Source organism: Sminthopsis crassicaudata, chromosome 1 (assembly GCF_048593235.1).
Source record: "Sminthopsis crassicaudata isolate SCR6 chromosome 1, ASM4859323v1, whole genome shotgun sequence".
In the NCBI taxonomy this organism is placed as follows: Eukaryota; Metazoa; Chordata; class Mammalia; order Dasyuromorphia; family Dasyuridae; genus Sminthopsis; species Sminthopsis crassicaudata.
In genome coordinates, this window is record NC_133617.1 from 299,639,754 (window position 1) to 299,711,842 (window position 72,089).

At 35.0% G+C, this 72,089-nt stretch overlaps 1 protein-coding gene across 5 annotated transcripts; it reads right to left on the reverse strand.

Annotated features, from left to right (window-relative positions):
- Positions 1 to 16,554: 16,554 nt before the first annotated feature.
- Positions 16,555 to 47,481, reverse strand: SERPINB11 (serpin family B member 11). Of its 5 annotated transcripts, none has more exons than XM_074279012.1 (10): positions 47,043 to 47,194; positions 45,856 to 45,999; positions 45,487 to 45,567; positions 33,305 to 33,487; positions 32,501 to 32,560; positions 30,014 to 30,142; positions 28,429 to 28,546; positions 23,089 to 23,231; positions 19,906 to 20,061; positions 16,555 to 17,478 (listed from the first exon to the last, which is right to left on the reverse strand). In XM_074279012.1, exons 3-10 carry the CDS (start codon positions 45,496 to 45,498, stop codon positions 17,077 to 17,079), a joined length of 1,203 nt encoding a protein of 400 aa, XP_074135113.1. In that variant the 5' UTR covers positions 45,499 to 45,567; positions 45,856 to 45,999; positions 47,043 to 47,194; the 3' UTR covers positions 16,555 to 17,076. The 5 variants fall into 5 exon arrangements, with proteins under 5 accessions (XP_074135113.1, XP_074135115.1, XP_074135114.1 ...); XM_074279014.1 differs by having other exon boundaries at positions 45,487 to 45,589; XM_074279013.1 differs by having other exon boundaries at positions 47,062 to 47,189.
- Between the last annotated feature and the right edge of the window lie 24,608 nt (positions 47,482 to 72,089).

The window sequence follows — 72,089 nt, forward strand, 5'->3', positions numbered from 1 at the left end:
TAAAAGGATTCTGGAGAAGAGAAAATATGCTTCTTCTCTCTTAAAAAAGACGGTACAGAATATTAGTTACAGTGTCAGATAAGGTTTTTATACTAGATATTTATGCTTAATTTTTTTTTAAGACCTGATTTCTAGTTCTGATTCTAACCACTAAATAGTTATTCTATTTTAGGGAAATCATATCATTTTTTGGCCTTGGCTTCCTCTTTATTTGATACATTGATTGATGTGGAAAATAAAGAGATTGGACTAGAGGCAACATTATGCAATAGAAATTCTGCTCCTAAATCATATAACTTCACTGCTGCCTTGATTCTAAACACACAACATGTGTACTTTGTGCATGCACAAAAACTGGCAAAAACACTTGGGCTCAAGTTCAAGATGGAATCACATATAAATTTCTTGGGCAAAAGGGGGTCATGAGGGAAAAGAGTTTAAGAAGCTCTTATCTAAATCATCTCCCAGGTTCCATTTGACTTTAAGAATTTGGATAAGAACAACTGATTTCTGATGTTCCTTTCAGACATATAGGTAATAGTGGATAGAGTGCAAAGCCTGAAGTCACAAAGATTCATCTTCTTGAGTTCAAATCTGGCCTCAGATATTTACTGTGTAAGCCTGAGCAAGTTAACTGTATTTGCCTCAGTTTACTCATTTATAAATGAGCTGGAGAAGGAAAGGAAAAACCATTCCAGTATCTTTGCTTAAAAAAAAAAATGTTCTTTCTACTTCCAAGATTAAGTCACTCCTCATACATTCAGTCATCCTGAAGAATATCTGGGGAAAAGTTATCAGGATATGGAAGGCTTGAAAACATCCCATACAATGATTGTTTGAAGGCTATTCATGGAATTATCATCTATATGACAATTCTTCAATAACTTGAAATTAGTTATTATACCCTCTCTCCTCCAAATCTTTTCTTCTCCAGGTAAAATATTCATAGTAACTAATTTTCACGGCATGATTTTGAGATCTTTCATCATCCTGCCAGCTGCTTTCCAGAAATTCAATTATCTTTTTGTGCTTGACAATTATCCTTCCTAAAAGATATAGATGAGAACTGAACACAATAATCCAGTTGTAGCCTGAGCAGGGCAGACTCACTCCTCTTCCCAACATTTCTGTTTCTGTTGCAGGTGCTGCCATCCTTCCAGTTATCCAGATAGACAACCTGTGTTATCCTTGCCCCTTTCTTTTCCCTTGGCCTTTCTATTCAGTCAGTTGTCTTGAATTGTCTGATGAGTCCATAACTTTCTTTACCTTGGACCCTCATAGCTTCTTGCTTTGACTGTCCAATAGTATCCTAATTGACCACCCTGGATCTCCTAATTATGAATATCCTTAATATTATTCTATATCTTTGAATACATTTTGTATTTTATTTATCTATTTCAACATCTCTCCCTGATCCTCCCCAATAGAATCTAATCTTCTTAAGAGCAAAAACTAGTTAATTTCTGTCTTTGTAATTTTCAGCACAATATGTGCCACATGCTAGGGACTAAATAAGGGCTTGTTGAGATAGTTAGGTAGCATATTAAATGAAGGCCTTCTTAAACTTTTTCCACTTGCAATACCTTTTCATTTGAGAAATTTTTACATGAGGCCAGGTAAGTATATAAAGCAGGTATACAAATCAACAGTTACTAATAATTCATGATTTCATTACCTCCACATTTAGTTATGAGACCCAATATAGGATCACAAACCACAGTTTAAGAAGCTGAGAGACAAAGCACTGGGCTTGGAGCCAGGAAGGTCTAAGTTTAAATCTAGTCTCAAACTTGTCCCTGGACAAGTCACTTAATCTCTGCCTCAAGTTTTTTTCAACTGTAAAATGGGGATCATAACAGTAGCAATTTCCCTGAGTAGTTGTGAGGACCAAATGAGATATTTACATAGTGCTTAGCACAGTGCCAGACACATTATAAGCACTTAGCAAATGCTTTCTCCCTTTTCTTCTCTGAATAAGAGCTCAATGCAACAAGTTAAATCATTCATGTTCATTAGGAATCTACCTCATTAATGCATACTAATTCCTCACTCACTCACCCTTCGTTTGTTTCTTTGTTAAGAGTGTGAAATATTAGACTACTTGCCATTTAAGAGAGGAGGTGGGGGAAGGAGGGAATTGGAACACAAGGTTAATGCTGAAGAATTATCCATTCATATGTTTTGAAAAATAAAAACCTTTGATAAAATAAATAAATGACTAGCTGTGTGATCTTGGGCACGTTATTTATCTATATTTGCTTCAATTTCTTCATCTGTAAAATGAACTGAGAAATAAATGACTAAATCAGTACAATATTTTTTGCCAAGAAATGTCCAACAAAAAGTTGGACATGACTAAACAATAACTTACCATTCTGCCATCTAGTGAGAACAAAGGGAACTGCTTTCCAGAAATTAGCCTAGGAACATACAAATAGAACTGAGAATCTAAAAACATCACCTAGTCTAATCCCCTTATTTTGCAGATGAAGAAATCAAGGATCAATCAGTGTTGAGTGACTCCCTTTTGATTACATAGCGAATCAATGTGGTTATTTTAAAAATAATAATAGCCTTTTATCTTTCAAAATATATGCAAAGATATTTTTAACATTCACACCTTCAAAACCTTATGTTCCATTTTTTTCCTTCCCTCCCATATACCCCTCCCCTAGACATCAAGCAATCTAATAGGTTAAATATGTGCAGTTCTTCTAAATATATTTCCACATTTATCATGCCACACAAGAAAAAAAAAAAATATGGTGATTATTTCTAACCCAGATTGTCTGACTTTCAATCTAATACTCTTGCCACTGCCCCTTTGTAATAGGTAGAAATTACATCAAATTTCACAAAAAGAGCTCAGGCAGATCATGGAGGTGAGAATGGACTTAGGTTCCGAAGGGAACCTATAAATCACCCCAGTCTCTGGAAATAGCCTACTTCTTTCCTCAGTGTCAGGGATAAAAATGGCTATGGAGAAACAAGGGCAGAGCTTCTTAGCCCAAGAGACAGAAAGAGCAGAAGATAATGTTAGAATAACGGGAGATCCTTGGATTTAGGTAAATGTTCCCAACTACTGCCCAACTTTAAAAGGGCAGTAGAAGAACTTTTCAACTGTAGAGAACATTCCCACAAACAGGGGAATCATGTGGTGGCCAGACTTCTAGAAGAGTGGTGGATATTCCTGAATTCTGGCTTTCTGAAGAACTATCCACTGGACTCATAATCAAGTATGTGGCTTCAGAGCCACCATGGACTGTGCCACAATGCGATGGGGAAAATTTGACCTTGTCTAGCAATGGGGGTAGAAAGTTCCCCTTCAAGCAATTTTTGGTTTGTTTCCATTCTTGGAAAAAATCAAGTTTGCTTGAGGATAGTACTCTAAGGCTGAAGACATATTTAGGCTGGGGTGAAAAATAAATCTCTTCTCTAACAACTTCAGAGAGAACTCCATTCAAGATTCCAAATTCTTAGGGTAGGGCCAGCTAATTGGTGAAGTGGATAGAGCACCAGCCCTGAAGTCAAGAGGACCTGAATTCAAATATGACCTCAGACACTTACCACTTCCTAGCTGTGTGACCCGGACAAGTCACTTAAGCCCAATTGCCTCAGAAAAAAAAAACAAAAAACAAACAAACAAACAAAAAAAAAAAAAACCATGGAGTCCCAGACTAGGTTCCCAGAATATAAAATTACAAAATTGAACCCACTATTACATAAGAGTTGACTAAGAATTACATGACATATTCAGATTTCATAATCTTTTTCTATTGTTTTACATTTTTGTGATGAAATAAAAAGCTGTCCATAGTTATGTGATGAGATGCATTGAAACATTGAAACTGAGATTCTTACCAAGAACAAAGTGGAGGAAAGTTTGGTACACAATTATTATCTGCAAACAAAATGTTGTGCACAACTTTTTGTTCGCAGATAATTGTGCACTCCCTGTAGCCTTTGAAGCTGAGATTAACAGAGTATGAATTGATTCTCTATGCATCTTTTACTAATTATGGGCTAACAATTAACACCAAGAAACAGTATTTTCATACTTGGAACCACTGGTTACAGTAGATGAAGAAATGTTGAATACTATAAGTAAATTCACTTATCTAAGCAGTATACTTTTCAGGGATATTCACAAAGATAATGAGATTGATACATGTCAGTGTTTGGAAGGCTCCACAGAAAAGTGTGGGCAAGAAGGTCCTAGAGTGCCTGCCATAATGAAGGTCTACAAAGTCATTGTGTTGACCTTATTGATGTATTCCTGTAAAACCTGGACAATATACTAGTGCCATGTCAGGAAGTTGAATCACTTTCATTTTTAGGAAGATTCTGAAGATCACCTTGCAGGATAAGGTACTAGACACTGAGCAAGTCTCCAATGGACTGGCCATGGTGTTCAAATGCCACGATTGTTTGCCTAAAAGACAATTCTATGGAGAGCTCCCACAAGGCAAGCACTCACATTGAGGCCAGAAGAAATGACACAAGGACACTCATGATCTTTCTGAATAACTCTGGAATCAATTATGATGCATAGGAGACTCAGACATAGGACCACCCAGCATGGTAAGCCCACATCAAAGAACACTGTGCTCTACGAGTAAAGCAGAATTGAAGCAGCTCAGAATAGTGGGAGAGGCACAAATTTAGAGACATCTCCATTCTAAATGTTCATGCATATAATTGTTTTTATCCAACCTGCAGTAGAGACTTCTGAGCTAGTATTGGTCTAATCAGCCACAATCAAACATATTGTACCTTGATTCTGATGTAGTGATGTCATTTTAATTCCTTTTAAGTATGAAGGACAACAACCAATGATACAGTTAACATTTAACATTCTGCTCACTAGGAAAAGTAAAATGCACGTGCAACACGTTTTAAAATTTAATATGAATTAACATTTTCTTCATTTCTTTCTTAACAATAAAAAAATCATAAAACAATAGATCAGACTTTGATGTTTCATTTTTCCAAGATGAGAAATGCTCAAAATTTAGGCTTGAGATGGTTGGCTACTAAATTATCTTCTGAAGTTTCCAGAGGAAATTCCATGTGGGGACAAAATAAGCTTAAGTGATACATTTATGTTTCAAATCTAAATAAAGGAAAGGTAGTGGTACCCTGTGGAATAAAAAGGAAGTTTGGAGGAGGGGAAGACGTGGCGGGGGGGAATGAGTTTAGTTTTGGACATATTGAAATTAGGATGTCTATAGGACAACCAGTTCTTGGTGTCCAATAAGCAACTGGACTTGTGGGACAAGAAGTCAGCAGAGAGATTAGAGATCACTAAATAGATTAGAGAATCATCAACATGGAGATGATAATTTAATCAATGACAGTTGATGAAATTATCAAATGTAATCCTTTAGAAGAATAAGAAAAAAGAGCCCTGAAAATACTGTCAGTTCTTGGACATGACCCAGATGAAGATAGAGCAAAGAAGAATAAGGAGAGAAGTATGTCCCAAATAGAGTATGGAAAGAAGAGAGTGATCAACAGTGTCAAAGGCTACATACAGATAAAGAAAGATGAAGATTAAGAAAAGGAAACTAAATTTGTCAATTAAAGAATCACTGGTAACTTCATAGATAGCCTTTTTCAATTGAATGATGGGGTCAGAAGCCAGAATCTAGAGAATAAAGAGAGTGAGAGAAAAAGAAGTAGAAGTATCAATTGTAGTTGACCTCAAGGAGTTTAACTACAAAAGGGATGAAGGAAAGGATAAGATACCTAGAGGGAATGGATGGATCAAGTGAGGTATTTTATTTTGGTTTTATTTTTTTCTTGAGGTTTGGAGAAATATTGGCATATTTGTAAGAAATATGGAAGAAACCAATAAATAGGGAGAGATTGAAGAAGAGTGAGAGAATAAGGATGATAAAGAAATTGTTTGAGTAAGAGAAGCCAGAATAGGATCATTTGTGCATATAAAGGTGTTAACGTTGGTAAGGAGAAAGGCCCACTAATTATGGGAAGTGAGCAGAGGACATAGTATCAGAAGGAATGTGAATCATGTGAAATGCAGATGGGGGGAGATTCTTGGTGAATGCCATCAGTTTTTTTCAATAAAATATGAAGCAAGGTTGTCAGTGGAGAGATTGAAGTGCGAATGAGTCTGGGGAATTTGAAAAGATATAAAAAGTTTGGAAATTTAATTAATTAAAGAAGTATAAATGAATTAAGGAGAGCTAGATGGCGAAGCAGATAGAGTACTGGAGTCAGGAAGACTTATTTTCTTGAATTCAAAGCCAGCCATAGACATTTACTATGTGTGTGATACTGGACAAGTCACTTCATCCTGTTTGTCTCAGTTTCCTCATATGTAAAATTATGTGAAGAAGGAAATAACAAACCACTCCAGTATCTTTACCAAAAAACAAAAACAGAAACAAAACTAAAAACAAACAAACAACACAAAAAAACCAAATGGGATCATTAAGAGTTGGACATAATAAAAAAATGACTGAACAACATAAATAGATTGCTTTGCAGTATTGAGGGCCCAGTTCAGGTTATTTAATGTAAGTATGTAAGTTTTAACTGGACCCAGTCAGCACAGTTTTCAAGACTTTTCTCCAGCTTTTGTTCAACTGCATGTCTTTAACTTGAAATTAAGAAAACTTAGGCTCAAATTCTAACACTAGCTCTGACCAAGTCACTTAGTCTTTATGAATCTAATCTTTCTCATCTGTAAAATGAAAAGAATAGACTAAACATTATCCAAGTTTCCTTTCAGTTCTTATTATCATCCAGTGGTCCCATATTTTACATGACAACAAAAATTTAATCTCAACACAATTCACTTCTCATTGTTATCCCAAATGAAATCCTATCAATATTTATTAAATACCTAATGTGAGCAAGGCGTCATATCAGAAGCTAGGGATACAAAGATGAGATAATATTCGGTCCCTGCTTTGATATTTAGAATCCAATGTGAGAGTGGAGTGAAGGGGCAATAGGAGAAGAAAACCTACTGATAAAAGGCAGATAGTAATAAACATAAAGGAAATGTCTAAACAAAGGTGTTAAAAGAGATTTCAAAGAAGGAATCACTTTCATCTGGTATGTTAGTCAATAAAAATTTATTAATCACTTATTATGTTCCCAGGCACTATAATGGGTATTCTAAAAAATGTAAAAAGAATGGTTACTTGAAGATGTATTCTGATGGAAGTGGATATCTTCAACATAAAGAAGATCCAACTCACTTCCAGTTGATCAATGATGGACAGAAATAACTACACCCAGAGAAGGAACACTGGGAAGTAAATGTAAATTGTTAGCATTACTGTCTATCTACCCAGGTTACTTATACCTTCAGAATCTAATACTTAATGTGCAACAAGAAAATGGTATTTACACACATATATTGTATCTAGGTTATATTGTAATGTATGTAAAATGTATGGGATTGCCTGTCATCGGGGGAAGGGAGTGGAGGGAGGAGGGGGATAATTTGGAAAAATGAATACAAGGGATTATATTATTTAAAAAATTACTCATGCATATATACTGTGGAAAAAAATTTCTAAAAAAAAAAAAAAGAATGGTTACTACTGTCAAGTCATACACAAAATAAATTGGAAATAATCTAAGAAAGGCTTCCTCTAGAAGATGGGATTTTATATGGTCTTTATGGGGGCCAGGAGAATAGAAGGTGGAGATGAGAAAGGAAGAGGACTTCAGGTATGGGAGAACAGTGAGTAACAATTCTTGGAATCAGGAAATGGAATGATCTAGGGAAGATCAAAGAAGGCTTCATGAAGGAAGTGACATTTAAAGGAAGAATTTCACCTGGCAAAAAGATATTTGAGCCAGGAAGATGGAAAGAGTAGGACTTATCTCCCTAACTAAGCTGTAAGTTACTTAAGATAATTATTACTTAGAACTTGAAGGGATCTTCCTTTGCCGTTAAAATAATAAATTGTGCAGATGCCATTTTGGTCAGCCCTATAGACCTGCTGCCTGATTGACAAAAGAGAGTTTCCAACATAAATATCCAAACTTTTATGACAAAGATGATAAATATCAGGTTAAATGAAATATCTCAGCACCTATAATTAATTGCTAGGAGGAAGCTAGCTCTGTGGACTCACTCATAGGAATGTGTTTAATGGTACTAACTGGCTTAATTTTTTAAACCTCACAAATAGTTTAATTCTATTTTAACTAAGACGTATTTGAGACATACCACATAGTTCCAAAAAAGAGACTCTAAAGGTGATAATTTTAGGCATGAGACCAGGCTAATAAGAGAGAAACTGTGGACCAGGAGCAAGCTGGTAAATGATTAACAACCAACTCTTCATTTAAAACAAAATTATCTTCAAGGTACAGTTTTTATTTTATTTTTTTATTAATTTTTATAATTATAACATTTTCTTTGACAGTACATATGCATAGGTAATTTTTTTTTACAACATTATCCCTTGTACTCCCTTCTGTTCCAAATTTTTCCCTTCCTTCCCTCCACCCCCTTCTCTAGATGGCAGGCATTCCCATGCATATTAAATATCTTATAGTATATCCTAGGTACAGTATATATGTGCAGAACCGAATTTTGTTGTTGTTGTTGTTGTTGTTGCAAAGGAAGGATTGCATTCGGAAGGTAAAAATAATCTGGGAAGAAAAACAAAACAAAACAAAACAAAAAAACCAATGCTCACAGCTTACACTCATTTCCCAGTGTTATTTTTCTGGATGTAGCTGATTCTGTCCATCATTGATCAATTGGAATTGGATTAGCTCTTCTCTATGTTGAAGATATCCACTTCCATCAGAATACATCCTCATACAGTATCATTGTTGAAGTGTATAATGATCCCCTAGTTCTGCTCATTTCATTCAGCATCAGTTGATGTAAGTCTCTCCAAGCCTCTCTGTATTCCTCCTGTTGGTCATTTCTTACAGAACAATAATATTCCATAAAATTCATATACCATAATTTACCCAACCATTCTCCAATTGATGGACATCCATTCATTTTCCAGTTTCTAGCCACTATGAAAAGGGCTGCCACAAACATTTTGGCACACACAGGTCCCTTTCCATTTTTTAGTATTTCCTTGGGATATAGGTCCAGTAGTAGCACTGCTGGGTCAAAGGGTATGCACATTTTAATAACTTTTTGGGCATAATTCCAGATTGCTCTCCAGAATGGTTGGATTCTTTCACAACTCCATCAACAATGCATCAGTGTCTCAGTTTTCCCACAGCCCCTCCAACATTCATGGTTATTTGTTCCTGTCATCTTAGCCAATCTGACAGGTGTGTAATGATATCTCAGAGTTGTCTTAATTTGCATTTCTCTGATCAATAGTGATTTGGAACACTGTTTCATATGAGTGGAAATAGTTTTAATTTCACATCTGAAAATTGTCTGTTCATATCCTTTGACCATTTATCAATTGGAGAATGGCTTGATTTCTTATAAATTAAAGTCAAATCTCTGTATATTTTGGAGATGAGGCCTTTATCAGAACCTTTAACTGTAAAAATGTTTTCCCAATTTGTTACTTCCCTTCTAATCTTGTTTGCATTAGTTTTGTTTGTGCAGAAACTTTTTAATTTGGTGTAATCCAAATTTTCTATTTTGTGATCAATAATGGTCTCTAGTATCTCCCTTGGACACAAACTCCTTCCTCCTCCACAAGTTCAAGAGGTAAACCATCCCATGTTCCTCCAATTTATTTATGATTTCGTTCTTTATGCCTAAATCTTGGACCCATTTTGATCTTATCTTAGTATGTGGTGTTAAATGTGGGTCCATGCCTAGTTTCTGCCATGCTAATTTCCAGTTTTCCCAGCAGTTTTTGTCAAATAATGAATTCTTATCCCAAAAGTTGGGATCTTTGGGTTTGTCAAACACTAGATTGCTATTTTTATTCACTATCTTGCCCTGTGAACCTAACCTATTCCACTGATCAACCAGTCTATTTCTTAGCCAAAACCAAATGGTTTTGGTGACTGTTGCCTTATAATATAGTTCTACAAGGTACAGTTTAAATCTAATCTGCACCATTACCATTTTCTCCTCTTTCTTAAAGTCTTAGACAATCAGCAAAACAATAATTAACCCTGATTTAAAGAGTTTGCCTTTTCGGGGTATAAATGCTCACATTAAAAATTTGACAGTAGGTTCTCAAACAAATTTGTTCTGACTTCCACACACCCCTGTTTCAGCCCCTTAGATCCCTTTTAGGAGTTAACTACTCTACCCATACCCAGAACCAGTCTTGTATATGTTAGTGTCTTTCCACACCACAGTAGAAAATTTTGATTATTTAGCTTTTTAGTGATTGGTTATTATTTAGCCAGTAATTTCTGATGACCTAATTTTGAAAAGTATTTGCTTTTAAATCAGTTAGCTATAGAATCAAATTATTTGTATAAAAGGATTTTAGGGAACATGAAGTTTTTATTCTTTTTATGACTTTGGTCTCATGTATCTTTGACATTAGATTATGCTGTTTCCCTAAAGAGTCAATGTGGTGTAGTGGAAGAAGACTGGTGACCAAAAATTCTTTATTCAGTTTTATTAACTGATAAATTGTGCCTTTAGACAATTAAAAAACAGAATAAAACCTGGTTAAACTTCAGTTTCCTTATGGGAAAACTGGGAATGAGAATTCTGACAATGCCCAAATTAATAATGAATGTCCAAGTCCTTGAGACCACTATGAAATCATACATATAGTAATGGTGACCAAAGGGGTCATTGAACTATACATAAGGATTCCTTTTGGCCACATATTTTTAATAATTTTCCCCAGCTATATGTAAAAACAATTTTTAACATTTTTTAAAGTTTTGAGTTCTATCATTCTCTCTTTCACTTCCCCCTTCCCAAAGATAGTAAGCAATCTAATATAGGTTATGCATATGCAGTCATGAAAATGTTTCCATATATTGTGATTTTGTGGTTGAAAACTCAAACTAAAAAAAAAGTTTAAAATGCCATTGCTTTGGTCTGTATTTAGATGTCATCATTTCTTTCTCTGGAGGCAGATGGCATTTTTTATCATGAGTCCTTAGAAATTGTCTTAGATCATTGCTGATGATCTGCTGACCACATATTGACATAGAAAACTATTTATCAACATTATCTAAGTGCTATTGTATTCTTATTAATTTATTAATTATTTCCTGGTTCTCATATTTTTATCTGATTTGATTGGGCTTTGGAGTGTTGAGGTCATGTGCTTGATACCTGTGGAATACAGAAAAAGTTTTGCATTCCAGTCATATGGTAGCCTTCTATCCAGTAAAGACATTCCACATTTTAAAAAATACATCCACTTGTTCCTTCTACTAACTACCTCCCTAGACTGCTCCCAAGCTAAATTTTGGAAATAGCGAGTTTTAAAAATGAGGACAGGAACATATGTGAATTTAGAATCATGATGTGCTGAGTGTGATTTTCTTCTAAATTTAAAAAAAAAAAAATGACACTATAGAGCCCTGAAGGAAAGTGTTAATACTTAGTGGCCAATGTCTACTGAATTAGTGGCTCCACATTTTCTTAAGAAAAGTAGACTTAGAAAGTAAAAGGGACACAGGGAAAAGTACACTGAATTTTAAAAAGAATAAGACAGAATAACTCTTTTTCAGGCTTCATTGCCCTCCTGTCTCTGCTTCTGATTCTCAAAAGCCACCAAGACCCTTCACTTTTTACCTTTCTCCAGCCTTTTTTAAGCTCCCTTTTGTTGTTACATTCCTAATCTTCTTGGGTCAGAGAATTTTTATTTTTGTTTGTATTTATATCCCCAATACACAGTGTATTAGGACAGCAAGTATTAAAAAATTCTTGTTGCCTTATTTTGATTAGTATGATGCCAAAAGCCTTCATTTTTTTAATCATTCTCTCCACTAGAAACTCTCCAGCTCATCAGTGTTTTTCTGATTTGCTTTGATTTTTCTTAAAATGTGACACTAGAACTAAAGTCAGTTTTTTAGATTCAGTCTGATTAGTACTGATCACATTAAGACTATCATCTCATTTGGACACTATACCTCTTTATTATCTAGGCTAAAGTTACATTCACGGTTTTAGCTGCTTTATCATACAAGTGATTCAAACTGAGTTTGCATAAGTAAAACACCCCCATCTAATTAATACTTGTCAAGTTGATATTTTGAACTAAAATGAAATGATTCTTACGTAAATTCCATCTTATTAAACTTACTCAAGGTTTTTTTTTAATACTATGGCATTTTGGTATCTTGACTCTGTCAATTGATGTAATGAATATTCCTCCCAGCCATGTGTCATTTATAAAGGTGACAACCATGGTATCTATGCCTTTACTCAAATCATTGATTAAAACTTTTTAAAAAGAGAGAGCCAAAGATAAATAAATTCCTGGGAGTTCCATTAAAAATCTCTAAGTTGGCAGTGATCCATAAATGACTGCTTTTTTGTATCCAGTCTTTATTACCTATCATGAATACATTTCTTGACTAACCCATTTCTCTCCATCTCATCTATAAGAATTGCAAGAAAAGCTTTGCCGAAGAATTTCCAAATATCTAAATAAATGCATGGAATTCCCCAGTCTACTAGTCTAGATACACTATCCAAAGAAGAAATGAGTTTTGCCTAGTATGACTTGTTCTTGATGAAACTATATTGGCACTTGATGATCACCACTCTCTTTCAAGATGTTCATTAATCATCCCTTTATAATATATTTTAGAATTTTTCCAGGAATTGAAGCAAGCTCACTGATATAACCTGTTTGGTCTACTTTCTTCCATTTTTGAAAATAGAAATGGCATTTGTACTTCTCCAGTATGGATGGACAATTTTTATTCCCCAAAATTAATGACTCAGCAATCATATCTTCCAATTCTTCCATGCCCCTTGGGTATTATTAACCAGGAATATTTTCATCTGGGACAAACACATTTTTAGAGATCTGGGCTACATAAAAGACAGCCCAAACTTGGGAGCAGTAGGACTGGGAAAAGGGGCAGTATGGCTTTCAGTGAGACTTCAGAGATTAAGGAAGAAGGTGGGTCCTATCACAGAAGTGTCACAGAGGTCTCTAGGGTAGGAGATGGCCCTTGTCAGATATGGTTGCACTACACAGAAATTAGGGCTAATGAAAAATCAGGTTCACAGGAGGAATAAACATACTATCCGAGGGAAGCAGTACAACCACAGAGAAAAAGTACCTCCTCCCTCAATTTGGTATTCTGGATATTCATTCACACCCAGCTATTCATGGCTCTAGTTGAGGTCACTAGGACTTTCTGTTTAGAATTCATTGAACTTAGCTAAGGAATCTTTTATTGATGTCTTATTTACCTTGGGTTTAAATTCTCTATTTGCTAATTTTATTCCGTCCTTTAAAAACTATTTGGAAGATAATTCTCCTTGGCCGAGAAGACTGAAAGCAAATTAAGAGTTGGATACTTCTTTCTCTCTGTTGTCTGTTGTAATCATCTCATCCTACTTACTCTTAAACAATGGTGACATCTCTCCTTTGATCTTCCTATTTTCCCCTATTAAAGTTTTTAAAAATCACCATTTTGTAGTACATAAGTCCAGTCTCAGCTATTTTGAGCTTCAATACTTCTGATACTTGGTCTCTATAAAGCCTTTAACTAAAACACTGCCATCCTATTCCTCCCATGATAAATGATATACCCTTAAGAAACCTTTATTTGGGGAATCAAGGGGAGAACAAACCTTCATTCATTGTGACTTAGATTCTTCAGTGGACCATATCCTAAAAAAAAAAAAAAAGTGTAACCTTATTATCATAGGTAAAATGTCATTGAAATTTCCAACAAACTGGATTCAAGGAATCTCACCCTAACCAGCCATCCCTCATGTGAAGCCTCCTTCCAGAAGAACAATGAAGTTTCAAGGGATAGCTACCATGGCCTTTGGGAATCATGATTCCAAGTAATACTGTCATTCACTGTTGACTCATGGATTCCAAGCCTCCTTTCCATGAAAGGTGTGAATGTTGTCAGGAAAATTATAACTATGTTTGAGTCACAAGCCCAATATTAGTTCTATTAAAAAAGCATGAGGTAGGACTTTGGGGCAGTTGAGGGTATTTTTAAAAGTGCAATGTATGTTTCTTTTTTGTTTATTAATATGATATTTAACCTAACATTCTTGGGACAAATCTAGACGCACAAAATATAGTGTTGAATCCAGGTACTTTTCTGTATCAGTGGTTTCCCAAGTTGTAGCCACAATCCCCTGGGAAGCTAAGGCTTAAATCCAAGTGGTATATGATTATTCAATTGAGGGTGACTAGATAGGTCACATCCTACTGTCCACAAGATAGGACAAATCATCATGAACTGATTTCCAGTTCAACAATACCATTTTCTTCATTCATTATAGTTCACCAGTTCTCCAGCATATCTGCTATCACTTCTGGTTGAGGGAAATCACTCTGTCAGTATGATGGTAACCTAACTTCACCCAGGCACCAATACCATTCCAGTCCCTCAGATTCTTCATTTTCCATTATCCTTGATTCTTCATTCATGTGAAACCAACCTCTCCTCTCAGAAGCTACTGGTGATCTATTCTTGCCAAATTTGTTGACCTTTTTTCGATTCAAATACTTCTTGACCTCTCTGCAGCATTGAGTACTGTTAAACACTCTCTTCCCTGAATACTGACTCCTTTCAGACTTGCTGTGAACAATGTGTGTTTCCACTGTAGAAAAAGTTATTTTATATATTAAATATATATTATATATTTAAAACAGAGCTAATGAAGTTTTTAACCAATTTAAAGGATGGATTTTGAACCTATTTACTAAAAATGTTAAAAATGCATCACCTTCTGATTAGTTTACAAGAGTAAATTGAATGTTATCAGGGAAAATGGAAATTTATTCCTTGGGTTTTTTAAATTTGCATAATTAGTGGATAATTCAGCAAGTTCAAAAATGTACTTTTTTTTGAGTTCTGATATCATTGAATCAGGTATCAAAATAAAATTTAAAATCAAATCTTTGATTCACTGTATCACCAAGTTTGAAATCAAGATTTTCCAAAATCAGGAAGTGTATTAGGCACATTGCTCACTAAAATTACTGATAAGTTAGAGAAAAAAAGGTTTGTATCACAAAGAAATAATATTTTTAAATAATATTTCATCTTTATCTCATTCTTTAATTTTTGTGTTTTATAATGTACATTATCACATAGCTAATAATGTAATACTATCAGAGTATTACATGTATTTGATTTATAAACAAGCAAAAATGAATTTGTTGGAAGTATATGCTCAAAAATTAAAAATTTGGAGACAACTATTTAAGATAATTAAAGCTTAAAAAAAGTGCCTGGATAAATCTTAAGTCCTAGGCAAGGTTTAAAATTGATTTAAAGAAAACACAAATAAAATTTTACTTTTGAAAAAGGCAGGTATAATCCTATTGAAGACTTTGAGGATTCAGGAGGCTATATTTATCACAAAATAAATGTCTATATACTGTAAAGAATAACATCTTCTGCAATTAAAAATCTTTTAAATAATAAAAAGAAATCATTAAAATTCTTTTTTCCCCAACTTATGCATTTTGTCATCAAACATCCATCAATCTACTTTCTCTATCCTTGGTGCCATCCCCTCCCCAAAATCTCTGTAAGACAGGATACTATCTTGAGACTTTAGCTCCTCTAGCCATTCAGTTTTTGCCAAAGGACCTCCCTCAGATCCTTGAAAATAGTAGCAGCAATCCTCAATGGATACATCCTGCTTGTGACTAGAAATCCAGTAAGCCCAAAAAGGTACATCTGATTGTTATAAATGAAAGTATCTGGTAGTCTGGATTAGTTCAGCTTTCTAGTATATTTTGGCATAATCTTAAACCAATAGTATTTTTTATATATATTTTTTTTATCTAGGCGACAGACAAGAATTGAGATCAAAGAAGAAAACAAATTGTTCCTACATTCTCTCTGCTTAGACTAAAATTGAGAGGAGACAGTTTCTCTTAATTCGACTGGGTTCTGATAGCTTTTATTTTCTTCCACCCTCCCCATTTCCTTTTATTTTTAATTCTAAGCTTAAAAATAAAAGCAGTAGAACTGAAAAAGAATTAAGTGATCTTAAGTAATCCTTACTTTAATTTTTCAAGTGTATAATAAATCCTACATGTAACTTTCAAATGTACTTACTTTGTGATTTTTTGACATTTTTTTTCTATTCTTGGGATTTCTCTCTTTTTCATGTTTCCAAATTGGCAAAGCAAAAAAAAAGTAAAAACTCTCTGGCATCTTTTAGAAGCTCCTGGGGAGCTATTTCAACTCTATTATTTCTAAGGTAAAAGTTATTATTCCTTTAAGTACTGAGATGTCAAAACTTGCTTTCTTTACTTTTTCCAGGTAGAAGAAATCTAATGGAACTACTTAGCTTCCTTCCTAAGCAATGATTTTCCTCCAACCATTGCTATTTTTTTTAACTTATCACAAGAAAATGCACACATTAGCATTTTCAAAGTTCCTTTTATATTTCATTCTTCCAGGAATTAAAAGTTATCACGGAAATTAATATTTAGTTCATTCTTTTATTAATAATCAGTATGACATTTATGAACCAAAATAATATCATCTTTACACATGAATGCCAGCTTCAAAAGAAGATTTCCAGACCTCAATCTCCCTGCTAGCTTGCTTTGAAAGAAGAATGTAAGCTATTTCACCTTTGAGTCCCAATACCCATAATACAGTAGATACTTAGTGAATTTTTTTCCTGGAACAGAGTTAAGTTTTTGTGATTCTCTCTAGGATTGTGGTTTTTAGTTATTTAGATTTATGCAAAATTTCATCAAAATGCCCAGTTGAGAAAACAAAACAAAAACACATGCTTTAAATTGACCTTATTTCTTTTACAATGTCCCTACTAAAGATTGTCAAGTAAGGACTAGGAGAAGGGAAGAATGGGGGGAAAAAAAGGTGATCTACAAATGTTTTGTAATCTTGTGGTTCTCTCCCCATGTGGCAGAAGCATGAAAATTACCCTTATACCTTTGCAGATACACCTAGCCCTGACTGACACCACTACCACCTCTTTGTTTATGGAGAGGAGACTTTTCCACAGAAAATAATTGTGTCGGTTTTAGCGTGCTTTATGAAGAAAAGAAAGGGGTGATCAGCCAAGAACCTGATCCGAATGGGAAGTCTCTTTACAACAACAACATCCCCAGTTGCTGCAGATGCCTCTGTGCCCTCTTCATTAACATCGATAAAGGATTTATGTATAACTTTTGATAAATATAAGTCTCTACTTGGAGATAGTCCAGAAAGGTCAGCTTTTAAAGGGTCAAAAATATCTCTTATTCCTAGTGTTTTTAACAAAGAATTTAACTCATATTTAATTCCAAGTTTGAATCGGGGAAGGTAAACATCAACTTCTTTCTTTGTCATCAAAGAACTGGTCCATTGTTTGAATGTCTTCAAGTTGAGTCGCTTCTCAATCTAAAAGATAAAACACAAAATAAAAACTAACATAGGATCTACGTTAAAAATTAGATTTATTTTTATGGTTCTCTGAGACTGGCTACATACACTGCCTTCCCCTCCTGCCTTTTTTTTTTTTTTTTTTTTTTTTTCCTTCACATGATCATCAAGTTTCACTGGAGTTTAAAAAGTCTTCAATTGAACATGCCCCCTCCATTACTATTAAAATCATGCTTCTTGCTTGCATTTTATAATTCATCTTTTCAACTTTAGTTTATAACTTATCACCTTCAGTTCTTACCTCTCCTCCATCCCTTTCTTACTGCTTTGTACTATGTTTACATAATCACCATTATATGTGAACTATTTCATCTAAGAACACTAATGACTACTTGTATGTGATGAAATCCTGAATGGTGTATGGGACAGAGAAAAGCTAAAGAATTAATCCCTAAGGAAAGTAGAGAAAAGATATTAATAGTGATCAGTTTAGCTTCATGGTCCCACTCTCTGCAGAGGTCCTCCAGTCAGAAATTCAAATTAGTCAAACCCCTGAGACCCACCCTCTATAGAGGTCTTGGGCAGCCTTATCTTCCCATCTTTATCAAAAATCCTAGTCATGTCCCTGATGTTAAATTTTTCCTATAAAATCTACTTATGGATCAATCTACCACTGCACTCTGTATCATGATGTCTTGTTTCTTACCTTTTCCCCATGCCATGTGCTATCTCTCCTAACTCTATTATACTTCTTGACCCCACTTCTCTTCTTTATGGCTAACTCTTTTAGGGCATAAATTCCCTTTCAGGATTTAGCCTGCCAACTGCAGCACTTGGCACATGGTAGGTACTTCTTCTTATGGCTAATTCTTTTAGGGTGTTAAGTCCCTTTCAGGATTTAGCCTGCCAGCTAAAAGCATGCTTTAACCTCATGGAGTGCTCCCTTTCTACTGGGTATTGTGAGCTCCACTGAGGAACTTGTCTTTCATATGCTCTCCTATTCTATTTCATATTTACTATTTCTGGTGTCTATATTATTCCTCCATTTTGTCTAAATTTATTTGCCTAAATAAATATATCTTTTTGCCAAAGAGAATGTGAATTCTTCACATGAACAAACCTCAACTTTTGGTGCTTAACAACATTCATATAACATGGTTTCTTCTAAACTTAAGTCCTCCTCAATCTCTATCCTATTTAATGAATGCTTTGTCTTTAACAGTTCTCTATATGACTCTATCCTTTATTATATTAAAGTTCATATTTCCTTACAAAGACCAAATTATTTCTTGCAAAAATTCTTAACTTCACATTATATTGCTTATACCTTAACTTTATTCCCCTTCAATCCAGGCATATGCCAGACATAGTGACACATGGCAATAAATCTCTACTATTTTAATAAGCTGTGGCTAGCATATCTCAAGGTCAAAAGTTCTGAGCTAAAGTAGGGTTAAAATCAATCAAATGTCCATAATAAGTCTGACACCATGATTATAACCTTAGAAGTGGGGGGACATCAGGCTGACAAAGGTAGGGTAATCTGGAAGACATCAGGAAAATAAAATAAGTCAAAGTTTTGTGCTGATTAGTGGTTGAATCAGGCCCATGAATGGTTACTACAATGCCACACTAAAGATCATTTGGTCCAACTGTATTTTTTTCGACATTCCCTTCCTTTCCCTCCTCCCTACAATTGTATTTCTTTTTGTACTCTCAGAGATCAACTCGGTTTTAATTTCTTTCACAAAGCTTCTCCTGACACAATCCCCCCTTCACAAGATGACAGGAATTTTTCAAGCACTTTCCCAGGACCTCTCCATGGTACTTAACTCACTTATCTTGTGTGATGATTATCTATATCTTTTTCACATGTCTTCCCACCTCCATTGATTGTAAACTTCTTAAAAGAAAAGCCTGTATTTTGTCCAGTTATATAAATATATATATATGTACACATACATATATATATACATATTATATATATACATATATACATATATATATACATATATACATATATACATATATATATATATCCCCTAAACTTGTCTTCTAAATACTAGGAATGTAAATGTACAGAATTGAAGAAGGAAACTGAGGTCCAGAGGTTCAATGATTTGCCCAATATCACAGAACTACTTAGTAGCAGAGCTTGAATTTGATCTTTCAGTTTTTTGTTCACTATGGACCTTTATTTGCCTACATGGTACCTTTTGATTGTTCTTCAGCTATTTCGTTTAAGTATTCTTTGTACTTAAGTAGATTTCCAAAGTAGACTCTCTTCAAGGACAGATTATAACTTCTAATACCTTTGATTTCTCCACAGAACCCAGGGCTATGTATGCAAAAGTGCCCAACAAATTGTTGCTGAATGAATAATCCATGAATGTGACATACATAGAGTACATGTTTATGAATAATTTTGCAATAGCTTTTTTTTACCTTTTCTATCTGCTCTGTGTCTTTTGGAAGAAGTACAAGCATGCTTAGATTTCCACTAGCATATGGAAGTTCTAGGACTTGCATATGAGGTTCCTTTATGAGCGCCACTTTAAATATTCCACTTTGTTGCATCATCTGCACAGGTACACTCTTACCCTATTGGGAGCAGGAAAAATAAAAACATTGAACATTCTGTGGTATGCAAAACACAAATGTATATAGGATATGTATGTATGAATGATACACATACATATTTACATATGTATGTATGTCTTCATGTTTGTACAATATGTAGCTAGTTAGTCCATCTGTCCACATCCCATATCTTAGATGGACAATATTGTGGATGAACAGAGAGCTGGGTTGAAAACTGAACATGACAACAAGAGAATCAAAATGCACTTAGAAAATTATCCAATGTTTATAACAATTTCAAGCTGTTTCATGACATAAAAACATTTATATTCTTTTAGTGATGCTATATAACTATGAATGAAAATTGCAGGTGATCTAAGAAAAAATAGAAGATTGCTCAGCGAGCCCAAAGAGATTGTAGTCAAGTACTTAGTACAGTGCCTGGCACATAGTAGGTAATAAGTAAATGCTTGTTGGATTGATTAATTGGTAGTATATTTTGAGTGATGACATGCCAAAAAATGGTGTTCTTTCATAGACATCATCCAAAAAGTGTTTGATCATAAAAGAGTTAGTCTAGCCACTTATAGGAGATAATATATAATATATAACATACATATAAAACATATAATAAGGGATAACATGTTGGTGGCACAAGTGCTATATAGTACCCATTTAATGTTGAAAGATCTAAAGGAAAATATTTAGTGCTTTGGACAGATTTTCTCCAGAAGGTATTGGAGAGGAAGAAGATATAAACAAAAATCACACAGGATTAAAAGGCTGCAAATGTGTTACAATCTGAACGTCTTCTGGGAACTCCTACATCAATAAAATCATGGATTCATTGAAATATAAGTACAGTAAATAGATGTGCTGTACACATGCATATGTGCATACACACACACACACACACACACACACACACACACACACACACACCATGTCCTAAAAGTCTTAGTGTAGTTTTAAGCTATTTGAGCTATCAAAGCTTAAAGTTGCTTTGGGTTTTTGAGATACTATTATAAATATATATATATATATATATATATATATATATATATATATATATAAAATACATAATATGCACGTGAATATAAGTATATATATGAATTTCTTTTTATATGTCAATAGATTAAAAGCTATTAAAGTTTAAATTTTCACTATGACTATGAGACTCTGAATGTGTGTTTGTGTGTGTTTACACAAAGAGAGAGGGAAACAGAGAGGAGAGGAAGAAAATAGAAAAGGGAAGACAAAAAGATGATCGAAATGGCTCATAAAGTGGGTCACCCTTTATCTGTATTTAAAATTTAAAATAGAACAAGTATTCTTATTTCTCTCTACTTTTATGGAGATAATAAAAATGAGAAGGAGGAGTCAAGACTAAAAAGTCTAAATACGGAAGTTTGAAAAATGTGAGGTTTTAAATAATGAATTCAGTTTGAGACATATAGAATTTAAGATGTCTATGGGCCATTCAATTTAAGATATCCAATAGACTTTTGGAGATGCAAGACTAGAGGTTAGCAGAGAAGTTAGATAATTAGATAATTAGAGAATACTCATCATAAAAATGATTATTGAATACATAACTAATGAGATTACTAACTGAAATAGTACAGTGGAAGAAGAAAAGAGAACATATAAGGAAGTCTTAAGGAACACTTATGGTTAATAAGAATAACCTGAATAGAGTCAGCAAAAGTAATTAGAAGGAGGAGTTGGATAGGTAAGAGAATTAGGAAAGAATATTATCAACCAACTGATAACAGTGAAAATCTAGAAAGAATCAAATATCAAGTATTAAGTACCAAGGAGTATTAAGGAGAAGAGTATTATAAGCATATAAAAAGCTGCAGACAGATCAAGAAGGATTAGGATTGAGAGGGAGAGAAGGGGGAGAAAGGGAGAGAGGGAGGGGGGAAGTGAGAGGGAATTGTGGTAGTCTTCTCAAGTTTAGCCTCAATGAAGTAAACTGAGATCTTTTGGGAGTCCTGGATCCCCTTCTGGGGAGCTCCCAAATCATGGGGAAAAGCATACCTTTCCCAGACAACACCTTCCTCCCCAAGTTAAGTGGTTTCATTCAATTGGAGATCTGGCCCTTCTATTAAACTGAAGATTTAATCCAAGACAAGCAATTTCTTTTCAATCAGAGATTGAAAAGCCCCAGGTATTGACAACATTGAAGCCTCAAGCCTTAGAAGGTTAAAAAAGACAACTCTGACCCCCAATTTTTTGCAGAAGTCTGAAACAGGAATTTGCTTTGCCAAGGAAGCTCTCTTCCTGGCAAGGCTGCCTGCCAGGATTTTTGCCCACTGTGGAGATATTCTCTTCTCAGTGGTTTTTTTGTTTGTTTGTTTGTTTGTTTTTTCTGAGGCTGGGGTTAAGTGACTTGCCCAGGGTCACACAGCTAGGAAGTGTTAAGTGTCTGAGACCAGATTTGAACTCGGGTCCTCCTAAATTCAAGGCTAGTGCTCTATCCACTGCACCACCTAACTGCCCCCTCTTCTCAGTGTTAACCTTTGTTGCCTTCCTGACTGGACCTTGCCACTAAGAAGTCTGTCTTCCTAGCAAAGATGACTTCTCATGGCCAAACTCCTAATGAGTAGTTTTGCCAGCTAAGAGAGCTTCCTTTTCTTTTCTGCCACTTGGATTTCAGATTTACAAATTCTTTTGAATTGGACCTGCACCAACCAGAGGGGATTCCTCATCCCAATTCTGGCACCTCTTCACTACCTCTAACCTCATCATTTACCCCTCATCATAAAGAGAGAAGAGAGATATATTATGACAACTAGTAGGGATAGATGGATGGAAATGAGGATTTTTGGTGGTGGAGACGGTACATTTATAGGCAGTAGGGGAAAAAAAATCAATTGACTTGGGGGGAGGGAAACTTTCACAATACTCTTAAATAACTTAAAACATGTTAAGGAATCTATATAAACATAGACCAACTTTTGCATGGACTTTTTGCTAATTGTACCCATAGGATAACTGTATTCTCCAAACAAATGTTGATGAATATGAAAATGAATTACATACCTCTCTTAGTTTAAAGGGCATTTTAATTGTCTCTTCTTCCTGAAATTTATTCTGCCACTGTCCTTTAAAGTAGATGGCATTCACCAGGACCATGACAGAAGAAGTATCAATTGTTCCTTTACTAAACAGGTTCTTGATTTTTCCTTTTAAAATAAAAAACAAAATGAAGAAAAGGACATTGTTTGCTTTTTATTATTACACAAAGAGGCTTGGAATAGTGGATCATTTCCAAGAGAATTGGATCTGTTGGTTGACTTGATTTTTTTTTCCCACATTGATAATCAGTTTGAACTGCCAAAGGTTTTTTTTTCCTTTTTTCCTTATTCATTTCCTTGTACATTCATCTTTCACTTCATCTTGGTTTCTCCATCAAATCAGAATCCATTCCAAAACTAAAAAAAAGACTCATTCTATCTAGTCAGAACATGAGAGCTTCTGGGAGGTGCTGATCTCTCTCTGCTCCAGTAAAATAATTGTTATGGTTATTTAATGGCAAAGACTTCTCCTACAATAATAGTACTTGTTTGACAATACTTTAATTAACTCTCTCTATCATTTTTATGTTATTAGTTTGAAATTCTATTTTTCACAGGTTGATTAATACTAGTATCACAAATTTGGATTGTGTCTATATTTTAAGCAAACAATATGGAAAATCCAAATTAAAAGAAAAAGATTAACCAAAAAGTAGTTATATACATTGCAAACAACTTTGGTAAGAAGATTCACTAGAATAGAAAGTACTTTTTTTTACACATTTAAAATGGGCCAGTTTACAAAAATTTTATTTGTATATAACTTAGAAAACAATTGCTATGTAAAGTAAGACAACTATATTTAGCAAAGCAATTTTTGTACTAACTGGTAACCTAAGTCCCAGTAAGAAGCTTCCTAAGATCCTAAAGTCATAATAAGGGGCAAATAGAAAGAATTTGATTTAGTGAAATCAAGGATCTCATAATTAGGTATAATAGAGAGAGCACTGGATCTAGAATCAAAAAGACTCTAATTCAAATCATACCTGAGAGAATTACTCATTATGTAATGATAGACAAGTTATCTTGCCTCTCAGACTTACTTTCTTCATCTACAAAATAAGAGTAATAAAAGCACATATATGTTGTGAAGATCAAATGAGATTAAATATACAAAACGCTTTGGAAAGTTTTATATGTCAACTGTTTAATAATAATAATAATAATAATATCTTTCCCCACTAAGTGAATATTTTTTAAATCAATCCAAAAAGTCAATACAAACTTATTTTGTGTCTGATATATACCTAATAGTATTCTATGTATTATATGAAGACACAAATAAGGACAGAATATAGCACCTCTGTGAAAATTACTTTATGCCATAGGTATGTGTTACAGTATTTCTATCTAAATGCACATTTGGCTTTATTTACATAGGGGAGAAAGTTTTACAGGAAACATCCCAACATCCAGAGAAATGATCCTTATAGATATGTGATCTGGCAACCTGCCTCTATATATAATACAGTTCCTACTTCCACAGTAGCCATAGTTCTTGAAGATTCAAAAAAAGAAATTTGTCATCACCAGAATTTTGCCTTTGCCCATTTCTTAAAGATTCAAAAACAGAAATTTGCCTTGGCACTGTCAAAATGGTTCAACATCATAAATCAAAATGACATTAATGGAAATGACATTAATGAAGACATATTACAATTTACTTTGTCACTAAATCTTAAAGATCATGAGACTTCAATCTGCCCTGCAGCTGAACCCTCCCATATGTGTTCTCTTACTCTATTAGAATACGGGTCCCAGGGAACAAGAACTGGTTTGCTTTCCTCTTTAGTGCTAGGCACATAGTAAACATTTAAGGTTTTTTTGTTTTTGTTTTTGTTTTTTTACATTTTGATGTTCAACCACACTGTTTTTAGCTTTTAGATTTAATTAACTTGATTCTTGCCACAGTAGAACATAAGGAGAAAGGAAATCAGTGTTGATTAAAAGCCTATTATATACCAGTATATTATATACTGTGCTGAATATAAATATCATTTCATTTGATCTTCATAATAATCCTGACGTATAGGTGCTGTTGTGATCTTTATTTAATTGACAGAGTTTAATTGATTTGTCCTGGGTTACAGAGCTAGTAAATGTCTAAGGCTAGATTTGAACTCGGGAGTCTTTCAGAGCCAACACTCAATCTACTGTGCCACTTGCCCATAGAATATGAGAATGCAAAATTTAACAAAAAGATAAATTGAGGCAATTCTCTAAACAAGATAACATTTTGTTAATAGAGTGCTGGCATTATTATAAAGGATGGATCATATGGCTCTGCCTCTGGCCAAAAAACCCTGAATTGAAAATGTTTCTCATTTTTATAAGCATAAAACAAAAAACAGAATAAAAACCATGTAATTGTCCAGCATTACAGAGTGAGGGAATATGATTAGTTACATTAGGCAGAGCATACACACATAGGATGAAGACCATTTCTAAGAAATGTTTTTGTGAATTTTATGGGTCCATAATATGGGTTGAGGTCATTGATAAACACCTAGATATGCAAACTCACTGGCCATTGGGGGGTTGATAGGACCAAATTTTTAATTGCTAAAACTGAAACAAGGTCAGTTAAATACAACTTTTCAAAGATAAAACAAAAAAAAATTGCTGAGATAATGTTTTATGAGACTATTGAGAGCAGAGTTTTTCTTTAACAGTAGCTGTGGGAAAGCTTAAGCCTTTGGTAACTAACCTCAGAGAGAAAGAGACAACTTTTGAGCTCATGAGCTCCTTCACTAAGAGACAAGAAGAGTCTTAGGCATATTACATAGAATATAGAAAATGGTTATGAAATAAAATCATAAGGTGAGAGCAAATATGAAATACAAAATCAAAAATTAAATCTCAGAAGCTATTATATGCACTTTCTCTTATTCCCTTTAATCACAATATCATAACTATTACAGCTGGAAGGGGTATTGGAGGCTATTTGATGTATTCACAAACATACCCACTTTTTCCATTCATATTACCTAGAACTACAGACACATGAAAGGGAAATTTAATTCTGTTATGGGGAGCTACTATTGGATTAAATAGGCCTCACTGTGGGCACAGAAAATATTTATGAAAGTCTTCAGACAAAGATCTTTATTTTCTAAAGTTTGCTTTAGAAAACAATAAGTAGGTATGTTCTGAGGTACAAGAACAAATCCATGGTTATGCACAAGTTCCTAGCCTCATACATTTAGAGTTAGAAGGGACTTTAAAGATTTATCCTAAAGATGAGGAAATGATAGGCAAAAATTTGCAAGGTTTCTACTCAAACCAAAATAATCTGATTCCAAATGTAGGCTTTCTGCGTATCCCAACAGCATCACATAGAGAATGAGTCTACTCAATTGATAATTAGAGGTCATGGCCTCCCATGCTGACCCATAAAAAGTAAAAATTGGCCAACATTTTGTCCTTTAAGGTTTAGAGTAGAATAAAATTTTAGCCATTTGTCTTTAAATTTTATAAAATTATATAAATTCATGTGCAATGTCATATCTAATTAAAAATTGAATATTCAGTCCAATCCTCCAAAAAGGAAGAAAGGCAATGGTAAAGAAATTATAAGGTCATGAAAAAACAACAATATTGATTAAAGGAGAAACAACAGAAGGTGGAGAATATAAAGAGGGACCTCTCTTTTGCATCTAGTAAGTGTAAATAGAAAATACCTCTTGAGATTGGGGAAAAAGGGGCAAGGTACACATAGGCTTTTTAATCACAGTATTCTTTCGTTAATTACCAACCATACTGTCATTATTGAAAACCAATCTATTGTAATTTTGGTCATTTGTATCATATCAAAAACTATAGAATTTAAGACTTTATAGACATGAGTATATATGTGTCTCTATTTGTATGACTTATGATATATGCTAAGCAAGAGTTGATAAATATAGATAATTTAAATACATATTGGAGGTATATATGTACTTATATACAAGTATCATGGTAATAATGTAAATAGGTAATATGATCTAATGGTCAGAATATTAATTATAGAATTAGGAAGACCTGGATTTAAATTCTGCCTCTGAAAACTTACTCAATTTGTAAATTTAGGCAAATCATTTAACCATCCTTCAAACTGCTTCTTAGGTTTTATCTCCCGAGTCATAAAGAAACCATACTCTGTATTAATGAAGTGATCCCCATACCTACAGTCTGTAAATACACTTACAAAATCACAGGTGCTTCCTAAGTTTATATAGAGTGATATGCTTAGAGAAATATATAAAATTGCAAGACACTGAGCTGTGTCTTGGTAATGGTGGTGGTACTATTCTCACTCCTAAGGTCTATGGGGGCAAACCTCAATTTTCCTATAGGACCTGCTTGTATCTGTTGTAACAGATATCAACAGTAAGTTATCTGTGTAAACAGTTACAATTACTATACTCACAGTTAAATGTTATAATATAACTCATCGTACTACAATGAGGGACTTAAATGTTAGGCAATTTTATACATAGCTCTACAATGATGGTTTGTGAAAATATTGGTTTATTGATTTAGAGTTAAGATGAAACTTTGAGAACATTCAATACAACTCTTTCAATTTACAAATGAAGAAACTTAAGCCCTTCAGAACATATTACAGGACCTTTCAAATTCCAAATTAATTCTTTTTATAGTTATATATCAACCCCTGGAATGAGTCGATTGTATTTCCTGTATATCACTCAGGTCTTAGAACTATATGTGCTCAGTTAAAAAGAAAAAGTTTCAATATATGTAAGAACATACATTAGAACTACATGACTTTAACTTCATTTTACAAGAAGGAAACTGAGGTCCATACAGGTTAAATGAGTTGCTCAAGATTACACAGTTAGCGGAGTAAGGATTAGAATCTCCATTAAATTCAGGGATTTTGTGAAATGGATTCTTGTTCAACTCTAGGTAGGATTAATTGAGCTACAAATTTGAAATGCAAGAATTCTATCTCTTGACTCCTAATCCAGTGGTCTTTATACTATGCCATTCTAGAAACTTCAAAAAAGCTGTCATTTCAGATAAATCACAGAAGTCAAATAGACAGAGAGATCTACATCCTGAAACTCTTTGTTCTATAAATCAGTCCTTTGTAAAAGCCATTTGAAAATATCCTTTCAGTAGCAAACACAGTTGTCTTTGGCCTTCATTTTCAGTGCCAGGAATTACAAAGGACTTGACCTCTCTCTGCAGGCATCTTCAACAACTACTCAGGGAAGGAAACTTGCCCACATTCTTGACATATATAGAACATATACAGAAACTTGGCAGGTACTGCAGTTGGAACATGACTTGAGCTTACCGTTTGTCTTACTTTCAACCCAGGCATTAATTGTTTGCCTGACTTCCTCTGGAGTATGCTTAAAATCTACATTCTGTAGCTCAGATTGGTATAGTTCTTCTGAACAACTTAAATATTGCTGTAATTTAAAATACAAATTTACAAAAAAAGTCATTAAAGGCAAAATGAGAATAAAGTCACTTGCACAATATGCCTCTTAAAAATCATCACAGCTCATATTAAACCAGCATTTTAAGTATAATATATGTTTCCCTTGAAGAAAGATAAGGGGATTAGGAAAAAAGGGACTCTATAGAAATCTAACCTTATCTCTTTGTGAGCCACATCTGGACAAACATAGCCCACATGGGCAAAAGACAAAACAGTACCTAGTGCAGTACTCCTCTACCTACGGAGTCCCTGTGGCATGAGTATAATAAAGCACATTTTACACAAAGAGGACTTTGGCTCAGGGAGATTGGTGGAAAGGGGGCCGAGTCAATTATCTGAATATGATGGTTTACTGGTGTCCACAATTTGCAAAGGGTTAAAGCAGATGATTTCTAAAGTCATATAGAGTAAAATCCACTAGGTAAACAAACTTCCTGGAGTCAGAAAGAGCTGAATTCAAATTTGACAGCATTTACCTAACCTTTCTCAACCTCAGTTTATTCATCATAAAGTGGGGTAAATAATAGTATCCATTTCACAAAGTTACTATCAGGATCAAAGGATATCATATATGTAAGGCTCTTTGCAAGTTCTGAAGAGCAACATAAATATTAGTTATTGCTGTTATTACTGTTGTTGTTACTATTATTTTATGTACAAGAAGAAAGTTGTTCTAGATGAGATCCCCTCCAACTCCGAATTCTGTCTTTGACCCTTACTTCCTACAAGGCCTTTGTTGTAAACCAGTGGAGAAACACGCCCAAGCACATGGATGGTCACTCATTCAGGATTAAGATCTCCTGGTCCCTGGTCCAGTGCTCTTTCCCTATCCTACAATATTCTCTGTTCTAAGGGAAACTATATTTGAAGGTAGAGACAGGAAAAAACACATAAGGTTTCTATTTTATTTGTGGGAGCCAGACAAATTTCATGCTTTCTAGTTCTTCCTTCACATACTAGTCAGTTTTTTTTTTGGGGGGGGGGAGTATGGATTTCATCAGCATAGGAGCTCTCATTGAGGAAATCCCATTTGCAAATATAGATAGATAACTGTTCTGCAATTTATAGTCTTAATTGCCTGTGGCATGGAGGGTACAAATGATTTATCTAGGGTGACACAGCCAATATATATCATAAGCAGAAGCTGAATTCAGTTCTTCCTGACTCCATAGTCAGCTTACTAGACACAATATAAATTTACTTTTCAACTGATCAATCTAATGGGAATAATAAATATAGTCCTTCCCGAAGTGAATTTCTCAGGTGATTTTTAATGCAGAACCAACTTTAAATTGGGAGAAATCATCAAACATTGTTCTGTAATTTAGCCAGTGCAAAAGAAGGATGACAAAATGACCAAATGGTTTCAGATATTTTGGTAGAGGATTCCAATAATGCTGTTTGCCATGAATGTAGCCATTCTTGATATACTTACCGGATGAAATTGAATGTTCTTTGTACCATAGAGCTTGTTGGCAATGCTGAGTGTATAATTACTATTCGACTGGCTGATCTTGGATAATAGTACTGGAAACTCTGAATGTATCCCTCCAGTTAGGCCACACTGAAGTATCATTAAACAAAGAATAGTACTTTGTGTTATTTGACCCTTAGTCACTGGAAAGTGTTTAGCAAGATGAAAACAAAGGTATTACCACATAAGAGTTTATTTCAAATATGCAAGATATTGAAAGATTAAAAAAAAAAAAAAAAAAGATATTCTGGATTTTAAAACAAAAGTCATGTCCAGGCTGAGGATCTTGGAGAATTCAAGAATTATAACTCATACTTTACTTTCCTGATATAATTTCCTCATTTTCCTCAGCTTCCTTGATAACCAGTATTAGGTTTGTGTCAATTTAGTCAAACATTATGAATTCCAAGTTGAACTAAACTTTTTTTTTTAAGAATATACCTACCTTCCAGATTATTCTTGATAAGTATAGTCATTATGAGGCTCTCAAAGCTAATTGTGATCCCATCCCTTCTCATTACCTCTAAAAAGTTACTTCACTGATCATTCATATTTTCTAATTAATCTTCAGTATCCTACTCCCCCTTAACTATCTACAAACATGTCTAGGTTCCTCCTTGGCTGAAGCTTGCCTCAGACACCATCAGGAACACATAGAAGTCTTCAGCCAGAGTTAATACCAAGTAAATTTCTTCCCAACTGAAGGCCACATCATAGCTTACTGAAAATTCCCCCTTTCCTTTTTCTCCTCTTAGATGAACACAGATTCTCAGCTCCACTCTTCCTCTTCTGGTGTTGGTGGATCCCAAGCAGATCCCCACAAGCAAGTATTCTAAGGACTCCTGGTCCTTACCATCTGCCCCAAGGATGAATCCTTAGGACCACAGGCACATCTGACCTGCATCTAGCCCCTCCTATGTATGTTGTCTTCCCAGCTTACGAGTATAAGTTCTTTGAGAGCAAGGATTTTTTTTCCTATTTGTATCATTCACAGTTAGCACATAAGCTTTTAATAAGTGCTCATTCATTCAATCTTCCCCCATACTTAAAAAATTTCCAGTCAAACTTGTCATTCCTTCTAGTTATTTTCTCAGTACCTATTCTTCCTTTTTTATGCAGCTAATCTCCATTTGTACTAAATGCATGCTTTTCTAGTCCTTGGCTTCTGACCCTCTAATCACAGAAATAGCTCTCCCTGTGGTATTAGTAATGGCAGCTAGGGAGGCAGCATAGAACTTGGTTGGATCTGTAGAGCCAGATTGAAATGGAATCCTGCCTCAAACATTTATTAACCAAGTGATTATGAGTAAGTCTGTGATACTCAGTTTCTTTATAGCTAAAATGGAGGGGGAAAAAAATCATACCTCCTTGAAAGGCTTAATTGAGCACAAAATAAGAATTTATTAAAGAGTTCTTTGTATATCTTAAAACACCATGTAAATACTAGTCATTAGAAGCTCTCAACTACTAAATACAATTGCATTTTTTTCTGTTTTCATCCTTTTTTGATCTCTAAACAGTTTTTGATACTTTTAGCAATTCTGGATATCCTCTCCTCATTTATAAATATGCTTTTTCTTGTTCTCCTCCTCACATTCATTTACTGGATCACCATCTATCTTCCTCCCTTTAGTATGGGTTCTATAGAACCGAGGTTCTGTCCTAGAACTTCTTTTCTTCTCTCTCTACAATGTCTCTCCTTTAATAATTTACTTCATCAGTTTCCATTCTGTATCAGTAACCCCCAAATTTGTACATTCAACCCTAGAATTACTACTAAATTCCAATCCCTGTTAGATGCTTTCATCTGGATGTCCAACTGATATTCCAAACTCAACACACCCAAGACAGAATTAATTAATACCTATTTTCCAAACTTCTATTTCTATTGAGAGTACTGCCACACTCCTAGTCATCTATAAATGTAGATTTAGGGTGACCTTTCATTCTTCTCTCCACATCCTTCTTCATATATAAGTTACCAAGTTGATTTTATCTCCATATCTTACTCATCTGTCCTCCTCTTTCTATTCACAAGGTCATTGCTCTAGTTCAGACCTTTATCATCTCTACCTAGACTATTGCAATAGTCTTCATTAAGCTAATTGAGAAACAGAATAAAGTTGCTGAACCTAATTCTGCTTGATTAACATTGCTCTATCCTGTTATAGTAGGATAGATTTGTCTTTTGGAAAATAGTTTTCATACCTTAGAGAAGTAGATGGAGCATTGGGCTTCATATCAAGAAGACTTATTTTCATGAGTTCAAATCTAACCTCAGACATTTACTAGCTGTGTGATCCTAGCCAAGGCACTTAAACTTGTTTGATTATCTGTCAAATGAGCTGGAGAAAGAAATGGCAAACCATTTCAGTGTCTTTGCCAAGAAAATTCAGGTCACAAAGAGTCAGACATGGCTGAAATGGCTAAACAACAATAATTTCATACCTTAGAAGATTTCTCAAGCTCTGGATGTGATGATCTTTCCCCATAACTAAAGTGTAGCACCTAAGAAGAGAGAGAGCAATTTCAGAGGAAATAAAGGAAGAATACATGGATTTGTTTGATTTTTGTCTCATATTCCTAAAGTCCAACACAGTGTCTAGCATATAACATTAGTCAATCAGTGTTTACTGTTTGATTCTCTCTACCGGTGCTGCTGATTAATGCAATAATTTGGTGAAGAAAATGTGATGTTCCTGCTAAAATATATTTTTACACATAGATATAGATATATTTTGTATTCATTATCATAAGACAGGTGGGCCAGTCAGGAATAATATCCATGTTATTGTAACTCCTCCCCTTATTATTATTATTCATTGTCTGATGAGCAAGAATTTACTACTTGCTATATTCCCATCTCATTTCTATCCCATACTAGAAGGATAAGTTCCAGTGATAAGAAATGCCTAGAAAATTCCAACAGAGAATCTCAAGAACTCTGCAGTTATGTGATATTGCCTTTAGACTGAAGTTAGGCAAACATCTCCAGTTCAAAAGCTAACACAGCCCCTCTTGAGAGTAGATCCAAGAGTGGGACACTCTAAAGCCCTTCTACAGTACATTTTTATTATGCTATATTCCTCTTACAGTTATCTTCTCTTATTTTAGGAGAATTTTAGGGTTTAGGGTATTTTTAGTACTCCATAGTATAAAAATCCATGAAATATGTTGGGTTTAAAGAGCTTAATTCAAGGAGAGATTCTCTGAAGACCTCTAGATAAACATTCATCCCCAAACTATACATACCTTTCCCATTTGTACTGCACTGTTGCCTCGGGCACCCAGCAAAAGCATACTCAAAGCATAGAGCAAACTCAAAGGGGAAAAGAAGACATTGTCTGATACATGGTTGTTACTTAGTTCTTTAAAAACATCCAAGCAAAATTCAACATTAGCTGTACTGAGAGAGTTCATTTTAAATCCAGTTGTCTGAGAAAAGAAAAAGAAAAAAAAAAAAAAACTTCAGGATATCATTTGGTAAACCTAAACATTCATCAAAAACTTCATATTCCAGGTTTATGGGTCTTATGTTGAACCTTTCATTAAAAATGGGAAACAGCCCACCATTGACCTAGCTGCTTTAGGTCCAGAGACTAAATGATTCCAAATCATCTTTTATCATCAATCAACGAAACAGAAAAGGATTTATTAAGCATCTACTATATTGCAAGTCTGGTACTAGATTCTGGAGATTTTAAGGCAAAGTAATTGGGTACCCTCTTCCTAACTCTCTCCCCTACTCCCCACCCTTCTTCCCCTTCTTCCCCCCTCTCCTCCTTCCCCCTCCTCCTCTCTCCCTTTCCCCCTCCCCCTCTTTTCTTCTCCCCCTCTTTTTTTTCTCCCCCCTTTTCTCCCCCTTCCTGTCTCCCTCTCCTTTTCTCCTTTACCTCCCTCCCCCTCCCTCCTCCTCTGCCTCTTTCCCTCTTTCCCTCATTCCCTCCCCCCCTCTCTCCCTCTGTCCCCTCTCCCTTTTCCCCTTCTTCCAACTCATTAGAATCAATTGTCAAATTTTCAGTGTAAGCATTTACACCTCAGAAATTGATAAACTCTACAAATTTTTTGTTGATTGCTTGGACTTAATAAAATGATGAAGAAAATGTTAATAAGGCACAGTACATTTGAAAGTATGTCATGCGTATGTTTTTCCCTAGAAAAATGATTAAACATTTGCTAGCATACAAATGGTTCACTTCCTCAATTTTCACTACATTAACATATTGAAACCAAAAGGGGAGCTGCTATTAATCTCTTAAGTCTAGAGGTAACTATTGGTGGAAACTTATACTAGCTTCTGAACTAGCTACTGAGACCCTACCAATAAATTTTCCACTAACTATAGAGTTTAACTTATAGGTATTCTCTATCAATAAGCTCACTATTAATTGTTGAACTATTACTAAGTTGCCATAGAGCACAATTCTGGCCACTATTTGCATTTGTCCCAATAGGTTAAATGCAATAGCAGATATGAAAATTCACTTGTCTTAAATTAAACCACATATTAGATTTACAAAAATATGTATAATAATATTATTCTTCTTACTAACTTTTTTGTTTTGAAAAATATAGCTAATTTTTCACTGAAATATTATATAACATATAATGTGTTTGTTATTATTTTAAATAAATTAACAAATATTTTAGAATTTTATGTTTTAATTTCTAATATGGTAAATATTGATAGCACTAATCCCCATAAATGCAAGCTCTTTGGGGCATCCTTAATCTTTTTTTGTCCTTAATCACTTTTAAGAGTCTAGCAGAGCCCTGAGAACAAAAAGTTTGAGAGCCTCTGTTCTTGATCAGGGCTTATTAAACTTTTTCCATTCACAACTCCTTTACACCTAAGAAATTTTTAACTGACCCTGGCATAAAATATTTTATATATAAATATACCATATTTGATAGACCCCACATGGGGTCTATAGTTTAAGAAACTGAGTACTAAATTATCTACTAGATCTCTTCCAGCTCTGGATATTATATCCTATGATCCCTGATAATTTATGATTCAGCCTTCAAATATTTGAAAGGCTGTTATGTGGAAGAGAAATCAGATTTCTGTGAAGAATTTGGATGAAGAGGGCAATTGGTCATAAAAGGTGATGTCTAATTCCCTAACTCATTCCTAAGGCTGGTTCATTGTATCCAGTGAGGATAATGTTTTCTCCATAAGAACTTTAGGTAAACATGAACAAAAGATTTTTCATCATCCCCAAATTATTTATAGCATCAAAGTTCACGTAATTAAATTTAAAAGGAAGTGGAAGAGTAAATGCTGGCAGAAGAACAATAGAAAATAGATCAAGTTTTAGAGTACTTTTTTTTAACCTAAGCATATGACAGCAAGGCAAATTCAACTGTTTGGTCATGTGATATAATAGAATTCTAGACTCCAAGAATCAATACTCTTGACTGAATCTTAACATTTAGGCTAACCTATGAGCTAAGTACAATGGATAGAGGACCTTTCTGTGTAATCTTGGTCAAGTTATTTCACAGTTTCTTCATTTATGAAGTGGACTGAATTGTTTTAAATTTAAACACTGTTTTAACAGTTTTCTTGGTATCATTTGGTGGAACAATGTTGTACTGATGGGAATGGTTAACTATCTTTTTCAGATACTTTGTTTAGTTATATTTACAATTTGGCTATTTTCCAATGCAAGAACCACTCTCTCCATGAAGTCTTTTATCATCACCTACAACCAAAGCCTTCACCCACAAAATGATATTGCACTGATTTTGTATATGATGAGACACCATGTGGCATAGGTGAATGTGAACTAACCTTGAAGAAAACCTGAATTCAAATCTAATCTCTGCTACATCCTGGCTTTATGACTGGAGCCAGGCACTTACTCTGTACATGAGTCAGACAAAGTTTAAAGCTGTAAACTGCAGAGAAGGTGACAGTCTATGATGCCAGTATAAATATTTGTTTTCAAAAATTCCTTACCCCAATAGTCATATCTAATTTTTGTATTCACATCCCTGTTCTTGATATAGAAGATAGACAGTGTGTTTAATGATTCTTATATTTTGCATTTTTATATGTACATGTCTGCCTCTTCTAAAACTAAATTTTTGGAGTGAAAGAACTGTTTTCAAGGGAGAGCTCACTGAACTTGAAATCAGAAAAATCAAAGTTTAATTCCAGCCTCACACTCTTACTAGCTGACTCTGCTTTCCTCAGTTTCCTCATTTGTAAAATAGAGATAATAATAACATCTACTTAGTTATGAGAATGAAATGTAACTCACATCTTTTGTAATCTCTCTGGAGCATTTTAAACTAACATTATTGGCCACCTTCTCCTTCTGAATATTCTTTCCTCTGGATTTTTGAGGATATTACCTTCTCCTAGTTTTCCTTCTACCTGTCTGAACATTCCTTTTGAATCTCCTTTGCTGAACCCTCATTTAATAGCATGCCCCATAACTGATAGTATGATCCAAGATTCATACTTGGATGAATGAGCAAGCTCTCTTCTCTCTTTCTTGGTAAGCTTATCTACTCCCTAGTTTAAATCATCCTTAAGATCAATATATCTACCCCCCCCAGTCTGTTTCCTGAGCTTCTGTTCCACATAATTAGTCTTTGGGAAGCACCATAATTTATTGTTGAAAACAGAACTCATTAACTCATCTACCTATCTACCTCAGAAAAATCCATGCCTCTACCAGATTTTCCCCTCATCTTTGAAAGCATTACTATCTTCTGGTCCCCATGATTTTTAATCTTGGTGTTATCCTTGACTACTTACTTTCTTGAACCCTAAATAGCCAATGATCAGTTGTCAAATCATGTTAGTTCTAGCAACATATTTCAATCTGACCCTTCTCTACTCTCCTCACTTCTATACCATAGATTACCTCTCTTGTTTCAAAATATAATTCAGGAACTACTTTTCACATGATCATTTGTGATTTTTCCAACTGCTGGAACCCTCACCAACTACTTTATGCACTTGTTTAGCATTGACTCAATATATATTTATATAGGCACATATTGTCTTCCCCAAAAGATGTAAAGTCTTTGAGGACAGGAATTATCATTTTTTTTATATTTGTATTCCTAGCATCTAATATAGTATTTGCCATTGGAACAATGCAGATACTTGAGAAATGCTTGTTGATTGATCAATTACTACTTATTGCTATCCATGTGACACTGAGTAACTCACCTCACCTCCCTAAGTCTCAGTGTCCTTTTCTGTAAAATGATGAGATTGGACTAAATGACCCCCAAAGTCCTTTTCACCTCCAAAGTCATCAACCTATGATCATCTGGACTTAACTAAATTGATCCACCAATGACAAAATCATATTTCTGATCATCTATCCTGTACATGACTTTTTAAAAAAATTCTGTAGGATTTGTCACAACCTCCATTGTCAATGTCTGTGAGAAATTAGTCACCATCATCCAAAATGAGCCATCAGAAAGGATTTTAATAATAGTTATTCTCAAGATCTAGAATGAATTCTGAGATAAGATCATAGAATAAGAAAGATTTATTGGCCTGGTTAGTCAATATTGCATTAGGGCTAAAACCCAATTCCCTTGTCTAATGGTTATTTTCACTAGATGGCATAGTAGAGAGAGAGAATGCCAGATTGGGAGTTGGGAAGAACTGACTGTTTAATTTCTATTACACTCAGCTTCCATATCTATAAATTGAAGGTAATAATAGTTCTTATCTCATAGGAATATTGTAAAGATCAAGTGAAATAATCTATTTAAGAGATGCTTTTCAAATCTCAAAGTACTAGGATCAAGAGGACAATTTATACAGTAACAACGCTATAAAAACAAAGTTTTGAAACACTTAAGAAACTTTGATCAACACAAATATCAACTCTCATTTCAGTGAGTCAAAAATGAAGAATGCCCCTGAGAGAGGGTTGATGGACAAAATATACAAACTGACACCAGTATCTACATTAAGGGACTATTCCCCCTTAAGAAATCCTTAAAGAATCAACATCCTTATTCTACAAGGCCCTAGCCTTTTATCATCTTTCTTCCTACTTTCAAGCTAGTTCTCTCAAGTTTAATGTGAAATAACCAAAAATATAAGAGGATAAAAAAGTTTCCATAAGGAGGAAACTCTACCATAGTAACAAAATTTAAAAGAACCTGAATGTTTTGGGTATCCTGTGCTATATTTGTCTGATTTATATTATGTAAAATAAGCATATTGTGTATTTTTACTGAGTAGGGGGCCTATGTCTTTGTAATCAAGTTTCATCAGATTTTGTGTTCACATTAGAAGCTTAATGAAAATCCATGATAATTGTGAAACAAAAACAAATAAATATACAAAATGAGACATAATTTTACCCATTTTGCTTGATTATGCATATTTTCTTTTTCATTTGTGTGTGGGATGGGGAAATGAGAGAGAAAATAAAGAATTTTTCATTGAAAAAAATTAATTCCAAAAGTACTATATAAATATTAATTATTACAAAATGCAAGCATCTCTAAATTGTAAAATTCCCCCTCTGAGTCTAAAAGATACTAGAAATGCAAAGACAATACCACTCTCTTCTTAATAAAAATCCTTTGGAGAAGAAACACTTCTCTCTTTCTGCACGTGATATCTTATGTTTACTGTCAGCTGACTTTTGCAAGACAAGTCTTTCACAGAAGTCTAAAGTCAACTAATCTTGTCATCAACTAATTTAATGAACATAGATAAAACTTTGTTATCCTAAGCTGTGATCATCAGCATGCTTTCTTTCTCAAGCTCATGGGCATATCAAATCATCTTGCATGTCTTTCTTTGTTGGTTTCCTTTAAAGTAAGTCTCACTAGCTGACTGAACCAGTTGGATTGCTATTCTTTATGTATAGGATTAGAACCAGAGATTTAGAGCTGGGACTTGGAGACCATCTGTCCAATCCCCTTATTTATAAATAAACTGAAGCCCAGATAAAGGAAGTAACTTGCCCAAACTCAAACAGATAGTTGTGTGGCAGTTTGCTTTTGTACCTAGGGCCACTGCCCCTAGACACACTATTTTTAATTGAGCTAAAGGATTTTTCCAGTTCATATTCATAGATGTTTTCATTCTGTGTCTGTGTCTCTGTGTTTCTGCCTGTCTCAGTGTGTGTGTCTCTCTGTGTCTCTCTGCCTCTGTCTCTGTGTGTCTCCTCCCATCTCTCTGTCTCTCCCCACATCTTTTCCCCTCTCTCTCTCTCTCTCTCTCTCTCTCTCTCTCTCTCTCTCTCTCTCTCTCTATATATATATATATATATATATATATATATATATATACATATAATATAAATATATATAAATCAATATAATATTATGAATAGATGGATATGTACAAACATATTATTCTAGTCATTAGAAAGATATTTTCTATTTCCTTTAAAAATCATGATCCTTTTATCTTTCTTTAAGTTTTTTATATATGTCAGATTGGAAAGTACTATTGCTTACCCTATTAATTCTAAGAGAGACAGCATAATATAGCTAATACATGACTTGCTTTGTGATCAGGAAAAGTTCTGCCTCTCTAGCTCCAAAAAGAAAACATTTAGTACAAGGCAATGGGATACTTGGGAAGCAGACTTCAGCATACAGGGAAAAGGAGAATAGTGGATTGAATTTGAGAAGCACCAGATGATACAATTTAGCTGTAACCTAGAATATGTAGAAGGAATTAGTAACATAAAGCAGGAAAAATAGATTGAAGTCACATTGTGGTACACATAAGTGACAAACTAGGCTCAAGAAAATAAGGAACCAACGAAAATTTTGGTTCAACTTGTACTTTCTTTAAAAATATTCATCTATGAAAAAATATATTCGATATGTGAGAAGACTAGAATCAGGAAGACTAGCTATAGAATATATGAATTGTAGAATAGTTCAGAGGAGAGATGATGAGAGTCTGAAAAAAGTGCTGAATGAAAGAGGGATAGGGGAAAAAAAATTGTAAAGATGGAATTAACTGAACTTGGTAAAGTCTTATTGACAAATCTGATCTACTACCATGCAGTGGCTTTTCCAAGCCATTTCTTCTCTCTCCAAGTCTCTAATTTTATTCTTTACTCATTTCTTCTCTGAAGACTTTACCTCCTATTTTAATGAGACAATGGAAACCAACTATGATGAGCTTCTTTTTTCTCCATTTTTTAAAATCTAAAAACCCTTCTACATTGAGCATTTTCTCTTTCTTTGCTCAAATATCAGAAAAAAAGATGTCCTTCACCTTTCAATGGCCAATTGATCTACTTGTTCCCTTAAACTTTTCATCTTTCTGTCTTTTCTGGAGATCTTTACTCCTTTCATTGAATTCTTTCTCTTCAAATATATTTTTTATTTACTATTTCTTTCCCTGTTATTTACAAATATGCCTCAGGGTTCTTTTTTAAACCTTCACTTTACCTTGTTATCATATCAAACCATTGCCCTACCTACATCCACTTTCTTACCTTTCACTTTTCACTTTCTTTGTAATTTTGGCTTCTGATTCAGTCACTCAACTAAGACCTCTGTCCTTATCCTCAATGCCCTCTCAGCAGTTTTTCACACATTTAGCCTTTCTCCCTAGATCTTGTCTTTGTCTTTTGTTTTTGTCCCTCGAGTTTAGAAAATTCCTTCCAATCTTCCATGATAAAACCAAAGGGAATAAATATTCTCTCTCCTACCATTCTTTAATATCTTCATATGCATATCTTATTAACTTACAAAATTCCTATAACCATTAAAAAAAAAATCTATTCTTTTCCTTAGTATACTTCTTGCCTACCCCACTTCTTGCTGTTAAAAACCTGGAAGAGCAATAAGATGTGGGCCTCCCTATGAGCTGCCTTCTCTATTCTTGGGTATAAACCTCCTTCCTACTTAGAAAATCAGGTTTACAATAATAAAGATAGAACCAAAGTTGGCTGTTTGAAGTAAACATAAGCAGCCCAGAGAAATAGTTTTTATTTCACTCTTTGCATGAGCATATCAGAATACAGTCATTGGTCCTAAGACTGTTTTTATAGTGTAATGCTTTCACTATATGGTCTAGGATCATATATTTTAGAATGGAAGGAACCTAGGGCTTCAAGTCCAACTCCATCTTACAGATGAGGAAATGGAGACCCAAAAAGTTAAGTGACATCCAAGTATACACAAGTAGTAATCTTTAGAATTAAATATAATTTGCAATGTAAATGGATTCTCCAACTTTTTAGCAATGTATTTGGGGGGGGGGGTCATTTTTTTTTTTAATCTTGCTACTTACCTTCCTTATGTCCCTTTGATTTTGGGACCTCCTACTTAAATTGAAGAGATATAAATTAAGTAATAATAGTATGGTGAGGAGATTCTAGAGGATTGATTCAAAAATAGCCTTTGATATACGAGTGAAACAAGTTTCTAGAGAACTAACCTCTAAGACAATCCTTGATTATGGTCAATGATATAGATGAAGGATGATGACAAACACATAAAATACTAAAAGGGAGAATTAAGGAATATAGAGGTAGACAAGATCCAAAGAGATTTTGGCAAGCTAAACTGACAAATTTAACCCAATAAGATGAAACTGAATCATCTTAAGACTAAAGCAACTAGGTTAAATTTTTTTTCATAAATATGAAATGGGTAAGGTATAACAAGATAATAGTTTCTATGAAAAAATCTGATGGTTTTAATGGACTGCACAGTCACCATGAGTCAACAAAATGATACAGAAATACTATCAAATATGAGCCTAGACTACCACAAATATAACATGATAACCCAAGTGAGTGCAATGATAATCCTATTGTATTAGTTTCATTTTTTCACAGATATTTATATGGCACATTAATGTCTGCAAAGCACTTTACATACATTTTTTTTCATTGCATCAACCTTGTAAGATACACAATAACCATATTAATAGATAAGGAGAACAAAGCTCATGAAATTAAAGTGATTTGGCCTGAGCCACAGTTAGAAAAGAGATGAGGTTTGATCCTAGCTTCTCCTGTTCCTAAACTCTTTCTCCAACCTCACACTATTACTCTGTTCAGGACTAAGCACCACATTTTAGGAACAACAGTGTGCCCAGAGGTGGGTGATCATACATCAAGGGATGCTCATAGCATATAGAGTCATTTGGAAAAAAAATGAGGCAGAGAAGATTTAGGTGTGACTTGATAAAGTCTTGTCTTACTTAAGAGGCTATATGAAAGAGTATTTTGACATGTTCTGTTTGGCCAAAAGAGAGAAGAATTGGGAGCAATCCTTTATAGGGAAGTGGATTTCAGCTTCAAGTAATTGTTTAATCTATTCTCCCTTTAAATCTGTAAGACTATAAAGCTGTGCCATGAAAAATCAGAACAGAGCTCAGAACAATTTTATTCTGTTTCACTGTTTAATATCTATGACAGTGCCTTCATCTGATTTTTTGACAGGTCTAAGTATTGTTCACCTCAGAAATTCTGAGTTCTGTGAAAACTGGACCAAAACTGCCTTCTGGTAACTTAAGGCAGTGAAGCAAAGGCTCAAATAGGGCTTTTGGACAAGAAATTTTCACCAAGCATTGCAAAGGCATTAAACATCTGACCAATTCCTAGTATTCCTTAGGGACTATAGATTTGGAAATCTTCAAAGGGGTCTCAGAGTAGCTTAATTTTTGGATTTAGTTTAATTCTCCTTCCCAGCCAATTAAAGGAGTATAATTTTCCTATTCTCAATCCATATTCCCCCTCCAGGGCCGAATCATATCATTTCTTTGTTCTCTTAGGGATTGAGCTACAATCTCACTGGGTGACCTTAGTTCCTGTCTTTGCCTCCCTTGTCTACTATATAAGCTGTGCTCTCCCTTAGGACCTAACCTTGGCAAAGGCACATCTTTTGTCAGTTATTTACTAAGGATGCTTGCGCTGGGCTTATCTTTAAAGATTTAGAGCAGGAGAAGGGAGAAGAAATAGCCTGTCATCATACTTAATCCCTCCTCAAAACTACTAATTAAAGACCATTCACAGAATGATAGAAACTGATAAGGACTGTTTCATTCTTTCAATGTACATTCTAGAATCATAGATTTAGAAATGGAAGCAACCCAGGAGACCATCTGGTCAAATTTCCTCATTTTACAAGTGAGAAAATTATGAGCCAGGAAGTTGTCATTTAACAATATTTAACATATGTATGTACATAATCACATTACACACATATACATGGATATAATATATGCATACATATATACATACACAACATGTGTATATACATGCATATATGAATTTATGTGCATACACACATGCTATATGCATGTGCCAAAACATTTATACATGCATGCAATATGCAGTACCTAGGCATATATGCATACATGCATGCAACCATGCACACATATTTGCATATGCATATACACAATGTAATATGTGAGCACATGTATGTATACATGTGCACATGTTATCTGTCTTTGTATGTGCATATGTGTGTGTGCACATGGCTCATGTATGTACATATGTATGCATTTGGTTGTATTACACACCTGCATGTATAGTGTTTTATACATGTACATGTGTATGCATGTATGTGTATGAGCCTACAGACACATATATAATACAGTGGTATGTGTGTACACATGTGCGTGTATGCATATACTACATATGCATGGTATGTGTGCACATATGTGTATATGTACACAGATACATATAATATGTGTGGGGGTTTTTTGTGTTAGAGGAACCATTTCTGTGAACACTCTAGAGCAGATCACCCTGGAGATACAAGGGAAGAGGCTTCCACAGAGAATTGCAGAGAGCCAAAAAAGCTATGGCTTGAGAGAAGAAGAGCCCATTTTGTAAAGCTCTACTTGACGGCCCTAACTTTAAATTCATATAAGTGTTAGCAAACCCTAATTTCATGCAATAAATCAGTAGGATCCAAGTTCAAGTCCTGATTCTCATTCAACCTGTGTGTTTTAGGACTTCAACACTTCCATTGAAAAAGAAAATCTCTAAGGTTTCCTCAAGATCCTATCACCAAAAAAAAAAAAAAAATCCTATCACCCCATGTTCTATTAAATAATATTAGAAATGGAGCAAGTTTAAGGATAACTTATAATAAATATAAGGATAATTACTCAAACATACTTTTAATATATTTAATCATATTGCCTTTTCTCAAGATGATTGAAGGCAGACACCGATTCACCATCAAAATGGCCTTGGAGAGGAAGGTATGGAGAGGGAAATAGGGTTTTTTGGTGTCTGTAAGTGTCTTAGATTTGTCAGGTATACACCCCGGACTCATTCTTAAATTCTCCTATTAACCCATTCTTCTGAGTATTGTTAAACCTCCCTTTTTCAATGTCATAGATGAGCAGTTTTCAAACAGGAATAACTATAATCCTTATCACACATAATTGTTATAAGGATTCAAACAAATAATAGATGCAAAATGCTTTGCAAACCTTAAAACATTATATCAATATAGTTATTATTATTAAATATGCCAATCACTGTGTAATCATGGACAAGACATTCTCGAAGGGTCTTGGTTTCCTCATCCATAAAATGAAGAACTAGACAATAATTACCGACTTTTTATTCAATAATTTAAGTGCACCACTTTATTTGATCCTCCCAACAACACTATAACATACTATCCCAGGTATTATTTTCCTTATTTTATAGCTGAGGAAGCCAAGGCCCACAGAGGTTGAATGATTGGAACACTCACACTGCTACTAAGCCTTCACTGTGGGATTTGAAACTAGGGCTCTGAGTTCCGAATTCAGCTTTCTTTTCCACTAACCCTGCTGGCTCTCTAGATGACAATTAACATCCTTTACAACTTTCAGGTTTTTTGACCCTGTACCTCTCAGACAAATTTCTACCATGGGATACTCCTCCCTAGTCAGTCACTGGCCCATTTCCCACCTCCTTTTCCTCTCACTACACAATATGTCCTTCTCTCTCTCTGTCAATCTCAACCTTATTCCACCTGCCTTAAAAACTAGAAATTTTTAAAATGGTTCATTTCATCACAATCATAAGAGCTTTTGAAATGTGCATCTGTTTGATGCTTCAGATTATAACCCCATATGTTCTTCATATCAGAGGCAAATCCTCATAATTTCTCCCTGTTTCAAAAGAGTGGGGAGCTGACACACAGAGAAATTAAAGAAATTACCCTAAGACATAAACCAAGTCACTTATAAAACTGGATTGATGGAAATAATGTCTCCCCATCAGCTATGCTATGTCTCCTTATCTCATGATATCACACTCTTTGGAGAAACCCTCAGAGTAAAACGAAAATGTTTTCATCTCTATAATCAAATGATTTTGATTCATATCAGTTTGTGCTTTTCCAAAAAAATAATATTTTCTTCAATGTAGAGGAATACAGAGGCCATCTAGTCCAATCCCCTCATTCTACAGCTGGGGAAGATGAGCCAGAGAGAGGAAGTGACTTACCTGAAGTAGCATAGGTGGTAAGTATGTTGAAGAGCTAGGATCCAAACTTTGGTCTTTTGACTTCAAATCCAGGACTTTACACTAGTTATTCAAGAAATAAGGGCTAATTTTTTTTTTAACATGGCTTCAAATTCACATGAAATCAACAAGATTCAGACACATGAACATAATTACCAAAGTCTGCCTTTAAAGTAATTTCCCACTAATTAAAAATCATGCACCCCTATACTATAAAAATACAACCTTTCACTGCCTTCACTGATTCCCCATTCACAACAGCTCCTGCCAGCATAACAAAACTATAATATCAAAATACTGGATTATATAGGGTTTTCTTTCCTATTATCTTTTTTTTCTTTTCATTTTTACCTTTTTGCTCTTTCCAGGTGAAGTTTAGAGTATGGCCAGTGAGGTTGAGATTGCATCCATCATGAGGAAATATAAATCTTTTGTCTTTTTGCCCCTCCTCCTTGGAGGCTGTTTGTGTCTTGGTGATTCAGCCTCTTCGGTCACCTGGAGAAGAGGTACAGCACTTATAAGGAAATCTTTTTGATAGGCAACTCTGGATTGCTTCCCATCCTGTAGAAACACTTGCAGAACAAAAATTGATTTCCAGAGATGCATCTAATTTTCATTTCCCTTTTCAGTGGCAAATGTCTCAATGAAAAATTTCTCAGACTCAGGTTTGCCCTTTAAGATTTAAAAAAATGATCTCCTTTAAAAAATAAATAAATAAATAAATAAATAATGATTCTACTTGGGGGGAAAAAAAGTAGTTCCTTCTTCCAAATGCTAGTATGTTTCACTGGGTTCTTATAAGTGGTTCCTGATCAGAGGGGAGAAGAGGGTATTTAGCAGAACATTTCCCCCCCTCAGGTTTTCTTGTTCATCTGAGCTGAGCTGAGCCATCTGTTTTATGTGGTGCTTGGGTAATCCTGAGCACATCTCTTTAAAAGAACAGGAGAGTGAGTTCAAGGAAAGAACATAATTTGTGGTTGCAGTTTAAAAGCTTGGTTTAAAAGCTGTAGACCGCCCTCACCCCCGGCAAATCTCTGAGTTGAGAGCTGATTCAAGTGGGTGGAGGGAGGCATGTGGGGTAAAGAGGAAAGAAAGAAAGGAAGGAAAAACCTAAACCAACAGAAGCTAGAAGCAGAGAATGGAAGGACAGTCAGTCCACTGGAGACCAAGAGCCCAGGTCTTCACTGAGAACCAAAGTATTACTGTTAGACTATATTTTTGATACACTTCAAAGAAAGATCTTTAAAACTGACAAATGCATTGGATAAAACAATCTCTTAAGAAGTAGGCTCTCATCATCATCTAGGTTACAGAATCAGGAAGAAACATGTTAAGAACTTGCTATGTACCAGGCATTGGCAAAGATTAGCTTAAAATTACAATTATCACCATCCAGTTGTTCCTTGAAAAAAACGAGTGACAGTCATTCACACCCACCCGCAGAATGAAAAGGAGCCAGACATCTGTCAAGTTTTTCCCTGGCCAGACTAGGTGAATTTTCTAATGCTGAAACAACCACACCTGTAGGCTCCACTCACCTAGAAACCCGATACCCACTTATTAAGACAGCTCAGCTGCCTCTTTGTTGACTCCTAGTTTCATCTCTCATAAGCCCAAAGGATCTCATAAGCCCAAAGGAAGAAACAGAGCTTGGTACAGCACTTGGTTCAGCAGTTGTCTGGTTTGGAGATAAAGCTGACAGAAGAAAGCCTTAATATAGACTTAGGACACCACCCTTTTCTCTCTCCCAATACAACCCAGGTGAAAAGAATTCAGGTAATAAGATTTAAAGCTAGAAGAGCTGTCAGAAGCTATTTAATCCAACTCTCTCATTTACAGTTGAAGAAACTAAGAAGTGACTTGTCAAAGATCATCCAGGCAGCAAATACCAGAACTGTTCCAAACCCAGGTTTCCCAATTCCAAAACAACAGTTTCCCCTTCCCGAATGTTCTCTCTCATCCAAACAGACACATTGTACCTTGTTGGCAGTCTTAGACACTAATTGAAAGGCTTTTGTCCAACCCTACTCCCACCTTCTAAGAGTTGGAAAATATCCCAATGGAAAACAATGACGCTCATTCCAAAGTGCAAAGGAGGGCTTACAATTTGAATGATCCCAGAAAAAGTGAGACAAAAAAATCACAATCAAAATAAATAGCAGATATAAAATCTTCTGATATAATTTTTTATTGAGGGAGTCAAAGGGAAAAAATTTTGAAAGTTGTTGTGGTAGAGAAAAGGAAAGACACCAAAGAAAGGAACGTTTCTTTATCTTTCTCTATCATTTATCACAGTACTCTGCATACCAGAGGAATACAATAAGAGATTCTTTAAGATGTGGTCAATTCTAGAACAATACTCCTAACAAACAAGCTGGTTTCTACACTTATGGCCTCTCTGTCTCTGTCTCTGTCTCTCTCTGTCTCTGTCTCTCTCTCTGTCTCTGTCTCTGTCTCTCTCTCTCTCTGTCTCTTTCTCTCTCTCTCTCTCTCTCTCTCTCTCTCTCTCTCTCTCTCTCTCTGTCTCTGTCTCTGTCTCTCTGTCTCTCTCTGTCTCTGTCTCTGTCTCTCTCTCTCTCTCTCTCTGTCTCTGTCTCTGTCTCTCTCTCTCGCTCTCTCTCTTTCTCTGTCTCTTTTTCTCTCTCTCTGCTCTCTGTCTCTCTCTATCTCTTTGTGTCTCTGTCTCTGTCTTAGTCTGTCTCTCCCCCTCCCTTCCTCCTTGACTGTCTCTCTCTGTCATTCTCTCTCTCCCCCTTCCTCTCCCTCTCTGTCCCACCCTGTGTGTGTCTGTCTGTGTCTCTCCTCCTCCTTTTCTCCTTGACTCTCTCCCTGTTTTTCCTCTCTCTGTTTCTATGTGTCTGTCTCTCTGTCTCTCTCTCTCTTTCTCTGTTTCTCTCTTTGCCATTCTCTCTCCGTGTCTCTGTCTCTCTGTCATTCTGTGTGTCTGCGTGTGTCTTTGTCTCTCTCTCTCTCTCTTTCTCTGTCTCTCTCTGTCATTCTCTGTCTCTGTCTTTCTCTCTGTGTCTCTGTCTCTGTCATTATCTTTCTGTGTGTCTCTGTCTCTTTGTCTTTCTTTGTCATTCTCTCTGTCTCTGTGTGTGTTTCTATTTCTCTATCTCTTTTCTCTTTCATATTATGCACACACACACATTCTAAAGGTATAAAGATACAATGTAATGATCTGAAAATCATTGGTATTTAGGTGACATAGTAGATAGAAGGTACTGGGTCTGCAGTCAGAAAGACAAGTTCAAATTCATCCTTAGACACTTACTATCTGTGTGACCCTCTGGACAAATCATATTATTTCAGTTTCATCAACTATAAAAGCATCTCTCTCATAGGACTGTTGGAAGCTTCAAATGAAATAATAATTCTAAGAAGAACTTAGCACTGAGCCTAAGACATAATATACACTATAAAAATGTTTATTTCCTTCCCTTTCCTTTGTTTCAAGACCATGATGATCTCCATCCTCTGATACTCCCTAACAAGCTCATTTATAAAATGTGATTTCCACAACTGAATATAAAACTTGAGGAGTAGCAAACTAAAGCAAAGTGCAAAGGGAAACACTTCCCTAGTCCTAAACTTTCATGGAGGCCATATAATAGTATTGACTTATATTGAACTTTTGGCCTTCTAAGAGTACATTTTGCAGGCCACAGCTCTTGTACACAAACCCAAGAAAAACAATGAATTTTTGTAAATGTCAATTGCTGTGGAAACTGGAGCTGACACAATTATCAGTGTCCATGGAATGGGATCTGACCCATGCCCAGAATACACAATGCTATTCCTTCACATGGAAGCTATTTCCTGAAAAATCATGATAAATTGAATGGAAGTGTCTTGGAGAGAGTGATTTTTGGAACATAAATAGATATTCTGTAAATGATTCTGGTCAACTAATCAAAGGAGAATATTCACTTGATTAGATGTATTATCAAATCTAGAGATACCTTAGATGAACTTGATCATTTTTTTTATTTAGCATCTAGATCTTGATTTGACTCCTTCACTATTGGTGCACATTGAGATACAAGATATGTAGAGAAAGGACTTGGGCCTTCTCCCCAGAGGCTGACATGTGACCCTATGAAACAGGCCTTGTCTCATTGTTGATTCTTTTCTGTTTTAGGTAAAGAGACTCCAGCTCTGTGACTTTTAAAAAGGTAAGGAGAATAACCCTTCAGAGGATTCCTACCATCCCAAAGGAGCTTAGGAAGTCAGTCCAGCATTGATGCCTCAAGAGTCAGGAGTCCACCTTGTGGATAACCCTTAAGACCCATACTGTTGGGAAGGGAACCCAAAATGTTGGGGGTCACAGATGGGTGTCACAAGGGTCTCAAAAGAATTTACAGGTTTGAACCCATATTCAAACCAAGGGGCAAGTTTATTGTAATTGTGATGCCATTTGAAGCGATCTAAATTCCAAGAGAATTTAGCAAGGAACCTAGTGAAAGGAGACAACTTTATCCAATTGTTCATGTTATAGATGTGCTAATTTTATGGTTTGGAGGTAGAATCAAGGAGTGGTCTCAAGAATTTTCTTATCATTGACCATCACACAGTATTATTTGTGGGATTATTCTAAGGCCAGAAAATATGAAATCATTGACAGACAGATTGTTAGAACAATAGTCTCAGGACCACTAATATATCTTCCCTAAAGTCTAAGGGAAGAAATATTATTATATTCCTAGGCCAGAGGACTTTTATAATTATTGACAGAACAATAGCATTCTTAGATCAGAGGGCTTTAGGATCAGATTCCAAATCTAAAAGATTTGGAATCACTGACATTGTTAGAATAGAAGCCTCCTAAGGTCAGAAGACTTTAAAATCATTGCTGTCTCCCCTAGGAGTAATATTGCATCAATATCAAGACAGAAAGGTCATGAACTGATAACAATAGAGATACCCACCAACTCCAAACTCTGGAAAAAGAAGATAGAACATAGTCACTACATGTAGATGAATTAAATGTACATAGTTTGGTTTCCAGATAAATTTCTGTAAAAATAGATGGTCATTTTGCTTGAATTTTTTTAACATATTTGAAAATTATTAAACAGTTTGAATTGAAATGAAAATTAATGTAGCACCTTCTCTTGACATTCCCCCATTCCACACTGAAACTAATACACTGGGGATTAATAGTCTCCAGAAAAATGGTTTAACCCTTTAGGTGATTACCCTCCAAATCAATCTCCACAGTCCCCACTGATATGCTTCCCCTTAAGAGTCAGTCACTAGACTCACTGAGTTCTTTAGCAATGGCACTTACCCAAATAGCTAGCAAGAACAATAGTTGTACACTTCCAGTTGATCAATGATGGACAGAAATAATTATACCCAGAGAAGGAACACTGGGAAGCGAATGTAAATTGTTAGCACTACTGTCTATCTACCCAGGTTACTTATACCTTCGGAAGCTAATAATTAATGTGCAACAAGAAAATGGTATTTACACACATATATTGTATCTAGGTTATATTGTAACACATGTAAAATGTATGGGATTACCTGCCATCAGGGGGAGGGAGTGGAGGGAGGGAGGGGATAATTTGGAAAAATGAATAAAAAAAAAAAATAAAAAATTTTTTAAAATTAAAAAAAAAAAGAACAATAGTTGTAAAGTATTTCCCTTAAAAAACCAGACACATTCCTTCAGAGTCAGTGAGAAGGCACAGCACAAACATAGACTTGAAGTACGGATACAGTGAAGTACTCACATAGCAAATGCTCATGGCCAAAGCAACTGACAATCCCAGAAATTCAGAGTCTTTCTATTTTCTTTCTATATAGGAATTCCTCAAAATTCATTAAGGGACTTGGTATAATGGTGAATTCTGCCTATTTGAGTTGGCTCCTTGAAAGGTATGACTATATCTCTATACAGGATGGATAACTCAGATAAATAAGCTTATTCCTGACAAGAAACAGTGTCTTGTTCAGATGGTTCAGTCCACTACTGGGATGGAAGAGACCAGTCACTAGGTAATTGGTCTGATACAAATATAGTCTTTACTGATCTTTCCATTATTGAGAAGGCAATAGCAGACTGAGAGGCAAACCACCCTGTTCCTGGACCTATGCCATTTGGAAACTTGCCATTGTATTCTTAGGGTATTGAATCTCAATTGTACAAGGTGATCTGCTATATTCTTTAGACTCATTCTTCCATGGGAAGATGTAGTCCTTCACTGACATCTATCTCTGGCTCAACTGTGGGGGTACTGTATTCACCTCACAATATCTCTCAACTGGAACTTTCTTACCTCTTTCACTATGTCAGTGACTCTTAGGCTAGCATTAGTAGCAGTCTTTTTTTAAAGTATCTTAGAGCCTCAGTTTTGAGATTTAGCACCTCCAGGCAGAAGAGGGAAAACATCTAGTCTCTCCTCTTGAATAATTCTTTCTGGTTCAAAGCCAGTTCCCTTAATAAAATGCTCCACCTTGGCTTATGGTAATTGGTCTCAATCCAATAAATTACACTTCCCAGACTTCTTTTGGAGTCTTACACAGATGAGTAGGTAAAATCGAAGGTCAGAATATATTCTGTGCTCTAGAGGCAATCTTCTTTACTGGTCTCTTCATATGAAAATTGAGCTATTCAAGTTTCCTAAAATAAAGAAGGAGAGTCTTTCTAAAATAAAGAAGGGTTTTTTGAATCTTCCTCATTTTACTGCCTCTGTCTTTTTACCCTCCTTTCAGGGTAGTCTTTTAATAAATTTGATTATATGGTTAGCATACATATTATCATCATCATATCTTAACCACAGAATCTCACAGTTGGAAGGGCTCAGAGTCACCATCCCTCATCCATTCAATTGTCACCATATAAGAATATCCTATACATTGAGGGATCAGCCACGCTTGGCATAAATAGTTCCTGTAAGGAGAATATCAACTCAAAAGGCAATCCATTCTACCTTTCAATTGTACTAATTGTTTGGAAGCTTTTACTTATATTGAGTATGATATATAACAACTACTTAAATGCTTGTTGGTTGGTTGGTTGGTTGATTGATTTGTTACTACATCTTCCCACTCAACTTATTCATTGCATTATATTTTCTCAACTCTGATTATCACTGTATAAGTCCATAAAGCATCTGGTAGAAGGACTACAGGATCAAGCATCAAGGTACCTAAGACCTAACATTGGCTCTGACAGCAGTGCTCTCTTCAACTTTGGACAAATGACTTTATTCCATGGACTTCAATTTCCACTTAGATAAAATAAGTTGTGACAGATTTACATGGTCTCTTCCAGCGTTTTTAAAAGACAGAAGAGTGAATGGTCCAAATGCCTTCTATAAACCTTCAAAGAGGGTAATTATCACTCCCAATATCTCCAAATGTTACTTTCTGAGATGCAAGTAACCACACCTTCTTGCTAATGGTGTTTTTTACCTTCAAGTTTACAATCTAGTTTACTAGTCTTGTCTGAATACATAATACACCCATTATCAGTTCCAATTTTTCTGAGAGAAAATTCTGCCAAAGGAAAAATAAATGAAAAACGAGAATTGTCCTGATTGTTCACATACCTACAAACTACTGCCCCTGATGATATTAAACTATATTATTAAAATAACATAGGAGATATGGGTCCTTTACCCATAAGTAAAGGAAATGATACATCAACAAATATATATTTCACTAGTATTTATGCCATAAGATTTTTGTTTTATCTCTCTGTTCCATACTTCTTACTTTCTTGATAATCTGTTTGCTTCTAGACTATCAACCCTGGATAAGTTATTTAAATTCTGTTTCAGTTTTCTCAACTATAAAATGAGATGATAATAATAATTCATACCTCAAAGGGTTGTTAGGATCAAATGAGATAATCTTAATAAAGTGCTTAGCACAATGCTTGACATATAGTGGGTACTTAATATATGTCCCTTCTACCCTTCATACCTAGTGCTGCCATAGAGATGTTCCAAAACCACTATTGATGACATATCCAAGTTCTAGATCTCCACTTATATAACAAAATTTCAAATGATTAATCATAGCTGCAATTCATGTAGCACTTTCCTTCCCATTCTTCTGTGACATGTTTAGGTATGAAGATATTTGGATTTGATACTAAAGTCAAAAACTCTTTCCAAAAGTAAAGAGTCCCCTTTGGGATAGAGCATCAACAATACAGTCTGAGGCCCTGAAACCATCTATTGCTGAATGAAAACTATTCTGAGATGCCAACAATGACAAAGCCCTAAATGCTGCAGGGGCTCCCAAGGAATACATTATTACATGGTATTCTAGTAGGTAGAATTTCAAATTTGGAGAAAAGAAAATCTTACTTCACAGCTTATTTCTGACTCTAGGCAAGCCTTAATACTTTCAAGTAAGTTTATATATAAGTTACAGATGAAGCACCAACCTGCCTCTATAGAGTTTCCACACCAGAAGTTCCATATATTATAGCTCTTACACCAGTAACATATTTGCCCAAAGTGAATGGCTGGGAAATTATGCCAGTGAAGTGTGACTATTGTGTTTACATTTCCTTTCCTGATTATTCCAATCGATAGTCATTAATTTCCTCTGAATTCCTCTAGTTGTTCAGGGTCTATGCCACCCATTAGGCATTTACCATGACTTACTCATAGCTTAATTCTTCAAACTCTGAATTTACATAGTCCAGATTCAGTCTTAGAAGACATACTTAATAAATAATCTCTTTGATTTATTTTGCCCCACCCAGAATTTCCACTAGAAAATTTAGCATATGCTAGAAAGAATACAAAATAACGGAAAGGATCCATTAGAGTCCATAATTATTAAGAAAATGTCCTATTCCCTGGTGAGTCTCCATTCTGTCCCAGGAATCCGTAAATGGTGCAAACTTTATAGTACCATCTTAAGTTCCCCACAAAAAAGTAAAATTTGGAATTGTTAGCCTGGTACCTCCACACTCTCACTTTCTACTTGAGTAATCTATATAGGCTGACAGCCTTATAATGCCACTCTAAGAGTTTGGTCTCCTTTAGAAAGCAAAATGAACTTGTTTGTTAGAGAGGCAAAACTTATACCATCTGAAAAACTGAAGTAGTAATGTAGGGTAATGTCAGAATTTTTCCTTCTTTTGCTTAGCTTCTTATTGCTCTACCACATCCAGGATTATGTACTCAATCCTTAGTTATTAATACTTCTCAAAAAAAGATGTTCATTTAAGGAACTCTTGACCCTCCCCCAAGTATTCAGGAACTCCCAATCCTTGCTTTTTTACTCTATCTCTGTCTCTCTGTGTGTATGTGTCTCATCCTTTACCCTGTCCCCCTTGAGATTATTTTCCTTCTAACCACTGCCTCTCCCAATCTGCTCTCCCTTCTATCATTCTCCCCCCCCCCCCATTCTCTTACCCTCCTCCCCTCCTAATTCCATATATGGTAAGATAGATATCTATATCCAAATGAATATCTATGCTTTTTACTCTTTAAGCCAATTCTGATGAGATTAAGGTTCAAGTAATGCCCACCCATCCCCAAATCTTTCCCTCCACTATATCTTTTATGCTTTTTCATGTGAGATAATTTATCCCCATTCTACTTCTCCCTTTCCTCTTCTCCCAGTGCAATTTTCTTTCTCACCCCTTAATTTTATTTTACTTTGGATATCATCCCATCATATCCTCTGTGTATACACCTCCTAATTTCCTAATAGTGATAAAGTTCTTAAGAGTTACAATTATCTTCTTCCTGCATGGGGATGTAAACAGTTTAACTTTAGTGAATCCTTTATGTTTTCTTTTTCATGTTTACCTTTCTTGTGCTTCTCTTGGATGTTGTATTTGAAAGTCAAAGTTTCCATTCATTTCTGTCTTTGAATGTCCTCTATTTCATTGAAGATCAATTTTTCTCCCTAAAGGATTATACTCAATTTTGCTGGGTAGGTGATTCCTGGTTGAATTCCAAATGCTCTAACCCTGTTATGTAGAGGCTGTTAAATCCTGTGTATGGCTCAACAGTATTTGAATTTTTTTTTTTTAATTTCTGGCTACTTACAGTACTTTCTCTTTGATCATTCTTCCTCATCCCTAAAATGATCTGAACCTTGGGGACCATTGATCCTTTTCATCTCTCTAAAATTAGAATGATAATCCTGTCATACCCTACTTCACAAAGTTGATATGAAGAAACCTCTATGGAAAAGTGAACTATTTTTATTTGAATGCTTACCTCAGGGAGCCAAAAAGAAATCCATGATTTGAAGTTTATCTGATGAGGTAAGATTATCCTTTGTCAATGTAATGGAGGTCAGGTGTGTGGAGTTCCATTTCCACCATCTGCCAGCCCACGTGGAAGGAAGCCTGCTTGTATAAAAGTATGGCAAAATGCAATGAAAGAGCCATACTCCTAAATTTGTAAATAGGCAGATATTCTATTTCTGGTTGCAGTTCTCTATGTGATCAAGAGACAGATTAGCAGCTGAAACAAACCAGGAGCTGGTTTCCATTCAGAAGGCAGTAATTGGCAAAAAGGAAATAACTCTTGAATGAAAGAGATATACTGTAAGCCTCCATATAGGTCTTAAGTTTCAAGCCCTCTCCAAATGGGATTGGTATACATCCTAAGTATATGAGCTTCTGTTCTTATTTGATTTAGGTGGGACAACTTTGAAGCTTTAAAAGCTCAAATAGTGAATATCATGTATCCAAGGAACTGGAGTCTATGCTAGGATTTGCTAAAGTCAGATGATAAGAAATAAAGTCTAGAATTACATGTTTGACAAGCATAGATTGAAGGAAGCCAATTGATAAATGATCACAAGACATAAATAAGCAGTTTTTAGAAGAAATCAAAGCTATCAATAGTCATATACAAAATCACTACTGATTGAAGAAATGCAAATTAAAATAACTCTGAGGTGCTGCCTGATATCTAGTAGTTTGGCTAATATGACAGAAAAGTAAAATGACAATCCTGGGGCCAATGTGAAAAAATAGAGACAGTAATGCATTGTTGTTAGAGTTGTGAACTGTCCAATCATTCCAAAGAACAATTTGGAACTATGCCCAAAGGATTGTGGCATTTGACCATTTAACCATTAACAATAGTACTATTAGGTCTATGTCCCAAAAAAGGAGGGGGAAAGAGTAGGAAGAGGGGAGGAAGGACCTTAAAGTACAAAAATATTTATGGCAGTTTTTTCTGTAATGACAAAGATTCGGAAATTGAGTGGATGCATAGCAATTCGAGAATGGCTGAACAAATTTTGGTATATAATTGTGATGGAATACTTTGTGCTGTAAAAATGAATATAGGGGATGGTTTCAACGCAAGGAAAATTTAAAAGTAATACAAAATGAAATGAGCAGAACCAGCAAAACATTGTATAAAATAATAATAATATTATAAGGACAAACAACTGTGAAAGGCTTAGCTACTCTGATCTATATAATGATCCACAACACATACAAATGACTCATGAAGAAAAATGTTTTCCATCTGCAGAGAGAAAACTGATGAACTTTGTTGCCTCTTCAGTGCAGATTGAAGCATTTTTTCACTTTACTGTCCTTTATGATGATCCCTGACCTGCATGGCTCTTTCTGAATCCTGAATTCCCTATGCCCTCAGAAAAATTGCTTATAAAAATCTCTCTGTACTCCCATTTCAGCCTCCACAAATAAGGATCACTCATCCTGTTTCTTATTCTTCCCACACCTGCTTGTGTGAAATCAAATTATGTAGTCTATTATTTCCTCAATTTCTCAATGTTTGTTTTATTGGGAGGGAGGGATAGAAAAGTTTCAACTTTTGAAAAGAATTTACCTGGCTAAATATTCATACTTGTAACCAAGGATTACTGTTTTGGAGTTTGAGGTGATTTTGCTGCTGTTATTGTTATGGATTTGTTTTGGATTGTTGTTTTTTTATTTGTTTTGTTTTATTTGGGTGAGGAGGGAGTGGTTTCCAGGTAATTTAACTTGTTAAATTACTATTCTGTACTAAATTGTTGTTGTTTGTCCTTCATTTTGAAGGGGACCAAAAGACATCCTTGATGTTCTGACTTGTGCATAAGTTGGATTTAGATGAAGCAGAGTTGCTCAAAGTCTTCAACCTCATTCTCTCTTCCAGAGTCATCAAAGTCCAGTGACAAGACAAAAATAAGGATAACTGGCAATAACCCGTGAGGCAGCAAATGATCTTGGCATCTTCAATGTCTAACCAAGTTCTAAGCATTCCACAACACCTATTCAGCTGCTTTCATTGGAACAGATTGTTCTCATCTACCCATTCCAATAGCGAAAGCCTTCATATGCTTATGTAGACATTCCTTTAATTCATCAATAGGTTGGAGACCCATTGGTTTCCCTCAACCTGATTTTAGCCCAATTACTGAGATAATTTACCAAGATGTGGCTGCTGCATATACTACAGTTTCTTGGAGCCACAGATGAGAGTTAAGTAAATCAAGGGAATACCAACGGGGAATGAACAACCCTGAAAAGAGCTCAGCAAGCCCTCACACCAGAGGTGCTAGAACTCGTGAACCCTCCAAACAACCCTCCATACAACTACTCTTAACAATGACCTAGAAAAAGTGCCAGGCTAAATCATGATTGGGAGTTCAAGGAAAAATTGCAAAGAGTCATTTTTCTATCCCAGATCAGTATAAAGAAACAAAGACAGGTCTAGCCAAGAGTGTACTACACAGAATTTTCTACTGTACAGACTAAACTGGGGCTGTAGCAAAAGGTGGTGGATTCAGAACCCATCAACAGTTAGAGGCCATCAGGCACTGGACTGACCAAGAGGGAGAAGGAACAGAATTACCTGGTAATCCTATTACTATTATGGTAGAGCTGGGCGTCAAATGAAATTTGGACTGAGAATTGGTTGGAGTGAGACAAGTAGTAGTCACTGCCTGATGTAGTGTACTAAGCAAGGAACATAAAGAGAAGTGAGTAATAGCTCAGAATCCAGAGTTAGACCTCAAATTCAGTTCCTAGACTGGTCTTAGGCCTATAGCTGAGTAAGGAAGGGAGCTCAGACCACAGGCAAGCTTCTTGTAAATCTGAAAATCCTTCCAGTTAGCTGAGAAGGATCTAAAGTCAAGCAGTTTTCTGGAAGCAAGACGATAATTGTGTCTTCCAGATTCCAAATGGGGTCAGATGCTTGCAAAGCTCTATGAAGAAGGGCAGCAATTAGGTTTTGTTCTGTATTAGATCATTTTAGGGTCACTGAAAAATTAGTTTCCAGCCAGATCAATCCTTAAAAACCTTAAGGAATATTGTTCCTTCATATTCAGAGAGAGTAGTCATTGAAATAGTTCAAGAAAAAATAATTTTAGGAAATCATGAATGAAAACTGCTCAGGTCTATTAGAACTAGAGGACAAAGTAAAATTAGAAAGAACCCACAAATAACTTTCTAGAAGGGAAGAAAGTCAGCATGTATTTTGAAAGAAATAAAAGATGTCAACAGGCAAAGGTGAGAGCAGGTCATTCTAGAAATGAGAGACAGTGTAAGGAAAGAAAGAGATGGAAGAGACAGGACAGAACAGAGGGAGAAAAACATAGATTGACTAGAGCATGAATAATGCATGAGGTAATCTCAAAAATCCCTTACATGTCAAAATAAGGTGTTATGCTTTATTAAACAGGAAATAGAGAAGTGCTAAAAGGGTTTTAGTAAATAAGCACGATTGATATAGCACTTTAAAGATTACAAACTCTTGTACATCCCTGACTTTAAGGTTTCAAATGGAGACTTCTAAAGTGTAAACTAAGTGGATACCAATCAATTGGGGAATGACTGTTAAAATATATATATATATATATATTTATATCTATAATGTATGTATATAGCATATGAATGTAATGGAATATCATTTAGCCATAAGAAACAATAAAGGGATGATTTCATAGTAGAAAGAGCAAAAGTAATATGACCTTGAATTTCTATTGTATTGATTTATACTGTATTGATTCTACTATATAATTTATGTTATACCATATTGATTTTTGTAATTGTCTAAAGTAGCCTTTTTTATGTCCTTGAGTTGAGCTCAAGGATTGAGCTTTCCCTCTAAGTTAGTTCAAGTTCCTTAATGGGAAGACTGCAATCTACCATATCTTTAGCTCCTGGGAAAATACCAAGATATCTGGTATCATCTTTAAGTCCTGAAGCTAGCTCTAAGAACTAGCTCTATTGTCCTCAACCTGTTCCTGCATCATTAAACAAAGCGATTATCTCCCTAGCAAACCTTTATAGGTGCCAGGGAGTCTGCTAACTCAAGTCTACTAACCAGATCTGCAACAATGCAGATAGATGCTATAAATCAATCACCATTCTTTAAGGACAAAGGAAGTGGTTATTAGCCCTATATGGTAACAAGCCTCCCTTTACTTGTCTTTTCCCCTTTTCCAAATTTTTTCTTTGCTCTCTTGTACTTCCCAAAACTATATGAGGAATAATAAACCCTACCTCAAGATCTTTAGTTATTGCTTTATCGGTTACCTCTAGCCTATCTAATAATTTGATCTTACTTATTAGTCTTCTCCCTCAGTTTATTTTAATTTTCAAGCCAAAAAATAATATATTAAGTGGTCATCACTCTATTAAGTAGACAACCAGACTTTTTTGAAAGACTTCAAATAAAGTATGGGGGAATTCAAGCTAGGAATTTCCATTTTTCTTCAAGATATAACTGTCCTTATATGTTGATTAAACTTGTTCATTTTTTAAACTACTATGTATATTAGTTACAAGGGTTTTCTTTCTTGTGGGGAAAGAAGAGTACAAAGGTGAAACAATAAATTCTTCTTAACTAAGAATTCCATTTAAAAAATAGAACATGTGAGAGGAAGACTGTAAAGTCATAAAAGTTTACCTTTTGCATGTCTAAAATCTTTTTTCTGTTCCCTTCTATTTTTGGTGACACATCCAATACACATATATACATTCATACACACACACACACACACACACACACACACACACACACACATACCTTTCTTCAAACTTCCAGTCTCTTTCTACATTCTAATCCATTCTTCCTGTCCAATGTAGAAGTCACCAATGTGTTAACTCTACTAGCATATGAAATCACAATATTTGGAGTTGATTAGCAATCACTCAGTCCAATTCTTTTATTTTGAAGATGAATAAAATGAACCAGATAGATTGTGATGTGTTGAAGGTCACAAAAAATTTAACAGCAGACCTTGGATTCAAACTTCGGCTCTCTTATTCCAGATCACAGTCACAACCTCTAGATTAAGTCCTAATATATCAAAACTTCTCTTCTAAAACTTTCCTTGAAGTTCGATTAAACCAACATTCATTAAACACTATAGAGTAATAAACCTTCCTGGGCACAAAGCATTGTGTTAGGTGTGGGGGTAGAATGGGGGAAACAGAAAAGACAAGATAGAGTTTAGAAAAGGCATGTTCCTTGATACAATGAATATATATACATATATATGCATACATATATACATTATATATAACATGAAATACTATTTGATAAGTAAATACATGAAAGAGGGAAGAAAAGTGCCATGTAAAGTCTGAGAGAATCCCACTGAAGAGATCAGGGAAGTCTTACTAGAAGAGGTAATATTTGAGTTGGACTATAAATGATGTATCAGAATTTAACAGTAATGTAGAGAGAAGACATTCCAGATATAAAAATGTATTGATTACTTACTATGTATAAGATACTTTTACAAAAACTGAGAAGAATAAAAATAAGTAGTGAAAGATATAGTATATGTTGAAAGGGAATTGTTTACCTTCACTGAAGCTGTTACCTTGAAATAGCTATGGGCTCTCTCTTCCCTGGGACCTGTTACTCCCATCTAGACACAGCAGTTGAATTGGTTTAAAAAGATACTTTTTGTTTTCTTTAGAAAAGGGAAATTTTGTTTCCACATATATATTTCATTTGAATAGTTATTACACTATTTTGGTATACCCTATAAATGAAATACAGTGTGGTTTAAAGGAGGATATTTCTTTAAAAGTCCTGCTAGCTGAAGAAATATGAGAAATGAGAACAGCACAATTAAGAAACTATGAAATTCTAATTGTGTCATAGAAGCACTTTGCAAAGGCTTAAACCATTTAGAAGTACACAGTAAAGCCAGACCTGCTTGCTTTCTCTGCTTATGAGGGTATCAAGAATCTGTACTAACTCTTCTAGGATGAAAATGGCTGTGTTCTTTTCTAATGCTATTGGTACACATAAACATACACATTGTTAACTGCCAGTGATTAATGCCCCACCATCATTTAATATCAAATAACTTTCACAGAGAAATATTTTCTATGTGGCTATAACAAGATCATGGATGAAAACATTTGCCAAAAAAATTGACTTAATCTCTTCTGTTCTACCTTAGTCCCTGGAGAATATGGGCTCAAACTTAAAAAACAGTTCCTAAGCTCCTTCCTTAAAAGGCATTAGAGCCACCAAATTCACCTCTAAATGTGAAATAGTCTGTGGATGGACACATCTCTAGGGTCAAACAGATTGTTCAGAAGTTTACTCCTCAACTGCTTCTAGCAAGTCCTGTCATGACCTCCAGGTCCTGGACCTCTCTGAACATTAGGATGCTCAAAAGGTCATAATCAGCTCCAATATTTTCATCTAAAAGCAGGAAGAAATACATAATCGAGAGACAGAGAAAAAGAGAGGAGAGAGGGAGAAAAAGAAAAAAAGAGAGCCAAAGACAAAGTCAAGAGAGATAGAGTGGGGTGAGGGGGAGAGAGACAGATAGGCAGAGGCAGAGGCAGAGAGAAGAAGAGAGAGAGAGACACACAGGATCATGCATTCTCAACTTCAAACTGGTTACAGTTGAGAGAGTATTAGAGGTTCCTTCCCCACTCAGAGACCCCCAAAAGTTTGTACTTCTTAAATGCCAATCAGATGGAAAGAAATCAGCATATAGATTTGCTTAGGATAATTAGTGTTTTTTTGCAGACCTCCATGATTAAGCTGCACAACCAAATAAAATGGCTCCTCTTCACTATGTGGTTAGCATAATGAATACAATGTCTGACTCAAAGTCCATGTGTCAAAAACATAGGCAAAGCTCACTGACCATGCTCATCCCAGACCTTGTTATACTAGGATATAAGGAAATCAGAGCCACACCATTAAAATGGAAGGAGCACAAACCTGGAAGAAAACTGAAAAAAATCATCCAAAGTATTTCCTAGTTTTCAGGGGGTTTCCCATTATCTAAATTACTTCTTTTTATTGACAGGTGATTGCAAAGACATTTACTTGAAAACTGACATTTCAAGACTAAAGACGTTTAAAAGCTGAAGCACCTTTGCCCTCTACTGGATGAAATTGATGTTGAACATCTTGCAGGTCTCAACTCTCTTCAGAAATGGTGCACTCCCCCTACAGGAGAGTACCTGAACTCCCTCTATATTTGATTGTGAAGAGACCTAATTCCCCTGATCAGCCTCTCTGTTATGAGAGTGGTGAGGAAATTATATGTTTTTCTTTTTCCCTAGAAATTAATTATTTTATATATGTAGAAAGGTTGGCAGGAAGGAAGGAAGGAAGGAAGGAAGGAAGGAAGGAAGGAAGGAAGGAAGGAAGGAAGGAAGGAAGGAAGGAAGGAAGGAAGGAAGGAAGGAAGGAAGGAAGGGAGAGAAAGAAAAAATAGAGAGAGAAAGAACTAGAAAGAAAGGAAGGAAGGAAGAGAGAGAAAGAAAAAATAGAGAAAGAAAAGATAGAGAGAGAAAGAAAGAACTAGAAAGAAAGGAAGGAAGGAAGGAAGAGAGAGAAAGAAAAAATAGAGAGAGAAAGAAAGAACTAGAAAGAAAGGAAGGAAGGAAGGAAGGAAGGAAAGAAGGAAGAGAGAGAAAGAAAAAATAGAGAGAGAAAGAAAGAACTAGAAAGGAAGGAAGGAAGAGAGAGAAAGAAAAAATAGAGAGAGAAAGAAAGAACTAGAAAGAAAGGAAGGAAGGAAGAGAGAGAAAGAAAAAATAGAGAGAGAAAGAAAGAACTAGAAAGAAAGGAAGGAAAGAAGGGAGAGAAAGAAAAAAATAGAGAAAGAAAAAATAGAGAGAGAAAGAAAGAACTAGAAAGAAAGGAAGGAAGGAAGGAAAAAAGAAAGAGAAAGAAAGAAAAAGAAAGAAAAAGAGAGAAAGAAAAGGAGCGAAAAAGAGAAAGAAAGAAAGAAAGAAAGAAAGAAAGAAAGAAAGAAAGAAAGAAAGAAAGAAAGAAAGAAAGAAAGAAAGAAAGAAAGAAAGAAAGAAAGAGAAATGAGTAAAAGAAAGTATACAAGGAAGGAATTAAGGAAGGATGCAAAGAAGAAAGGAAGGAAGGAAGAAGAGGAAAAGAAAAAGAGGGAGGGATGGAGGAAAGAAAAAAAATGTTTCAATTGACTCCCTGTCTCTATTTTTATCTAACTTTCTCTATAAGAGCTAGGATCCTCTAAGCTGATCTGGACCTCTTTTACTCTGGCTCAACAATCTTTGTAATTAATGAGATCAAAGGATTTTATATGTACACACATAAAGGCTTTTACTTAGGGAAAAAAAAGACTTCTGTTTCAAAAGATTTTTAACCTTCAGAAAAGCAGCATGGCATAATAGAAATAACACTGAAATTAAAACACTTTTTAAAAATTATGTATATTTTTTTCAAACTATACATAATTTTTTTTTGTTTTTAAAAATATTGTTTCAAATTCTCTCCCTACTTCCCTGCCCTTCTCCCTCACTGAGAAGGGAAGCAATTGGATATAGATTATACATATTCAGACATGCAAAACATTTTTGTATTAATCAAGTTGCAGAAGGAAACACAATGCCCCCCCCCAAAAAAAAACCTCCAGAAAAATAAAGAAAATGTAAAAAGAATGCTTCAATCTGCATTCACACTTCATCAGTTCTTTCTCTGAGAGTACATAGCATTTTTCATCATGAGTCTTTTGAAATTTGTTGGAATTCATGGGCGACCTGCTGGAATACACAAGAGCCACCTGACAGTGGCTGCTGGAGATCCAACTCAGAATAGATCTCCTCTTGTGAGAGGATGATACAAGGAGACTGAGAGGCAGTTACTGTTCTCTGGCCTCTTTGACTGAGAGGCCATTGCATTGTCTTACCTCTCTCCTCTTCCCTCTTCCTCCAATTTATCTCATTCCTAGACTGCAACACCTGTGTCAGTAAAGGCTGCCTTGCAACTCCTTCAGATGCTATGATCCACAGCTTTGGAGGCTCTCAGATAATTGACCTGTGCCTTAACAGAAATTGATTATGATAATTGTATTTCTGAGAATAGCTAATTCATTCACAGTTGATAACCATACAATATTGTAATTCTGTTCTGTTCACTTCACTTTGCATCAATTTATGTAAATCTTCCAAGGTTTTTCTGAAAGCATCCTGTTCATTATTTTTTATAGCACTATAATATTCCATCACAATTATGTATTCCAACTTGTTGGGTCATTCCCCAATTGAGCAGCATCCTCTCAATTTCTAATGCTTTTCCATCTCAAAAAGAGTAGCTATAAATATTTTTATACTTAAGGAGCCTTTTCCCTTTTCTTTGATTTTTGGGAAACAAACTTAATAGTAGTATTGCTGGTTCTAAAGATATGCACAACATCATAATTCTTTGGGTATAGTTACAAATTGTTCATCAAAATGGTTTGATTGGTTCACAACTCCAACAGCTCATTAATATCCCAATATTCCTATATCCCCTCCAACTTGTATAATTTTTCTATTGCGAAATATTAGCCAATATGAAAGGTATGAGGCAGTATCTCAGAATTATTCTGATTTGCATTTCTTTATTCAATAGTGATTTAAAGGATTATTTTATATCACTATAGATAGCTTTGATTTCTTCTAAAGGCTGACTGGTTATATCCTTTAACTAACCATTTACCAATTAATAAATTATTTGTATTTTTAAACTTTGAATCAGTTTTTTATATATTTAATAAATGAGGCTTTTGTCAAAGAAACTTGCTAAAATTTTTCTTTCCAGTTTTCTGCTTTCCTTCTAATGTAGTCTGCATTGTTCTGTTTGTGCAAAACTTTTTTTTAATTTAATATAATAAATATTATACATTTTTCTATCCAGCCTACTCTATCTATTCTGTCTCTTGTTTGGCCACAAAATCTTCTCTTATACATAGATTTTATGGCTACACTATTCAATGCTCTCCTAATTTATCGGTGATATCACCCTTTATATCTTATTCAGAGACCCATTTTGACCTTATGTTGGTATACTGTTAGGATTCTTACAAGGTACTAAAATAATAGAATTGATAGAGAAAATAATTATCTAATTTAGCATGGTTCAGTATGATTGATCTGATGCTACAAGGAGATATTATGGGCCAGAACTTGAAACAAAATACTAATGTCTCCTGGAATTGAGGAGACAATGGTTAAATTTAATTTAGCATTGATTCAATCCTATAATAATGGTTTCCTAGTGATATAATGATTGCTGTATATTCAGTGTGGGGCATATAAGGAGGAGGTCTCAAGGCCAGGAAGGGGAAGCCCACCAGAAGCTCATTGGGAAGAAGCTAGAGGTAGAAGCTGGCAGAAGCAAAGGACTAGTGGCAAAAGCTCTCAGAACCAAGGAGAGAGAGATAGGCCTCTAAGAAAGCTAACCAGGCCCAAGGAAGGAGACAATACTTTGAAGGAGACAATAAAGGATTTGGACTTTAATTCCTGGCTGCACTTGTGGTGATTACTAGCTGCCTCCAAAAGCCCCCCAAGAAACCTGCTCCCAGAGAACATTATATTTTACAGAAGAAGATTACATTTTGGCACCAGAATGTGGGACCAAGAATCTTCATCTGTGACCCAGAAATTAGAGTGAGTACAATAAGGAAACTTTGTTAAAAGGCTAAAATATTATTTCAGCTAAAATGAGACAGATGTTTAGAAAACGGCCTTCTTTTCCTCTTCAAGGAAAATGTGTCAAAAGCTTAGTCAGACTGATAAAAAATCAAGGTTTAATTGTAACTTGGGAGCAGATCATTGTACAGTGCACATCTCCTTGGTTCTCTAAGGAAAAAGAATTGGATCCAAATGAGTGGAAATTAGTAGGAGAGCAACTATGTCAATTCTACAATGAAAATGGACCTGACTCAATTTCCAAAGACACACTGAATACATGTAATTTAATGCAACTGGCTTTAAGAAATTATAGGTGTTAGAATAAGGAAAAAGAAGAAAGTATAGGAGGGGGAGATGCCAAATAAATTAGGTGAAAAGGATGAAGAATCAGCTAAGAATGGAGTTAAGTACAATTTTAAATGTGGTGCTTCACAGCGGAAGAAATTAGGTCATTCCACATCCTCTGACCTCAATTAACCCTTCATGGGTGGAGGGAGAAGGAGGAGAGGGAGAGACAGTGACACAACCACCTATGAAGCAGCCTATGACAAGATTGCAAAAAGCATTGGTTAAGGAAAAAAAAAAAGAAGGACAGTATATATCTGATTTAAAAATCAATGCATATCTTGTGATTGAAGAGCTTGACTCTTTAGGTCAAAAAAGGAGAAGATACACTCCTTTTGATCTGGAAAAAATTAAGGATTTGAGAAAGGGTTGCACTCTTTATGGGGCTACATCATCTTATGTTAAAATGTTACTAGATAATTTGGCTTATGAAATCCTAATCCCTAGTGATTGGGCATCCATAGCAAGGACATGTTTAGAACCTGGACAAAACTTGTTGTTGCTTTTGGAGTATCATGAATTATGTAGGATTCAAGCCCAATGCAATAAGCAAACTGGAGTTAGCATACAAATCACCTTTGACCAACTAGCACGTGAAGGTCAGTATAAAGAGAATTCAGCACAGACTAATTATCCCATAACAATGTATGAGCAAATTGCTACTGCTGCTATAAAAGCTTGGAGTCCCCTCCCAGATAAAGATGGAGGTAAAGCCTTTACAAAAATAGAGCAAGATCCTAATGAACCTTTTGCTGATTTTGTGGGATATCTGCAAACAGCTGTCACAAGACCATTGGAGAAAATGCAGTTACAAGAATTATGATAAGACAACTGGCTAAGGAAAATGCGAATGAGGTTTGCAGAAGAATTATATGGGGACCACACAAAAATGCTCCATTAGAGGAGATCATAAGATGCTGTTCCACAGTGGGCACAAATACTTATTATACCCAGACTATAATGAACTTGGAAAGACAGGGTCTCTCTTGGCAAAGGACTTCTAGAGAAACTTGTCAATGCTTTCAATGTGGAAAAGTTGAACATCTGAGAGCTCAGTGCAGGTATGGAGATAGAGTAAGAAGACAGGCTGAGAGAAGACCTAAAACCCTATGTCCAAAATGCCACAAGGGTTTCCACTGGGCCTCAGAATGTAGACTGCTCCAGGAAAATGAGAGGCAGGGCCCAGCTTCAAGATATCATACAAAAGACAGGTAGGGCACATGATGGCAGCTGAGTTTACACCCAGAGAGTCTTTAGAAGTTCAGGACTCTGATGTGATAAATCAGCCAAAAAGCAATCATATGGAGAAAAGGGAGTATAATTGGGGAGAATATAGGCCTTTTTTTTTTAACCCAACAGAAGGGCAGTGTCCAGTGCAAGCAGCTCCAAAGTAATTGCCAGGTGATGAGGTGAGTCTAGAAAGTGTTAGAAAGGGAATTAGATAGGTTAACTGCTTGGGAGAAAGGGTTTGCTTATATCCCTACAGATGGAGAAGGAAACAGATGGGTGGCAACAAGCACCTGGAGTGAGACAGAAAAAGAGAAAAACCTGGAAACAAAGGAGAAGACCTAAGAACAAAATCTGGAGGAATCATTGGATTCCCTAACACAAGATGAGACTGTTGCAGGACTTGAAAACCAGCAGGAATCATTGGATTCCTTGAGATGAAAAATTGTTGATAAGACTATTGCAGGACTTCAAAACTTGCAGGAATTATTGGATTCCTGGCACATGAATTAATGGACAATAGATTACTTTTGCACCATTTCTAGGATTTATGGACATGTATAATTCATGTTGATTCATGTTATTTGTTACATCACTACTAGCCTATGTTACTATGTGCTTATGTAATTGATGTAATTGTGTATAATACCTCCCATATTGATGGATTTCTGTATACCTGTTTTAAAAGTGAGCCCCTTCAGGAACCCTCAAATCTGATTTAATTTCCCATTTTCTTTGGTGTTTTCATCTCCCTTCCTGAGAAGTCAGGGAGGGCATGATCACCTCCTTTTATGGTGTTTTCACCCCTTTTGTAAGCAGTCAGGAAAGGCGAGATCACCTTCTTTTTGGGGTTCTCACCTCCTTGAGAAGTCAGGGAGGTCATAACCACCTATGTTCTAAAAATCAAAAGAAAGCGGGAGATGTTAGGATTCTTACAAGGTACTAAAAAAATGGAATTGATAGAGACAATAATTATCTAATTTAGCATGGTTCAGTATGATTGATTTGATCCTACAAGGAGATATTATGGGCCAGAACTTGAAACAAAGTGCTAAATGGAATTGAGGAGACAATGATTAAATCTAGTTTAGCATTGATTTAGTCCTACAACAAATAATGGTTTCCTAGTGATATAATGATTGATGTATACTCAATATGGGGCATATAAGGAGGAGGTCTCAGGGCCAGGAAGGGGAAACCTACTAGAAGCTCATTGGGAAGAAGCTAGAAGCAGAAGCTGGCAGAGGCAAAGGACTAGTGGCAGGAGCTCTCAGAACCAAGGAGAGAGAGATAGGCCTCTAAGAAAGCTAACCAGGCCCAAGGAAGGAGACAATACTTTGAAGGAGACAATAAAGGATTTGGACTTTAATTCCTGGCTTCACTTGTGGTGATTACTGGCTGCCTCTAGAAGTCCCCTCCCCCCCAAGAAACTTCCTTCCAGAGAACATTATATTTTAGAGAAAAATATTATATTATATGCTTTGAGGTATTGGTTTATACCTAATTTCTACAAAATTTTATTAATTTCCCCAGTAGTTTTTATCTAGTAATGAGTTCTTGTCCTAAAGTCTTATATCTTTGTATTTATGAAACATTACATTACTATAGACATTTACTACTTAGTGTATTATGAACCTAATGTATTCCATTGATCCACTACTCTAATTCTTAGCCAGTACCCAATTGTTTTCATGATGGCTACTTTATGATATAGTTTGAGATCTGATGCAACTAGGCTATTTTCCTTCAATTTTTTTATTGATTTCCTCCATGTCATTGATCTTTTGTTCTTCCAGACAAATTTTATTTTTTCTAATTCCATAAAATAATTGTTGGTAGTTTGATTGTTATGACACTGAATTTGTAAATTAATTTAGGTAGAATTTTCATATTAATTCTATCTGCTTGATCTACCCATAAACAACTAATATTTTTTAGCTGTTTAGATCTAATTTTATTTGTGTGAAAAGCAGTTTTGTTAATTGTGTTCTTATAATTCCTGGATTTGTCTTGACAGATAGACTTCCAAGTATTTTATATTTTCCACATTTATTTTTAATCAGATTTCTCTATCTCTTCCTCATGGACATTGTTAGCAATTATAAAGAAATGCTGGTAATTTATAGAGGTTTATTTTATATCTCAAAATTTTTCTGAAGTTGTTATTTTTACTACTTTTTAGTTGATACCTCATGATTTTCTAAGTATACCATCTAATTAGAAGGAGTAATAAATGTGTTTCCCCATTTATTTTTCTTCTCTTATTGCTATTGATTAACTCTAAGTACAGATCAAAGCATACTTTTCTCACTTTATTTCATTTTCATGGTTTTCTTTTCCTTTTTATTTTTCACAATTGTTGCTAATATAAAATATATTTTTACATGATAATGCATGTATAAACTATATGAAATCATCTACCATTTTCAGAAGAGGAGAAGAGGAGAAGGGAAGGAGGAGGGAGAAAAATTCAAAACTCAAAATCTTGCTAAAAATTACCTTTACATGTAATTGTAGGGAATGCTATTTTTCGTGTGTGTGTGTGTATGTGTGTGTGTGTGTGTGTGTGTGTGTGTGTAAATCTAGCTTTAAGCTTGGAGGGAATAAATCATTGGTCATCTTCAAAAATGTAGGAGGAACAACACAACAAAGAGAGGGGACTTCTTTCTTCAGGCTCCTCTTCAGAGTCAGCTAAAGAGTCACTAGTGATAGGATGATCTATTTATTTGATGTGATCCTGTCTAGGGAAATTGCTCTTTTTGGGGAGCCAGGGTTTTTTTTTTTTTTTTTTTTTTTTTTTTGGCATTCTCATGTAGGCAATTTGGAAAAAGTTTAGATGACAAAATGTCATGGAGGGACTGCCCTATCCCCTGCAGTCATGCAACTCTTCTCTGGTACCTTCTTTCACATTTTTTACATATTCCCTTGATATCTTTGAACTCTTATTCTTACAGGTGAATTTTATTATTTTTCTTGATCTATAAAATATTTTTGAAAGTTTGATTGGTATGGGATTATGTAAATAGACTAATTTAGGTAGAATAGTCATTTTATTATATTGGCTCAGTCTACCCATAAGCAATTAATAGTTTTACAATTATTTAGATCTGACTATTTTTGTGTGAAAAGCATTTTATAGTTGTGTTCATATACTTCCTGGGTTTGTCTTGGCAGGCAGACTCCCAAGTGTTTTATATTGCTTCCAATTATTTTTAATAAAATTCTTCTATCTATTGCTGCTGTACCTTGTTGGTAATATATAGAAATACCAATGACTTATGTGGTTTTGTTTTGTATCCTGTAACTGCTAAAATTGTTAATAATTTCAAGTAAATTGTAGTTGATTCTCTAGGATTTTCTAATTATAACATTATAACATCCACAAAGAATGATAGTGTTATTTCTTCATTGCCTATTGCAATTCCTTTAATTTCTTTCTCTTCTTTTATTGGTATGGCTAATATTTCTAGTACAATATTAAATAACATAGATGGGCATCTTTGCTTCTTTTCTGACTGTGTTAGAAAGGCTTCTAGTTTATCCCCATTACAGATAATGCTTGCTTATGATTTTAGATAAATATATCATTTTGAGGTAAGTTCTACTTATACCTATGATCTAGTGTTTTAAATAGGAATGGGTGATATATTTTGTTAATGGCTTTTTCTCCATTAATTGTATGATTTCTGTTGGTTCTGTTATTTATATGGCCAATTATGGTGATAGTTTTATAATATTGGATCAGCCCTCAGGTATAAATCCTACCTGATTGTAGTATATGATCCTTTTGATATATTACTATAACCTCTTTGCTAGTATTTTATTTAAAATTTTTGCATCTATTCATTAGGAAAATTGATCTATAATTTTCTTTCTCTGTTTTGGTTCTTTCATAATTTGGGTATCAGTGCCTTATTTGTATTGTAAAATGATTGGTAGGACTCTTTTTTTTGCATATTTTCCCAAATATATAGTATTGGAATTAATTGCTTTTTAAATGTTTGGTAGAATTCACTTGTGAATCCATATTAATCTGGAATTTTTTCTTAGGAATTTCATTGATGGCTTATTCAATTTCTTTTCCTACGATTGGATTACTTAAGTATTTTATTTATTTTTTGGTTAACTTGGGTAATTTATATTC

Excerpts from the sequence above, each read along its gene's own strand:
- SERPINB11 (XM_074279012.1), bottom strand. Across the intron at positions 30,143-32,500 it reads AGCTTGAGAAATCTTCTAAG|TGTGGCCTAACTGGAGGGAT; the intron begins GTATGAAATTAT and ends ATGATACTTCAG. Across the intron at positions 20,062-23,088 it reads TGCCCTTTAAACTAAGAGAG|GGTAAGAGTGTACCTGTGCA; the intron begins GTATGTAATTCA and ends TGCTCCCAATAG.